Below are 72,089 nucleotides of genomic sequence, written 5' to 3' on the forward strand. Positions count from 1 at the left end.
TATTAAGCAGATATATGAAGTGGGCAAGTACTTAAAAGAAAAAAATGAAGTTTCAGTTGAGAAACAAACTTTTCATGAAGGTGTGTGATGTTTAAGGTGCTGTGCTGGTAGAGATTTGTTGTGGGGTTTGGGTGAGAATATCTGCCTGCATTGATAGCATGAACCTAAACCATTTTTATTCATTAATGAAATTTATTTTAGCATGAACAAACCACCATATTTGGGTAACTATATCTGAATAATATTCTATTTTATTACTAAAGATGTATATCCATTTTTAGTGTTGCATATGTGTCACTATAGATAATAACCGTTTCAAATACAAGGGCCTATATATGACTCATGTGTTGTGATCACAGTCATACTCTTTACTTGTCATCAATCGCTCCTGAACCCCCTTCACCTATCCGACCTTTCAACCAAAAAGATAATAAAACAAAATGAAAAGATTATAAAAAGAGAAACACCTTGACTTGTTCATTTTCTGCAAGAAAATTTATCAAGCACCCCAAAATTATTGCTATCATGGCATACAGCCTCAAGCACAAGGGGGCAAAAAAGATTACAGAGTCTTGGTGGCTAAAAATATGTCAATATACAGATTGAAGATTAAAACCATACAGTTGTCAGTTGTTTAAAGATATGCCAATGAACCATGTTTTTTCCTTTTGGCTATTTGACAATATCAAAGAACACATAACAATCAATTCTCATATTGTAGAAACTGAGGGTGCACGAGACAATTGTAAGTAGGACAGCACACATCAAAGTTCACAGAGGCTCTTTCCATTGATAAAATCAATTACTCGGGTGACTGACTGATCAAGGGCTGCTGTTACTGCGGCCAAATTCTGCAAGAATTCTTCTGCAGTTGGCTTCTCCCCATCCACTATATCAGTCACAGCCTTAACAAATATTGTAGGGACCTTAAAAATATCGGCTACGTATGCAACAGCTGCACCCTGAAACCACAATGCAGAGAATGAGAGGACATGAACAAAAGGCAAGAACCAATGATATGCATAATCTTACAATAATAAAAAAATGGAAATTGCTTGTTCTAAGTGTCTCTTGCAGTTCCAAAACCCCTATTAAGGGGGAAACTAATATGCCAATTGGAAAGGCTGAAAGAAAAACTTACTTCCATATCCTTGATTGTAGCATCATTTGCAGTGATTGATGCTTCATCGTGCGGGCACATGTCTAGGGAGTCACCAGTAGACAACTTTCCAATCTAAGGCATGTGAGCAAGTGTAATAAACATTCTCAAAAGTGTATCAAATGAAATTTACATAAATATCATTACTCAATAAAGGAGGGTTTGAGGTATCAAAGAAAGTAGTTCCAACTTCCAAGCAAAGGGTCTAACAATAATCACCTTTAGATTAAGCTCCTTCAAAAGATTGGGTGTTGAGCAGGCCTGCCGTAAACCAACTCCATAAAGATCAAAAACCTGTAGGATACATAGGAGATAGAAATTCAGCATTGCAAACGTCTAAAGCAACATATAGATACATCAATAAGCATGGTGAAAATTAAATAATTATATATATATATATATCTGTGTGTAGTTATAATATAAGATTCCACTAAATAGAAACCTTGTCGAGATTTGTGGGGTTAACTCTCAAGTCATATGCTCTCATATAATGACTTGAGAAGATTATGCAAATAAGACATGAGGTAATTTTGTTCTCTCACCTACTTTAGGCTTTTGTCCAAGATGTAATACACATAAGGAAGAAAATTGCCCAAAACCTATTCAACATTCTACACACACAGATGCATTGTAGCAGAAGATTTTCATTTTCCTAATACAATTTACTGCAATTTTGGCTTCTTAATTTGTAAATGAAACAGGTATTAGCTTTTAATCTTCTGAATAACTCTCTGCAGCATCATGCCGAAAGATTTTAGGCTAATATATAACTTAAAATCACTCTTCTAAGTCACGCCAGTTAAGTACAAGGTTACACAGACTATCTTTAAAATATAGATAAATCCTCTCTTGCTTAATTCATTTGCAAGTTGCAACTTAATATTAGTATAACAACAATTAAATGTAAGTATGATGCTTTCTCAATAAAGCGATATAAGTAGATGCATGACAGGCTAACAAATACAAATACTCACAGGAATAGGAATCCTTCTGTCATGGAAAGCTACATCAGATGCAAGAAAAACATCACCGATGCCTGCTCCTTTGGCCTGAAACAATCCATATAATAGTCACAATTATTAGTTGGATCCAATAATACACAGTAATAATAACAATAAGATAGTGATTTTTAAGAAACTCCTACTCCCTAGTATATATCCATGCTTATGGTAATGGATACAATGAACACCACTAACTTTGGTCAATAAACGAAAAAAGGACTTTCAATGCATATAAAGACAAACTAAGGAGCAAAAAAAGGAAAGAAATGGAATAAGGCATTGGATCACAATTACTACAATATTGAAACTTGACTGACTATGAAACGCATACTTTAAAGCCACCAGCTGTTCCAGCATTTATGATAAGGTCTGGCTTTAATGCTTGGACAGAAGCATATGTCACAAGAGATGCCGAAATAGTGCCAACACTGTCAACCCCTGGATAGAAATTCAAGGAGTCAGTAACAGGAATTTGGAAATAAAAGTAAAAACTTATTTCAACTGAAAAACAGGTCAGGCACTTTTCTGTAATTGTTGAAAAAAAAAAGAAGCTCTAACAGACAGGGGATGCATCAGATCTAATATTAAATCTTCATCATGCTAGAGTCTAGAAGAGGGCACATTAGTACTACCCACATCCACGACCTTATAAAGTAAGTAGACATGTATATACAGTTAGAACTTAATAAGATAACAAGAAAGAAAATTCTCTAAATTAGCTTGAGTTAGAGGTGCCAAAGCTTATTTTTCGCAGAAGATCAGGCTATATTTGCATGGGATAATCCATAACTCGGTGCTCTATTTTGATTTTTAACATGACTGTTATGTTACAAATGAACCAAAAATAATTACACTTGCCAGTCTATTGGTACCAAGAAGGTCACGCATAATAGCTATCTTGCCATAGGGATTGAATGTATGAACACTATCTTAGCACTAATAGTAATGTCAGAATAAGATGCTTCATATACATGATGCAGTGGCAAGAAGACACAGTTGATAACATGTTATAAGAAGTAATTTTGCCAAACAAAAGCCAAACTCAATTTAGTTGAGAAATTACCCAACGATAAATCTTTTCCTGGCCAAACTACATTAATCTGAAGATCCTTGTAAGTACCATGATATCGGACCCAAGGCACCCCTGGAGGAAACCTGCACCAATTTTAATGTAACATGTCAAACTCAGGACCAAGCAATATCAGTGGAGCTTGTTATAGCAAAATGTATATGCATTCGATATCGATACTTTATCAAAACTAAAATGTATCCCTCTACGCAAGTTATTCAGTACAAACCCAGTCAAGAAAAGAATCAATACTTCAAGAAATGAAAAGAATAGGTCGGTATTCATAAACAGAATTCACTACTATACTACCATGGACAGACATTTCATAGTCAAGATTAGTGACAGAATCAAATTTAAACCAAGTGCGCACAAAACATACTCAATGTTAAACTGGGTGATCCAAGACCCGATCAATGAGAAATTGAATAAACCCAGGAAAAGACTCAAAACGTTGAGAAAGAAAGGAGAAACTCACGCCTGGTGGGGGTGTTCAGTGAGCTGGAACTTGTTCACCACAGGAAGCGCTTCAGTCTGCATAGCTGTTAATTCAATCCCAAATCAATACCAATAAGAACCAAAGAAAATCAGAAAGAACACATACACATATACATATACATATATGTCAATATTGAGTGTAGGAATACCGATGACGATGAGGATGTTGGAAATTGAGCTATTTTCAACCTGGGAAACTGCGGCGTCCTCCGCAGAATCAGATTTGTCGCCAAGAGGAGCCATTAGATTCTCTCTTTACCGTAACTTTCCCTGGAAAATATAAGGCAGCCAAAAGAAAACGAGAGAATAAAGGCGAGACAAAAGTCTCACTTCTCTCCCTCTCTTTTAAATTGTTAATTTTTAATTAATTGTGGAATAACGCTATTTTATTTATTTATTTATTTTGCCCAAAATTAGAAAAAACAATTAATTAATTAAGGTGGGATTTCCATAATTGGAGTGTTACTACAAAGAAAAAAGTTCTGATTTCATTTTAGGCGCATGGGATTTTCCAATTAAGTATGCTAACGTGCAAGAAAAGGTTCCATTGCTAATAATAAAATACATAGAAATTGGAAGATTTTTTTTTTTTTTTTGAAAAAAAGAATTATACCATTATTTGATAAAAAAAAATGCTTTGAATTCGATGTATTCAATCTTCTTAGTGGCACACGCAAACTTCACAAGAGAAAATTAGAACACTTAAGAAGAAGGGCCAACACTCAACACACATCTTTCTTGACATGGTAGATGGCTTTTCAGAAATTTAAATGTTGTAAAACAGGGAAATGGGAAGTATAATACAAGAATATTGCTAAGGGTACTATATGGTGGTGGTGCCCAAAGTTATTTGATGTGGTATATTGTAATTAGGATAATTGAATATTGAGTTTAATATATTTTAATTAAAAATAAAATATCTTGAATTTGATATTTATTATATTAATCATATTATGCAGAGTTATGTACTACATAAGTGTCTGTTTGGTATAGTTTTTAGAAAAGTTAGAAACTACTTTATAGAAAAATTGTGCAATAAAAATGTTTTGTAAACAGTTATAAAACAGCTTATTGAATAATTTTATAGAATTTATGCAAAAACTATAATTGACATAGCCTAATTTTAAGCTTTTTCTAAAAAAAAATGTTTTTTGAAATAACTCTATAACATATGTGTGTTTTTTTATCTAAATATATTTACTTATTTATTATATATTAATCAAAATTCAGATATTTAAAATAAATTAATAAAATAATAACATAAACAATATTTAAATTTTAAATATTTTTATTTTGTTCTTAAAATATTTGAATTAAATATTTTTTATTTTAGTAATTTTATATTAACAAATCACATTAAAATAGAGAATCTTTTTAAATATTTAATATAGATTTTATTATACACTATAATATTGTTTTTGCATTTCACATAATTTTTAATTTACAATTTATCAAATATATAATTAAAAACATAAAAAGGGAGAGTTTTGCATAACTTAAATTTTATATATTTGTAATTATATCATAATGAGATTATTATACAACGATCATTGTAATTAGAATTTTAGCTACACTGACTAGTTATAATATATATACAATTATATATGTATATTATATAATGTAGCATTTTTTTTATAATCACTTTATTAGTGTCTTATCGAAAACATATTGTAATTGTAACATATTAAAATAAATACAATATTTATATTGAAATATATTTAGTATGTGTAAATTTATTTTAATAAAATATAATAAATATGACATCTATTTTGATTTTTTAATATTTAAGAACACTTTAATCATATAATTTACCAAATACTTTTGCTACAATTTTTCTAACTCACATCACTTTAAAATTTATAATTTACCAAGCACTAAACAACTTTTACCCATAACACAATTGCAACTGTTTTTCCTCACTTCACAGTTACAAACTGTTTTTCCCCACAATAGAATTGTACCAAACTGACTGACAAATAAGAATGCTCATAATACAATAGTTTAGTTATGTATAACAAATCTAGTTGAATCACATTAGAATTTAAAATTTAACTTTTGATATCCAATTATTTTATAATAAATATTCAATTTTTTTCAATCAATTTAAATTTATTTAGATATGTCACTTTAAATTAGATTTGATTATTTATTTATTTATTTTTGGTTAAGTAGGCTCTGATTGATTGAATTTAAGGTAAGTTTTATGGATTGTTACATTTTGGTAAAGCTATGTGATTTTTTTTTTTTAAAATGTGTTAATTTTGTTTTTCTCTTAATTAGACTTGTGCATTTGATAATTTTTAAAAAAAAAAATTGTATGCCAATATTATTCCTACTTTTTTAGCTTGCCGCCTTTCTTATTTTATTTCTACCAAAATAAAATAAATAAATAGTACAAGTGCTTGTCTTAAAAAAAAAAAAAATTACAAAACAAAGGTACCAAGGCACAAGGCATGGTATGTACTTTTATATTTTTTTTTGGGGGGGGGGGGGGGGGGGGGGGGTTGAAAAGCAAATTGGTATTTGGCTATTTTGATGGTTCACTTCAGGTTGGGTCCATCAAATAATGGACTTCTTAACAAGTGTTTCCATGATAATGAACTACACAACAAAAGCCAATAATTTGCCAGCCAAGGTGGAGACTGATCACTGGTTTGGTTTGGTTTAGTTGCCATGAAATGAAAACAAAGTATTTTTGGAGAAAAAGTACACTGTTTGAATTATTTGGAAGCTGTTCATAATTGATGTTGACTTCACCATTATTAAAGAAAAAAAAAATAACAATGATTGTATGGTTTCTCATATCATGCTACAGATGTTTAATTTGATTTAATCCTTATCACTAAAATTCCTAGGATAAGATTATACATAGCGTAATTGAGTATTGTTAATTAGAAGAACATCATTATCGAAGTGATCGAATTAGAGTGATCGTTAATTCAGATTTTATAGTTGTTTAACTATTTTATATAATAATTTAAAGAATCAGTAGTGTCTTATACTATTTGATAAACTGTTATGGATGTAATTTTGTTGGAACTTATAATATATTATAGTATGAATTATTAAAAATAGAAAAGGTGCTTTAATGACTTCCTAGAGGAAGAGTCTCACATTGGTTTAGAATACTCTCTTGTAAGGGTATATAGAGTGTGGACTTTAGCCTTGGGGTTGTGCCCCAAGGGGTACCCACTTTTGTGGGAGAGGGAGGAGTCACACAAAGGCTCACCTGACCACCACACACGCGCGCCGTCCGACCGACCTGGGCTGGCTGGTTGGTGTGGTGTGCACCTTAAATATTTTTTATTTAATAAGTGGTAAACTGAACTTAATCACGATATTTCAGGATTCCAACTGCCATGCCTCTCCCACGTTTTTTATTTAAGATCGATTTTTTCTTTAAAAAGGACTCTCTTTACGATTAAAAATCCGAGCAGTAGTATTATTAAGGGTGTAGTATACGACGGGTCTCTACGGTGCAGTGGAGGTCCGATCACAGTTTGGACTGGGCTGTTTTATCCTGGGGACGACGGGGCTGATAGTTTGCTTGCACGAATTCTGGGCAGTGCCGCGAACGTCTTAAAGAGAGCGACCTAGTCCGCGACTCAACCCAGACAATCATTCGGTAATTTCGTTCCTTTTTATTTCTGCAGCAACTTTTAACAACAATTTTAAGACGTTTAGTTTCTGCCATGACTACCGATGATAACTCTGGTGTTGTTGACATAAACAAACCATTTCGTTTTGAGGGTAACCACTTTAAAAGATGGAAACAGAAGATGTTATTTTTCCTCACAATCAAAAAGGTTAACACCGCTCTCACTACTGATAAGCCTACTGTATCTGAAAAGGAAGACAACGATGAAAAAGAGAAACAAACTAAGGCTTTAGATGCTTGGGTCGAAAATGATTTTTTATGCAAAAATTTCATTCTCAATGGTGTATCTGATGACTTGTATGACTATTATAATTCTGACCAAAATGCCAAGGAAATCTAGGACGCACTGCAAAAGAAGTATGACACTGAGGAGGCTGGAACCAAGAAGTACGCTGTCAGTCGCTACCTCAAATTTCAGATGACCGATGACAAGTCAGTGGAAGCCCAATCTCATGAACTTCATAAAATCGCTCATGAAATAATTTCTGAAGGTATGTCTTTAGATGAACAATTTCAAGTTGATGTGATTATTGACAAACTACCCCCTGCGTGGAAAGATTTTAAAAATTTTCTCAGGCACAAAACTAAAGAATTTTCACTAGAAAGTCTGATCACTCGCCTTCGTATTGAGGAGGAAGCTCGTAAACAGGACCATAAAGAAGAAGTGCTTGTTGTATCCAGCAACAACAACACTAACAAAAGGTCCACTGCGGTTCTGAAACCCAATGGGAAAATTTTCAAAAATCAGAATCGCAAGCAGAACTCAAACCGCAACAATCAACCTCGGAACAATACTCAGAATTGGAACCATCAAAGGAACCAAAACAGACAGCAGCAAAACCCCCCTAATAATAAGAATGAACCTGCTCCATTTCTGTGCTTTGTTTGCAACAGACCAGGTCATATTGCACGCAAGTGCAGGAACAGGCCAAGCTCTGCTCCGCAGGCTAACCTGACAACTGAAGAGCCTTTCACGGCTATGATATCTGAGATCAACCTTGTTGGTGGATCAGAAGGGTGGTGGGTAGACACTGGCACTTCTCGCCATGTTTGCTATGATCGGAATATGTTTAAGACATATACTGCTGCTACTGAGGATAAGAAAGTGTTGCTGGGAGATTCACACACTACGATTGTTGCTGGTATTGGTGATGTGGAATTAAAGTTTACCTCTGGAAGAACTGTGATTCTTAAGGAAGTCATGCACACTCCAGAGATGAGAAAGAATCTGGTCTCGGGCTACCTTCTCAACAAGGCGAGGTTTACACAAACTATAGGGGCTGATTTGTTTACTTTAACTAAGAATGGGATATTTGTAGGGAAAGGGTATGCAACTGAGGGAATGTTTAAATTGAATGTTGATGTCAATAAAGTGAATGTTTCTGCTTATATGTTGTGTAGTTTTAATACTTGGCATGCTAGACTCTGCCACGTTAACAAGCGAATAATCAAGAATATGAGTAGTTTAGGCTTAATTCCTAAATTATCTTTAAATGATTTTGAAAAATGTGACTATTGTAGCCAAGCTAAGATCACAAAAACACCCCATAAATCTGTGACTAGAGAAACTGAGTCTCTAGATTTAATTCATTCTGATATATGTGAACTTGATGGGACGTTGACCAGAAATGGAAAACGTTATTTTATCACGTTTATAGATGACTGTTCTGATTTTACATATGTGTACTTGATGAAAAATAAAAGTGATGCTCTTGATATGTTTAAATCTTTTGTGACTGAAATTGAAAATCAATTTAATAAAAAGATAAAGAGATTTCATAGTGATAGAGGCACTGAATATGATTCGAGCATGTTTGTTGATTTTTATAACTCACATGGAATTATACATGAAAGAACTGCACCATACTCACCTGAAATGAATGGCAAAGCCGAAAGGAAGAATAGAACATTTACTGAATCAATTGTTGCTATTTTGCTTAATTCTGGTGCTGCATCTTTTTGGTGGGGAGAAATATTATTGACTGTTTGCTATGTGCTTAATAGAGTTCCAAAATCAAAAAGAAAAATTTCTCCTTATGAGATCTTGAAAAATAAACAACCAAACATCTCTTATTTTAAAACTTGGGGTTGTTTAGCATATGTTAGAATTCCTGATCCTAAGAGGATAAAATTGGCTAGTAGAGCATATGAATGTGTGTTTATTGGTTATGTTGTTAATAGTAAAGCATATCGTTTCTTTGATTTGAAAGACCATGTTATCTTGGAATCAAATGACGCTGATTTTTATGAACATAGATTTCCATTTAAATTGAGAAATAGTGGGGGTGCATCATCTAGTAACATGCCTGTGATTAGGGACATTGAGCATCATGAGGGGAATGAAACTGAACCTAGAAGAAGTAAAAGAGCTAGAGTCTCTAAAGACTTTGGTTCTGATTTTTGTGCATATACTTTAGAGGAGGATCCTTCGAACCTCCAAGAAGCTATGACCTCATTAGATGCTGACCTGTGGCAAGAAGCCATTAATGATGAAATGGACTCTCTTGAGTCTAACAAAACCTGGCATTTAGTTGATTTACCTCCAGGATGTAAGACAATAGGTTGCAAATGGATTCTGAAAAAGAAATTGAAACCTGATGGTACTGTTGATAAGTACAAGGCACGACTTGTTGCCAAAGGTTTTAGACAGAGAGAAAATGTAGATTTCTTTGACACATACTCACCTGTCACAAGGATAACATCTATTCGTGTGCTTATTGCTTTAGCTTCTTTACATGATCTTGTTGTGCACCAAATGGATGTTAAAACTGCTTTTTTAAATGGTGAATTAGAAGAAGAGATTTACATGGACCAACCTGAGGGATTTGTGATCCATGGTCAAGAACATAAAGTATGCAAATTAGATAAATCTTTGTATGGTTTGAAACAGGCACCTAAGCAATGGCATGAAAAGTTTGACAATCTAGTTATCTCACATGGTTTTAAAGTGAATGAAAGTGACAAATGCATTTATTATAAATCTGAGAATGACATTTGCACCATCATATGTTTATATGTAGATGACTTGCTTATTTTTGGTTCGAACTTACATGTCATAAATGATGTAAAATCTGTGCTATGTGAAAACTTCGACATGAAAGATCTAGGAGAAGCGAATGTGATCCTTGGTATAAAGATCACTAGGTCTGAAAAGGGAATTTCTTTGGATCAATCTCATTACATTGAGAAGATTTTAAAGAAATACAATTACTTTAACTGTAAACCTGCGTGTACACCCTATGATCCCAGTGTAAAGCTATTTAAGAACACTGGTGATGGTGTAAGACAAACAGAGTATGCGAGCATCATTGGCAGTCTTAGGTATGCCACTGATTGTACTAGACCCGACATTGCCTATGTTGTGGGACTATTGTGCAGGTTTACTAGTAGACCTAGTGTTGAGCATTGGCATGCTATAGAAAGGGTCATGAGGTACCTTAAGAGAACTATGAACCTTGGATTGCATTATCAAAAGTTTCCCGCTATCCTTGAAGGATATAGCGATGCTGACTGGAACACCTTGTCAGATGACTCCAAGGCAACCAGCGGCTATATTTTTAGCATAGCTGGTGGAGCTGTTTCATGGAAGTCTAAAAAACAGACTATTCTGGCTCAATCTACAATGGAGTCAGAAATGATAGCACTAGCTACTGCTAGTGAAGAAGCAGGATGGTTGAGAGGCCTGCTAGCTGAGATCCCTTTATGGGAAAAACCGATACCAGCAGTGTTGATCCATTGTGATAGTACCGCGGCTATTGCAAAAATTCAGAACCGTTATTACAACGGTAAAAGACGTCAAATTCGACGTAAGCACAGTACTGTTAGAGAGTTCCTCTCTACTGGAGCTGTGAGAGTGGATCATATATGCACTGATGAAAATTTAGCTGATCCTTTGACGAAAGGATTAGCTAGAGAGAAAGTCCTTAAAACATCAAAAGGAATGGGACTATTGCCCTTAGAATGATGAATCACACATGATGGTAACCCGACCTATAGACTGGAGATCCCAAGAAATAGGTTCAATGGGTAATAACAAGTTATGATGTGATATGAGACAGATCATGCTATTACTTAAAGTTAACTTGAAGCATGAATTCCTGAAGCGACATAAGGATGAGTTAATCGAAACTCTTAATGAGATCTATACTCTATGTGGAGTGGAGTACCGAGCTACAGGAGTACTCTTGATAGACTCACCTACGTGAATGTGGAAGTGGGGCCGCTTCCTATGAAATTTAGGGCAAATTTCTAGAGCGTTCACTATACTGGGATAGACGTGCATGGCCATTAAAGCACGGGCTTTTGGACTACACCCTGGAAAGATTGTGCGTGGTGCAATGTTAGAGATAGAGTACTAGACTACGTGTCACTCTAGTATATTCTAAATTGCATTCACTATGCAAAGGTTCAAGTCGAAAGATACCTTTGTTTATGTTCAATCTTATTGTTCTTAGGTTACTGCTCGATGAAAAATATTTTTTAAATAATTCAAGTGGGGGATTGTTGGAACTTATAATATATTATAGTATGAATTATTAAAAATAGAAAAGGTGCTTTAATGACTCCCTAGAGGAAGAGTCCCACATTGGTTTAGAATACTCTCTTGTAAGGGTATATAGAGTGTGGACTTCAGCCTTGGGGTTGTGCCCCAAGGGGTACCCACTTTTGTGGGAGAGGGAGGAGTCACACAAAGGCTCACCTGACCACCACACACGCGCGCGCGCCGCCGCCGCCGTCCGTCCGACCGAGCCGAGCTGAGCTGGCTGGCTGGTTGGTTGGTGTGGTGTGCACCTTATTATTTTTTTCTAAAAAAATTATTTATTAAATATTTTTTATTTAATAAAAACGTGGTTAATAAGTGGTAAACTGAAGACTTAATCTCTTCAGATATTTCAGGATTCCAACTGCCATGCCTCTCCCACGTTTTAATAAAACGTCTTTATTCCCGTTATTAAGATCGATTTTTTCTTTAAAAAGGTGCGATTACTTTTCAGAAAAAATAACTCCTTTCAGAAAAATAACTCTCTTTACGATTAAAAATCCGAGCAGTAGTATTATTAAGGGTGTAGTATACGACGGGTCTCTACGGTGCAGTGGAGGTCCGATCACAGTTTGGACTGGGCTGTTTTATCCTGGGGACGACGGGGCTGATAGTCTGCTTGCACGAATTCTGAGCAGTGCCGCGAACGTCTTAAAGAGAGCGACCTAGTCTGCGACTCAACCCAGACAATCATTCGGTAATTTCGTTCCTTTTTATTTCTGCAGCAACTTTTAACAACAAATTTAGTATCAGATTTAATATATTTTAATTAATATATAATATATGAGATTTGAAATTAAATTGCATTAACGAATGAACACCGTGAGTGTCTTATAACAATGTTGAAGAATTTACCTTCACTGTAGTTGTATTATTTGTCATGTCCTTTTGTGAAAATTATTGTGTACTGTGAACGAATAGAGAACAAGAGATTTTGAAGAAAGCTTTTTCTGTATTGAATATTATGTCCAAGAAAATCATACAGAGCTGACATATATATATATATATATATACAGGTAGAACTAACGTGTAATACTCTTTTTGTTTAGTGCAAAATATTATCTATAATTTTAATAAAAATTTATTTACTTTTTAAAAATATATATATAATAAAATGAATTATTGTTCTATAGTATATATAAAAATATTTATATCAATAATTTCTACATATATTACATGAAAACACAATATTGACATAGCTATATGTATTTATATGGCTGCATGACATATATATAAATTATAAAAAGAAAATTAATAATAGAAATAAAATAAGAATAGAAAAAATTATAGTATAGAGTAGTATGCATCAACTATGTTTAGTTTCTAATACATCTCGTAATGTCCTTTGGTGAATTTGATGAAGAAAAAGAACTCCAATCACTTGATAAAAAATAAACTATCACACAAATTTATAAGATTAAAAAATGATATGTTTGACTTTATTATTTTTAAATAAATATGATTTAATTATTTAAATTATTATAAAATATCTTAAAAATATCCTATTTTAATTAATTAATTTTTGTTTAAGTTAATGTTTGTTCTAATTTTTGAATTTGTCAGTGACAACAATAGATTATTATATGTTTAATATAATATTAATATTATAAGTTGATTTTAAATTTAAGTTTGTTGCTAGTTGATAGTAGATTATATTATATTATTCAAATACGTGAAGTTTAAGTTTAATTTATAAATTTTATTTAATTTATAAAAGTTATTGTTTTATTATTTTTAAATAATTATCATTATAAAATATATCAAAAGTATGATATTTTAATTTGGTTGACGCTCGATTTGGTCAACGATACGGAGTTAAGTAAAACAACAGAAATGAGATGAAATCCAACCAAAAAGATAAATGACACACAAATTTATAGTGGTTTGGCCTCAGAAATGGTAATGACCTACGTCCACTTAATGTTCTTATTAATGTATGGAAACTTGTGATCAGTAAACTAGGGTTTTCTGAGTTTCACAAGCTCAACAAAAGATATAGGGTATTGCGTAACAACAATAATTTTCTCTCTAGATCCCCCCCCCCCCCCCCCCTCTCAAAAGTTCCCTCTCTTGATCCTTTTGAGTCTTATTTATAGGCTCAAGTAGTTCTTTGTGGGCCAATAGGCCTTGATTACATTTAATACAAATGTATCTCAGATAATAATGGAAATTACAATTACCACATAAATGTGAGATTACATATTAATAGGTAATATCTGATATACTGAGACCAGTCTGGTCTCCCATGAAATATGCCTTATTTCGAGTGAATTCTCTTCTAGTCGATGGTCGAACAGAGCGTTCTCACTTGAATAGTCACGTGGACCCCACATGCATATTAATTTTGCCACATCATCAGGTGAATCTTTTTTGGGTAAACATTTACCCCCCAAGTTTATTTTACTGCGACCAACATTTAATAAACTTACTCGACTAGCGTTTCGTCTGACCTGTCACATCTGTTAGCACATTTTCGAAAAAGTAAACAATCATGACCGTTACAGTTTCCCAAAAATATTTCGACGACTAATACGATTTCCCATGCATCGAAAACTTACCCCCATCATTTCCTCTTTAACTGCACCACGATCAGTATAAATACATCACCTCTCCCACTTTTCACTTTTTACCATATCCTTCTCCTTCCTCAAGAACTCAGAAAAACTTCCTAAGAAAAAACCCAGAAAACTTCGGCGATCCGAGACGTGTTCGATCAGATCCGAGCAACACTTCTGTGATTTCTTTGAAAACCGCAATACAAGTAAGTTCCTGAACTCGTCTTCTCTTTTGTACAATCTAGAATAAATTTCGTAAGTTTTTTGGTTTGGGTTCTTAGCGTTTTTTAGAAAAATTTCGGGTGATCGGGTTTGTATGCAGAAACATGATAGAATAGGAGTTTTAGGTAGTAGGAAACATTAGGTGAGGCTTAGAAAGTAATTTGGGAAATAGGAATATTTTTTTAGGGCCCAAAATCAAAGTAAAAATTCGATTTTACTGTTTTTGAAAAAACTGGGTTTTTCCTGCCTTTTTTCGGAGTCAAAAAGTTTTCCTGAAAAAAACTTTTCACTTCCACTTTTTGATATGTTTTTCCAAATTGTTCGCATGTGTTTTAGTGTTTATGCAGGGATGTTGCGGGTCGTATAAAAGCTTAACTTTTATACACGAGCAACATTATCCTTACATTCCTTCTTCTTCTATCTATTGGTCATAGATTCTCATTTCTCCTTTACTCTTCTCAAATATTCATGCACGATCCTTGGGAAGGTGAGAGGCCAATAGACGATGATCTTCTCGTGTTGTTGTTCGAAGATCAAGAACAACTGCCACTTCCTTTTTCTGACCTTCCATCTTCTCAACAAAACCCCCCGAACAACTCCCCAGACCGCCAGCCACACATGGGTCGTGTTAAACATATAACTCGTAGGAAAAAGAAAACCACCAATTCTCCTTCTAACCAACCAGAAATCGACAACGAGGGTCCTTCAAATGATCCTCAGCCTATAGATGTTGCACCACCAAAAATTCAACCCAAAGCTCGGCCTCGCGATGGCCTTCGACCAGAAGTTGACTGGTATGTCGCTCCTCCTAGTATCATATCAGCTAGGACTGTGACAAGATACCTCAAGAAGTACGGTCTTCCTGGGGTTACCTTAGTCAAGCCTACACCCGACCAAATGGCAAACGTCGCCTTCAGCGCCTAGTCGAGGCGCCTTCAGCACGAATTTTTCCAAGGGGTGGCCAATTACTTTGAGGTCGCCCCCTTCCAAATTACACCCAACAGATATAGAGTACTATCAGCAGTCTATATCCTTTACAACCATAAGAAGTGCCTTGTGCCTACATCGCACGAGATCAGCTACCTGTTCGATCTCAAGTCCAACCCCAACCAGAACAACACGAGGTTCTTCCACTTCTGTCATCAAGAATCTGCTCGCATATTCCTGAGTGACGTAACCTACAAATCCAATGTAGGAAAGTACTTCCAGGAGTACTTCCTTACGATAGACCTGGCCGCTGACAACCTGCCCTTCACCCGAGGAGGTAAATTTCTCAATCTCTAGTTGTTTCTTTTTATTGGTTTTTCCGTCACCGTTCTTAGAACATTAATGTTGTGTCTAGGTCTATGGTACTGACCAGACCCCACTCCAGAGATGGAGATGAAGGTCGCTGCTCTGGCCAGCATGACAAATATTGAGAAGAGCGTCAAGGAGCTGGTCACTATGAACAATCTAAGGTTGGTCGGCCTTTTGGCACCTCACCAGGAAGTGAGGGAGTCCACCGCGGGGAGTGCCATTGGAGAGGAAATCCCCAAGCAACAACAAGATGTGTCACAACCCCTTAGACGGCGGGCAACAGGAGTGACCATCCGGGAACCCTCCAGTAACCCTCAGGCTGCGGCTGCCCCTGTCCAACATGGGAGGGGCAAGCAAAAACTTTCGGAGTATACCGGCCCTGTACTTGAGTCTTCGGAAGAGAACGATTTCGATTTCTCACTCTTAGATAGCTTGCCCATCCCCTGTCATTTATTTGATAGGGAAGGCAACTTTAAATTTACAACCAGGTATTTTAATTCAGACTTCTTCGAGGCAGAGAGTGAGTATAGTAGTAGTTCTATAAATAATATATCGACCAGTAATAATAGCTCAGTTATATTACTTAGAATTTCCCCTCTTCATTACTTCCTTGCTTTTTTAAATTATATTCTCTAATCGATTGTTTTTATCTTGCATTCATGCCTTCTGAGGAAGCCTTCGACATATACACCAACGCCGAAGCTCCTACGAGCAAAAAGAAAGTGAGCAAAAAACATCGAGGGGAGAGCAGCAGCGATCCCTCCAAGAAAAAAGCTCGAACAGAGGATCCTTCGGCGCCTCCCCCAACGCCCACTCCTTCCAAAAATATGACACCTCCTCCTCCTCCTCCTCCTCCTCGCAATAGCCTCCCCCCCCCCCCCCCCCCCCCGAGCAAGCGAGTAGACCCTCAGTCAACGACCCGCTGAGTAGCGCCTTCAACACTACTTCTGAGAAGTTGCAAAGGCTTTCAAAGCACCGCCGTAGCCAGGAAGCCTTCTCGCATCTTCCTCCACTACCGAACAACCAGGTCATCAGCCGTGGACTATCTAAAGTCCTTAGCGTAAGTGTGTTTCTTCTTTTTCCTTTAATCGAACAATACTTTCTTTAATAGCTCCTGACTGGTTTACTTTTCTTTTTCTATTCGCAGGGTATCCTCGCCATAGGACACAGGTGGCGCTAAGTCGAGGAGACCGGGGCCAAATTTGTTGAGAAGATCAAGGCGGGCGAGGCCAGATATGCCGAGGAGATGAAGGCGGTCGAGGCCAAACATGCCGAAGAGGTGAAGGTGGTTGAGGTCAAACATGTCTAAGATCTTAAGGCGGCCAAGGCTAGAGTTGCTGACCTGAGCGAGGAGCTGAGGAGAGGCCAAGAGTCGGTGGTCAAAATTATTGTTGTCAAGGAGAAGTTTAAGGAGGCTTCGGAGATTAACTTCAAAGAAGCATCCAAACTTCAAGATGACCTTGTGATCAGCCGGAAGGAAACCGCCGAGCTGGAGGAGCGAACAAAACTGCTCGAGGAAACCAATTCTCGCAATTTGGAGAAGTTTAAAGGAGTGACCTTCAACTACTTCTACTTGTTTTAGAAAAACAATCCAGAAGGGCGAACTTCGACTATCTTCCCGAGCAGGTAAAGAAGGCTGAACTGGCAAAGTGTGCTGCTCGTCTAGCGGAGGAATAGAATGCTCAGAAGTCCCCTGAAATCTCCTTGGCGACTGGCACCGAGGCTGTTGAAGATGATGCGGGGAGCATCGTCGGCCAGCAATCCCAGCCAGATCCTCCTGCTGCTCAGTGAGTAATTTATTTTTGTTTCCATTTTGTAACTGGAACATACGAACTATGGTTCGTAATGTTAACACAATTTTGTTGCTCAAGGCAACTTTTCTTTCAATTTATTAATTTACATCCGAGCAGTAACTGCTCGTGGTGTAAAACATTTCATTTTGATATTATAATATTTTCTATACATTTGATCGTATGACCGAACTTAGCATAACACTTTGTTTTGATTTTACAAAATTTAAACTATTTTTTTTTTAAAAATACTCTAAGTACCATAGTATGCTTTCCCTTATTTTGCTCATGTATTTACATATATATGTTGATATGCTTTGCTTGCTTGGCATCTTATATGCCCCCCAAGTGATCGAAGGCTTAGGGTTCTCGGTCACTTTCCATGACCAAGTCCTGTTCGAACGTTACTGCCCGCGTATTCATAATCAATAACGATAATATAGCAAAACAATACACATAACGAGCAAATACTTGTAATAAATACAATAATTTGGCAAGAATAATTGGCTGCGCACAGTTCCTTTTATTTCTCGTAATAAATAAATAAAAAATCGTGTTTGTACGAGTGATCAAAAATTGATCTTACACTTGTAAGCGGCTAGTCATATAATTGACTAGCCCTTATTCATAAACTTGTAAAAAGTGAAATTAATACAAGTCAATTCTTTCAAAAGAATTGTTTATTGATAATACTTGCGCAGGTGTTCTCCATTCCAATAACGAGGAATGAGATCTCTGTTTAAGCGAGCAAGTTTATATGTGCCTGGTTGAAGAACTTCTTCAATCTGATACGGACCCTCCCAGTTAGGTAAGAGCACTCCGGCAGCCTGATCGCGAGTGTTGAGAAAAACTCTTCTAAGTACCAAATCTCTCACGTTAAACTTTCTTTCGTGTACTTAAGAGTTAAAATATTGAGCGACCTTTTACTGGTAAGCTGCTACTCGAAGCTGAGCTTGCTCGCGCCTTTCATCGATCAAGTCCAAGGATTCCATCAATAGTTGATCATTAGTAGTCTGATCGTATGTCAGCCTTCTATGTGATGGTGGGTTAAGCTCAACAGGCAACATGGCCTCATGCCCATAGGCTAAGGGAAATGGTGTATGGCCTCTTGTTGTTCGATGGGATGTTTTATACGACCAAAGGACTTCTGGCAACTGTTCTGTCCATGCCCCTTTTGCTTCTTCGAGCCTTTTTCTTTAGGGTGTCCTTCAGAGTCTTGTTGACAGCCTCAACTTGTCCATTTGCTTGTGGATGAGCTACCGATGAAAAACTTTTTATAATACCGTGCTTCTCGCAAAAATCAGTGAAAAGATCACTGTCAAATTGTATGCCATTATCCGAGACAATTTTCCTTGGTAACCCATATCGACACACGATATTCTTGACAACAAAATCCAAAACTTTCTTGGTCGTTATTGTTGCTAGTGGCTCAGCTTCGGCTCACTTTGTGAAGTAGTCAACAGCAACTACTGCATATTTGACATTCTCTTTTCCTGTGGGTAAAGGCCTAATCAAATCAATCCCCCATACTGCGAACGGGCACGGGATTTGCATCTGTTTGAGCTCATTAGGGGCTGCTCGTGGTATCTTGGAGAATCTTTGGCACTTGTCACACTTCCGAACGAAATCCATAGAGTCCTCATTCATGGTAGGCTAGAAGTACCCTTGCCTTAAGATCTTTTTCGACAAACTCTGCCCCCCAGCGTGATCTCCACAGAAACCTTCATGGACCTCTTGCATTAGTTCCTTAGATTTCTCCTTAGAAACACACCGTAACAAAGGCATCGAGTACCCTCTTTTATATAAAATTTCGTCGACTAGAATGAATCGAGTCGACTGTCTCAGGAGAGTCCTTGCTTTGTTTCTTTTTGCTGGCAGTAATCCGTGCTCAAGGTATTTAATGATGGGTGTCATCCATGTGTCTATCACTTGAATCACCAGTGAAGAATCTTCTGCTTGAATGCTCGGTGTCAACAAATGTTCAACTGGTACTATGTTCAAGGTGTCAGCATCCTTCGCGCTTGCTAACTTGGCCAAGGCATCAACATTTGAATTTTGATCGCAGGGCACTTGTTGGAGAGTATACCTTTCAAACTGTGCCAATAATTCCTTTGCTTTGTTCAAATAAGCAACCATTTTGAGACTCCTAGCCTGATATTCTCCCATAATCTGATTAACCACTAATTGGGAATCACTATAAATTTCTAGTGATTTTATATCCATGTCTCTGGCTAGCCTTAATCCTGCGAGTAGAGATTCATATTCAGCTTCATTATTGGACGATGTAAAGTCGAATTTGATTGCATAATGGAACTGATGTCCTTCTGGTGTGATTAAGATCAGACCTGCTCCTGTATTGTGCTCGTTGGAAGAACCATCTACGAACAGTTTCCAGGAAGGAGCTTGAATTTGACTTTCAGTCTCTTCTACCGGCTCGCTAATTAGGATCCCCGTGAATTCTGCGACAAAGTCTACTAGAGCCTGTCCTTTCACAGCTGCCCGTGGAGAATAAGAAATGTCAAACTGCCCTAGTTCAACTGCCCATTTTAATAATTGTCCAATGGCTTCTGGTTTCTGCAAGATTTGCCGTAATGGCTGGTCAGTGAGCATCACGATCGGGTGAGCTTGAAAGTAAGGTCGCAGCTTCCTTGAGGCCAAAATCAAGCAATAGGCTAGCTTTTCAATGGGTGGATACCGCAACTCTACTCCCACCAATCTCTTGCTCACATAATATACTGCTTTCTGAACGTTGTCTTCTTCTCTGATTAAAACAGCACTAGCAGCATATTCTGTGACTGCCAAATAGATGAACAGAGTTTCCTTTTCAACCAGCTTAGACAAGATTGGTGGTTGCGACATGTGGAACTTTAGCACTTGAAAAGCATGTTCGCACTCTTCCGTCCATTCAAACTTCTTGTTTCCCCTGAGTGGATTGAAAAATGGGACACACTTGTCCGTTGACTTGGATACGAATCTACTCAGGGCGGCGATCCTCCCAGTTAGGCTTTGAACATCTTTAATCTTGGCAGGCGACCGCATCTCAATCAAGGCCTGAATCTTTTTGGGATTAGCCTCGATCCCTCGCGAGTTTACTATGAATCCCAAAAATTTGCCTGATCCAACACCAAAAGAACACTTGAGGGGGTTTAGCTTCATCTGATATTTGTTCAGGATGTTGAAGCATCTTTGAAGGTCCTCGATGTGTTCTTTAGCTTTCTTTGACTTAACCAGCATGTCATCGACATATACCTCCATGCTAACGCTGATCAGTTCTTTGAACATATGGTTGACCAGTCGCTGGTAAGTCGCACCAGCGTTTTTCAAACTGAAGGGCATTACCTTGTAGCAGTACAGCCCTGTATCTGTTCGAAAGCTAGTGTGATCCTCATCAGGTGGATGCATACTGATTTGATTGTGTTATATTATTTTATAATATAATGTAATATTATATTATATTATAATATAATGTTTTAGATTAAATAAATGTGACAAAGAGTGTCACATATTGTAATATATAATAGAGAGTTGCAATATTTAGATATATGAGATATATCCAAATAATGTAACATATTTGGTGTTACAAATTTGTAACTTCCAAATATTACCATTTATTGTGTAAATTTGGTGTTACACAATATTGAGATGAATTTCATAAAGCCATATGTGAAATGGCTGTTAGAGATATGATTTTAACCCCAATAATGTGTTTTGGGAGTTACAAAATCATTTGGGAGAGTTTGGAATCGTTTGGAAAAACAACACATTTTCAAGTGCTGAAATTGGGCTGTGGCCGCGGCCACTGAATGATGGTGGCCACGGCCTGGGGGACAGAGAACAGTGGGCGCGACAACTGATGTCCCTAGTCGCGGCCACAAGTGCATTTCAAGCCAATTTTTCAGTTTTTTCCAAATATATTGAACGGTTCCAAAAACCCAAATAACTCCCAAATCTCAATTTTAATTCCATATTAATCTAATTAAACATTGGTAACAGTCATGGGGGTTGGTGGAATTTGAAATTCAAATGGTGTCTCTAAACTCTATAAATAGGAGCCTATAGCTCACTTGAAAGAGACAACATTTCTATCCATTAGAGCACTTGGCTAGAAACACCTTGAGGCTTGATTATTCCAGAAAGCATTTCCAAAATCTGTGAGAGATCCCTTAGTGCTTGAGTTAGGGGGAAATAAGCTTTTGGACAAAGGTTTCAAACCTTGTTCAAGTTGGTGATCCCCAACACTCTTCACTTTGGTTGTGTGAGTGAGAGTTTATTGTTTTTGTTCTTGTTCTTATTTTCTTATATTGCCTTTTCTTCTTGTTCTATTTACTTGTACTTTTGTTTAAGAGTTGTAATCCTTTTATTTCCTTTGTTCAAACACTTCTAGTTTACTTGTATCTTTTGTAATAGAGTTGTACTTTCTATTTCTATCATCTTACATCTCTTTCTCCTTTTATTTGTATTTTCAGTTATAGAGTTGTAACACTCTTTTTAATCAATCTATATTTATTTGTAATATTATTGCATAGAGTAGTATTATCTTACCATTTCTATTGAGGCAAATACATATTTTCCTAACAGATTGTACCCAGAGTATGTGTCCATGAACGATAAAATCTCGTGCCCTGATGTAGCATCTACTAACTGGTCGATCCTTGGGAGTGGGAAACAATTCTTCGGGCATGCTTTATTAAGGTCTGTGAAATCCATGCACCTCCTCCACTTTCCTTCAACTTCTCAACTTCCTCTCTTAGGGCCTTCGATCTGTCTTTGTCGATGAGCCTTCTTTTTTGTTGTACTGGCGGAAAGTTTTTGTCTATATTTAAGACATGGATGATCACCGCTGGGTCTATCCCAACCATATTTTTATGCGACCAGGCAAACACCTCTTGGTTCTCCTTCAAAAATTCCACCAATTTGTTTTTTGTTGTTGTCGCTAAGTTTTTACCGACTTTCACAACCCTGGTCGGATTTGCTTCTTCTAGTTGGACCTCCTCGAGGTCCTCCATGGGTCCAACATTTTCTTCAAAATCCCCAAAGCGATGATCTAAGTCTCTATCCTCACTTTGGGCAACACCTTATTTGGTGACCTGTTCACCTGATTAGGCTTGTGTTTCATTTACTAACAGCAACCTTTTCTCGGCTTTTCCCCCCGATCCGCCTCTTTTTGCCTTGGTGATCGAGGAATTATAACATCCATGCGCCTCTCGCTGGTTTCCCAACACACATCCTACCCCTGCGTTGGTTGGAAACTTCATAGCCAAGTGCCAGGCTGAGGTTACGGCTCGTAGGTCGACAAGAATAAGCCTTCCAATCACATCATTATATGCAGAAGGACAATCAACTACTATGAAAGTAGTGAGTAATGTCCTGTTCGAATGTGCAGCTCCTGTTGTGACTGGAAGCCTGATCGACCCAGTTGGGGCAAGCCCTTCGCCAGAAAAACCATAAATGGTTTTGTTGCATGGTTCCAAATCTTACACTAACAATTTCATCCTTTCCAGTGAGGATTTATACAGAATGTTGAATTAGCTTCCTGTATCTACCAACACCCGCTTAACCATCATATTTGCAATTTGGACGTCCATGACCAGAGGATCTGAATGGGGAAACCGAACATGCTGAGCGTTAAGCTTAGAGAAAGTTATCGATTCTTCCTCTGTTCGAGCTTTTTTGGGAGTTCGCTCCTCTACGTTCAACATTTCAATGTCCTGGTCGTGACGTAAGGTTCGGGCATATCTTTCCTTCCCCTTCCCACTATCACCTGCTATGTGTGGTCCTTCACAAATGGTCAGCAATGTACCAGCAACTAGAGCTAGTTGTAAAGGAGGCGAGCGTTGGCGTACTGGTGTCTGCTCGTTGCCTCCTTGAGCCTCTCGCTGAGAACCTCCAGCTGCTCATACACACCTCCTTAGGTGTCCTTGTCTAATAAGGAACTAAATTTCATCCTTAAGTTGGTTGCACTCGTTGGTGTCATGGCCATAGTCGTTATGAAAATGACAAAACTTAGTATTATCTCGTTTAGAGATATCTTTCCTGATTGGGGATGGTCGCCTGAAGGGAACTGTTGTGTGAGTGGCCTGGTACACTTCTGCTCGGCTATCGACTAGGGTCGTATAATTGGTGAACCTCGACTCGCATCTATTAATTTTTGGGCGCTTGTTATCGAATGTTGTCGGCCCTTTTCCCCCCATTCTTCCCATTATTTTTGTAATGACCCAAATTTCCTAATAAGCTTTAGGACCTTGATTAGGAGGTCGGGAGGGCCATAATTGATTTATTATGCCATTAAATGATTATATGCATGATTATGTGAATTATTATATTATATGATGATAAATGCATGCATATGGGTCCACTTTTCATTATAAGGGCATTTTGGTAATTTGGCCCGTTGAGGGCATATTTGTATATTTTCATGCATGTTGGTGGATTATGAATGAGGCCACATTATAATGTGGATTTTTTCGAGCTATTCGGCATGAGATGATCTTTGAATGCAAGTTAGCGGTTTGGTCATAACATGGTTAATTTCGGGGCTCGGGGCAATTTGATGATTAGTACATTATTGGAAATTAAAGGGTAATGGGATATGATGTATTAGCATTTGAGAATATTGGGAGTAGCGGAAATTGGAGGACCTTAATTAAGATTAAAGGGATTAGAGGAGAATGGATGATTTTGCCCTTGGTGGCTTAAAAAGGAAATAAATAGGCTTGTGGGTATTTAGGTCATTTGACCTTAGGATATGTTTAAAAATAGATGGTTGTAGAAACCTTAGAACCAAAAACAGAACATGTTACCTATTCTTCTCCTGATCATTTTTCTTTCTCTTTTCCTTTGGAATTTTTTAGCTTCATTTGAGGATTCAAGCTAGGGAACCAAGCCTTGAGGGTCTAGGGTTGTGTTCCACCATTGAAGAGGGTTCCATCTTGAGTTTGAGGTAAGTTTTTAATCATGGAAAACTCTGGTTTTGCTCTGTTTTTCACTTGATTTTTAGTTGGGATTTTGAAGTTGATAGTTGAGAATTGATGGAAGTTTTTGGCAAAGGTTGATTGGGTTTTGATGCCTAGAACTTGTATGTTGGGTATTTGGGTTCATTTGTGAGTTTGAATGAGGTTTGGAATCAAGTTTTGAAGCTTGGAAGTGGAGAAATCGAAGGAGGAAAAACCAGGGCTGAATCAGCCTGGTTCTAGCGCTATAGCGCCCAAGGGAGGGCGCTACAGCGCTATCCAGGGCAATGCATCCCTGCTTGTAGCGCCTAGGCGCTACCCTATTTTTCCAGGGTCCTATTTTGGGCACTTTTGAGGGTTTTTGGCTCAGGGTTTCAATTCCTAAGGCTTGGGATCAAATCTACTAACCGTTTGAGTACGATTCGAGGTCCCAGGAGTGAGGTCTAGACCATGAACCTCTTATTGTTGATTTCATTAATTGGATTCCATATTTGGTTATGACTAGGTGACTGCTGAGGGATCAAAGGATCGATCATTCTCAAGGGTCATTCATTTATTATTTCTCGCTCGAACCAGAGGTAAGAAAAATGCACCCAGTATGTGACATGCATGGTTATTAATGAGGCATGTTGAGTGTTATATATGTGGACATTGATTGCATATTTAATGCTTAGCAATCTTGCTTATCCGTGAATGGCATTGACTTATTAGTCAGAATCGGCAATGGTGTCAGTATTGACTGTAAAGCTGTGACTCATTAGTCAAGTTAGGCAGTAGTACTGAGCACTAGTCGTATGGTATTGGCTTATGAGTCAAGAACGGTATTAGCGTGTTTAACGCAAGTCGAAAAAGATTAGATCTAATCGACATAAGCATTATCATCAGAATCGTGAAATGCTTGATCGACCTTAAGTTCGATGAAAACTAAAAGCGCTTGTCTAGTCTAAAGGATAGTTATTTAGAGCCAGAGCCAAAAGGCTAAGGTGACCTGTAACGCCCTACTTCTTTAGAGCCGTTACTAAGTGAGTTTAAAACGTGCATTTAACTAGCTAATCGAGGTTTTAGGTCAAAAGTGTAATTAAATCATAAACATAGTTATAAACTTTGAAAGTAATTCCTTTTACTGAAAATCATAAAGTATTTGACATTTGGGATCCCAAAATACCGTTTAAAAATATTTACAACATATAAGTACAACAAAGTCGGCTAGACGACAAAATCTAGGTCTTAATACAATCATCTCTCAAAACCACTGGCTGTGGCAGCCAGGCAGGCCAAACATGTATGCGCCGCTTCACGCTCTCTGTACTCATGGTTGGTCGACTTTCCCCTTGCCCTTACCTGCACCACAGAGCACCCGTGAGCCGAAGCCCAGCAAGAAAACCCTCGCAAGCAGAAAACATATGCATAACAAACACTTAGCATATAAACAGGCCACCAATAGGCTAAACACATACGACCATGCCGTCCCAGGCGCTTTACCAGGCCCTGGGTTCGCGGTTCACACCGTGAGGATATCTCAGGTATATTTTAGGGTCTCGCCCTGGCAACTAACACTCCACGTGCTCAATGCTGCTCCCGGCCCCTTGCCGCACTCGGCCTTGCACTTCACGTGCCTAACGCTATTCCCGGCCCCTGCCGTCCTCGGCCTGCGCCATTCCCGGCTCTTGCCGAACATTAACACATATGCATACAAAGCATAGCAAAGCACATACTAGACATGAATAAACTCAATCAAAGGCTACGCCCTATAGCACAATCGTATAGGGCCCGACCCTGCATACAAGCTCTATGGGAACAGTGGTTTTCTTACCTGAGTCCCGAGCTTTCCAAGCACCAATGTCCCGAGCACAGTCCCCTAACCCGAGCCTCGTGGAAACCCTAGTCACAAAGCATTAACAATATTCACCCATTAAGTTCCAATCTGTTAAATAACTTCGAGCCATAATTCTAATCTCCGGGACCTTGAATTTTATCAAACCGGGTGATAAAATCCATCCCGAGCCTTAACTATTGAATTCTCGAGCCTAAAACCCCTATAGAACCCGAAAATGCTCTAAGCGTTGCGGCCCTAGGGACCCATGCTGCGGCCCCCAGCTCAACCCGAGGCCCTGCCTCAAAATAGCCCACAAGCGTCGCGGCCCTTCATGAAGGGCGTCGCGGCACGCCTCCAATTCCAGACACCCCAAGTTCTAAGGGGTTGCGGCTCAGCAAGAACAGAGCCGCAGCTCAACCCCTCGAACCCAGAAAAGCTCACCATTTTCACCTAAAAAACTAATCCAATTATCCCCAAAATCAAGCCAACAATCCAAACTAATTATCACAAAGGTTCTAACACAATCTCAGCATCAAAACCTAACAGAGACTAGCCCCAAAATTCAGCCAAGCAATCAAGAACAATCTAAACTTAGCTAACATGCAAACCCTGAGAATATACCAGCAGCTAATCAGTGCTAACTACTAAGATTTAAGCTTACCTTTGCTAAACTATGCCTCTGTGCTGATCCTTTAGGTTCCAAACTTTAATTCCTCAAGACTACCAGTCCAATTTCCTTAGCTTCTAATTAGCTTCACCAAAATTCCCTTAATATGCCTTAGAGAAAGATGAAGAGAGTGAAGAGAAGGCAGCTTCAAGAGAGAGAGAAAGAGTCAGTTTCTGAGTTTCTAAAAACTTCCTAGGCTTTGTTTTATTTAACTTACATTTTAAGGTTACCTCAAGGCTTGGGGTGCCAAAAACGTCCCCGAGGGCAAAATGGTAAATTTCCCCAATATTCCCTCCTAGACATTCTAACCTCAAATATATCTCCAAATATTTATTTCCATAACCCGACAACCCCGTAAGACATCTAATACCTGAAATACCCCTCGACTCACCCCGAGTCGGATATTCAACCCCGCTGTGACTTTCCGGCTAACTCCTCCCTAGGACTGTCTTGGATCATGCTACACAGATATATCACATTTATACCCTCAACGAGCTAAAATCACAAACATACCCTTAATAACCAAACGGGGCCCACATACATATTTAATTCAACTAAGCATGCATCTCTATCACATATTCACATATTATATCCATAATTCACCTATTGCCCTCCGGGCACGCTAATCAAGGCCCTAAGCCTTATTAGCAAATTTGGGTCATTACATGACCTACACGTCACATGGCTAGGAGGATATGGGACCTCAGGGATAGACTTATCAGTCATCTAACAGAGACAAACTTATCAGTCATCTACATAAAGATAGACTTATTAGTCATCTATACAGAGAGACTTATTAGTCATCTACATAAGAGATAGACTTATCAGTCATCTAACCGAGATAGACTTATTAGTCATCCATACAGAGATAGACTTATAAGTCATCTATTTAGAGAGTGACTTATTAGTCAACTATTCAAAGAGACTTATTAGTCGTCTACCTCAGAGGGAGACTTATTAGTCATTTACCTCAGAGCGAGAGACTTATTAGTCCTTTACTCAAATCGCAGGATTCCACAAACATGTATTGTACCTGCTTGCATGCATGAGTAGGGTTATTACTGCTAGGCATGCCTATTATGACTTAGTAACATGTTATTACTTGTTTATGAGCATATTGAGTTTTCTTGCTGAGCTTCGGCTCACGAGTGCTATGTGGTGCAAGTAAAGGCAAAAGAAAGCTAGACCATCCTTGAGTTGGAGAGCTTAGGTGATGATGTGTACATATGCGGCTGCTCGACCGCCACGGCCGAGGGTCTAAAGAGGAACTAGGGTTAAACCCTATTTTGCCACTTAGGTTGGCTGGTTGTAAATCTTTTGTTGTAATTAACCTTTAAATTATATTTTTGGGATCCCAATGTATATGGTAAACGTTTTAGTGAAACGTTGTATCTCAACCACAAATTTTAACCCTAAACCGCTAATCATACTTAGTTACACGATTATGGTCAAATGACTCGATTAACGAGTTTAGCACTGTTTAAATGCACACCGTAACAGTCCCCGGGTAGTAGGGCGTTACAATTTTTTTCGTTTCCATTGGTCTTTCCAGACTCATTGGCGGCTTCGGCGGGAGATTCTTTTGGGCCCTGGTCATTTGTGGGAGACTTCCCTTCATTGTCAATGACCTCCTCGAGCTTGATGTACCTTTCTGCTCGATCCAGAAATTCCTAAGTACTCTTGACTCCATTCTTTCGCAAACTGTTCCAAAGAGATGAGTGGCGTCGTACCCCAGCCGTAAGAGCCATCATCTTTCCTTCATCTCCAACCGTCTTGGCCCCAGCAGCTGCCCGCATGAATCGTTGGACATACCCTTTCAAGGTTTCTCCTTCTTTCTGGCGTATCTCAACCAACTGATTGGCCTCGGTCAGATGTACTCGACAAGCATAGAATTGTCCATAAAACTCATTTACGAACATTTCCCAAGAAACTAAAATGGCCGGAGGGAACTTGAAAAACCATTCTTGGGCAGTCTCGGATAAAGTGGCAGGAAAAATTCTGCACCGAGCATCGTCTGACACCTTTTGGATGTCCATCTGTATCTTGAATTTGTTCACGTGAGACACAGGATCTTCTAATCCAGTGAAGTTGGGTAAGACCGACATCTTGAATTTTCTTGGAGTCTCTACCACTGCGATTCTTTGTACAAATGGAGTGTCTTTCCTCCAATCAAATTCAATATGAGATGTCCGGTTCCCAACTAGTTGTTGGACGACCTGATTTAAATCATCAAGCTGGGCCTGTACAACATCTGAAACTATTGGAGCAACCGGCGCCGAGGGGAAATACTCGTCATGTCTTTCCCTTCTATCATTAAGGACGTCTCTCAGGTCTTCCTCCCTACACATTTGCTCGCTCACGCCCAGTCTATCAAAGATGTTTGGCTGTTTAGGTTGCCCCCAGCATTTTGGCTCATTGGCCAGTTCTCCCTTGGTGGAGGGTTCTGTTCTTCACCCCCACTCTTTTTGCCGCCTACCAGCATTCCTCCTGCTAGAATCTGCCTTGTTATAATCATGGCCATCTCTAAATTATGACCGATGACAGTGCGACCTGTTGTTCGTACTATTTCCCTCTCTTCTTGCTAGAATATCCCGATAGGTGGGTGGAGGCCTGTGTTGGTCGGTAGGTCCCCGACATTATTATGTCATGGGGGAGCCCTAACCGCAGAGCCTGATTCCGCTTGCCTTCTACTCACAAAAGGACACTATCCTCTCTCGGAGGGTTTTTCTCCTTAGTCGTTTGGCGTCTAGGGCTTCTAGGACACTACCCGACCCTATTCTGCCTTTGCAGCTGAGGATTATCTTGACCAGCGTGAGAGGGTGGCTACTGCTCAGGACCCTGGAATGGACTCTCCTGTTGAGCAGCAGGAGGTTGTTTTGGCCTCTGAGGGTTTTCCGGTTGTGGCAGATTATGGTGATGTTGGGGATGATCTGATTGTGAATTCTAGTGTGGGTGAGTACAGGGTGGCTGATCCAGTTGGGAGGTAGGCGCAGACTGTCCCCGGGCCAACTGAATGGCTGCCTCCAGGGCGGCGGTGGCATCCCTCTGCCGGCGGTCCATGTCAGCCTGCCGCTCATTCAACTCTTGGTGCTACCTGTCAATCTCCCTCTGCTGCAACATCATTGTTTCAGTCACATTTTCTTGATTAGCCATCAGATTGGCTAATTCTTCTTGTAACACAATCAGAGTCATTCTCAAAGTTTCAGAATCCATCTCCTCCTCTTCCAATTCCACTTCTGGCTCATCCTCAGCCACATTTTGTGGAGGAGGTTGGGTTGGCGCATTCTCAGAGGTTAGCCCAATTTTCCAAGTTGTTTTCGCCATTTGATCCTCTTGGAAGTCTTGAGTTCAGCTCTTAATGAAAGCACCAAAATGTTGACCCTCAATTTGGTCAACGACACGGAGTCAAGTAAAACAACAGAAATGAGATGAAATCCAACCAAAAAGATAAATGACCAAAGATTTATAGTGGTTCGGCCCCAGAAATGGTAATGAACTACGTCCACTTAATGTTCTTCTTAATGTATGGAAACTTGTGATCAGTAAACTAGAATTTTCTGAGTTTCACAAGCTCAACAAAAGATACAGGGTATTGCGTAACAACAATAATTTTCTCTCTAGATTCCCCCCCAAAAGTCCCTTCCCTTGATCCCTTTAAGTCTTATTTATAGGCTCAAGGAGTTCTTTATGGGTCGATGGGCCTTGATTACATTTAATACAAGCGTATCTCAGATAATAATGGAAATGACAATTATCACATAAATGCAAGATTACATATTAATAGGTAATATCTGATATACTGCGACCAATCTGGTCGCCCATGAAATATGCCTTCTTCCGAGTGAATTCTCTTCTGGTCAATGGTCGAACAGAACGTTCCCACTTGAATAGTCACGTGCACCCCACGTGCATATTCATTTTGCCACATCATCAGGTGAATATTTTTTGGGTAAACAAATGTTGACGCCGCTTTTCGTCAACAGATAAAAGAAGAGAGCACGCAAACAATTAAAGACAATGGCTAAAACAAACAAACGAATCAGACACATGGTTTTTACGTGGTTCAGCAGTTAAATCTGCCTAGTCCACGAGTCTCTGTTATTAATCTCAAGATTATCTCTGAACAATCCTTTAGCATGAATTCTCCAGAGTTTTCTCTCAAGAATCAGAAATTCGATCCTTTACAATGGTGCATGCCTTCTCTATTTATAGAGAAGGATGCAGAATACTATCCCACATATCTTGGGTAGTTACTCTTTTGTGAATAAAATAAATGGCTTTAAATGCCTATAATCAGATATAAAAGGAAACGTCCCTGAAGACCAGGAAACGCATAACTGACCAAATAATATCCCACGATTCTTGGGGATTTACATTAACAAATGAGGATCATATCCCATATCTACAACACTTGTAGATATTCAAGGTAGTCATTGCGTATCTCCAAGGCTTCACGTCATTGTGCGAGCCGCTGACACTTCCCAAGCTTACATTTCTTTCGAGATGGCATATCGAGCTCGAGATCCCTGCTCCGAAGTTGCCTCTGAAGATGAGGGGCTCACAGAGCTATCCTTCGAGATCGAGATCATTTCGAGGTCACCATATTCGAGATCTGTACCATACTTTGCAGGCTCCGATTTACAATCGTAGAGCATACCCTTAACCCTCACGAGACCATTTAATGCGAACTCAGCTTTCGAGGTCATATTTGCTACGGCTCGAAATCTGGGTATAACAACAAATTTGTTTATTTATTTATTTATTTAAATTTAAGTCATGTTTACAATCTACTAAGAATATTCTATTAAATATAAGAATATTCAGTTAAAGTTAATGGAAAAAAAATAAAAAACTGTTAAAACCAATAATTTTCGTTATCAACACATTTTTTATATAGAATAGATATGACAAGACAAGCTAAGCTATCCAACCGACTAAAAGAGAGAAAATGAAGAACTGAATAACAAACTGTACAACTAACTGTAACAAAATGTAATAACCATCTAAGAACTAATAACTCACTGAGCCAACTAAGTAACTTCTTTGACATGTATTTATAAGGGTTTAGCACAAATGGTCTCTTAAAATATTTCACTTTTGGAACTATTAGGATTACTCGGTTAACTCTATTAACCTTCTTTTGTACATTATCTCTTTACATTGTTTAGATAGTTAGTTAGCTTTATTTTTGTTATTTAGCTGTAACAGATTCTGTTAAAACTCTTTAGCTTTAGGTTGTTTTTCTTTTATTGTTTTCACGATAGTTTAGAACCTATATATATCATAGGTTCTCTTACCTGTATTCATTCCTTTTTTTAATAATACAATCATATTTTTCATTCTCTAAATTCTTCTGCATTATGGTATAAGAACTGGAAATTTGATTTCCCTGTGATCCTGTCCTGTTCATCGTGCTCACCGTGTTCTTCCATCTCCGGCGAGCAGTGTTTCCCTTCCAACTCCAGCGACTTTCTTCTTTGCACTTCTTCTCACTCTCGACTGAATCATGAGCACCTCACCATCTACCGACGATGTCGACTCTTCGGTTGTCTCCTCTGATTCACAGGATACCAACAACGGTAACCAGTGCACTCAGTCAAATGCACCATCGATTCCTCCATCTATTCCAGCAAGAACAAAAATCGACAATCCCTCGGACCCCTATTACTTGCACCATGCCGAAAATCCTGGTAATGTGCTTGTTTCTCAACTTTTCACTGGCCAAGACAATTACACATCTTGGAGTAGAGCTATGCAGCTCTCAATCTTAGTGATGAACAAATTGGGGTTTCTAGATGGTTTTATCCCTAAACCCTCTATCTCTGATTCATTTTTGTATAATGCCTAGATTCGTAACACCAACATTGTGATTTCTTGGATCTTGAACTCTGTCTCTAAAGATATCTCTGCTAGTATTATCTATGATGAATCTGCAGCAAAGATTTGGAAGGATCTAAAAACAAGATTCTAACGACGCAATGGACCTCATATCTTCAAACTTAGGTGTGAACTGATGTATCTTAAGCAAGACTCCAATCTGTAAGCATCTATTATACCAAACTCAGAACCCTTTGGGAAGAGTTGTCTCACTACATGCCTGCTTGTACGTGTAATGCTTGCACATGTGGAGGGGTAAAGGCATTACAAAACCATTATCAGATGGAGTATACTATGTCCTTTCTGATGGGACTTCAAGATTCATATTCTTAAGCTGGAGGCAATATCTTGCTCATGGATCCCCTACCTCCCTTAAGCAATGTGTTCAATCTCATAACTCAGGATGAAAATCAAAGTAGTACTGTGACTTCGTCTACTTCAAGTGATCCTTGTTAACAATCCCACCATAGATTTTACAATTACTGGAGGAAAATCAACTCAAGCTTCATCTGGTTCTACATCAAACCAGCCTTATCCACCAAGGAAAAATAGACCTTTTTGTACACATTGCAATGCTCATGGTCAGACCATAGAGAAGTGCTACAAGATCCATGGCCATCCCCCTGGTTATAACAAGCCCGAGCCTCCTCCAACAGCTGCTGTAAATCAACTGCAAACCATTCACAACTCAACCTCACACAGTGCTGAACAAACCAGCTTTCTACCTCAACTCAATGTCACTCAGTACCAGCAACTTTTAAATCTTCTTGCTACCCAACAAAATGGTATACCTCCTACTCACCCCCCTTCCACAATGGAAACACAGGTACCATTTTATCAACTTCTCGTGTTATTAATCCTCAAACTAATGAATCTTGGATTATAGATTCGGGTGCCACAAGACACATATGTTCCAATATAAATATTTTTCTATCTTTAGGTTCAATAAGTCCTACTAAACTCTTATTACTAAATAACTCAACTCTTCATGTTTATCACAGTGGTACAGTGATTTTACAAGACAATTTGTTCTAACAGATGTTCTTTATGTACCAACTTTCAAGTTTAATATCATCTCTGTTAGTGCTTTAACCTTTTCAAACTCTATCTCTGTTATCTTTAGTCACACCTTTTTTTGCATACAGGAAACTCTCAGCAAGAAGATGAGTGGCAATGGTAGCTCAAACAATGGCATAACACCTTGGACACATCTTTTTTTTTTTTTTTCACATATCAACACTATTAGTGTTGAAACTTGGCACTCTAGGCTAGGTCATTTGTCTTCTAAATGTCTTGATACTCTTAGTGCCACTTTGAATTGTAATACTACACATTTACATAAAGATTTACCTTGTTTCATTTGTCCTTTGGCAAAACAAAGAAGGCTTTCTTTTGTTAATCCTAACAACTTTGCTGATAATATTTTTTATTTAGTGCATTGTGATATTTGAGGATCACATCACACTCTAATCATTGATTTTTTATCACTCTAGTTGATGATAAATCCTGTTTCACTTGGCTTTATTTACTCAAGCTCAAGTCTGATGCGCTCACTATTATTCCTAATTTTTTGGCCATGGTTGAGACACAATTTAACAAGACTTTAAAATGCCTTCATTCTGACAATGCACCTGAGCTTACATTCACTTCTTTATTTGCTTCCAAAGGAATTTTACACCAATTCACTTGTGTTGAAACTCCTTAACAAAACGTTGTTGTTGAGAGGAAACATCAACATATCATTAATGTTGCTCGTGCATTGCATTTTCAAGCACACACTCCTCTTAATTTTTGGTCTGAATGTGCTCTTATTGCCACTTATATCATCAATCGCACACCAACTCCTAAATTGAAACATCATTCTCCATATGAATTCTTATTTGGAAAATTACCTAATTACACTATTTTTCGTACTTTTGGTTGTTTGGCTTTTGCATCCACACTTACTGCACAAGAACAAAATTTGAACCTCGTGCTTGCACTTGCATATTTGTTGGTTACCCCCTGGTGTGAAAGGCTACAGGTTGTATGATCTAAACACACATCAATTTTTTGTTTCAAGGAATGTGGTCTTCCATGAAACCATATTTCCTTTTACAAAATTACTTTCTTCTAATATTGTTTCTGATCTTTTTCCTTCCATTATTTTACCATCTCAGCATATATCTCACACCCCTATTTCAGACTATTCTCCTCTTATATCTCCTAATACTGATGATGTTTCTAATCCACCTACTGCTGATGTTTTTGACTCTGGTACTTCGTTACAGCAAGATAATGAAGGTATTGTTCCAGAAACTTTACCAGCAGAGAATACTCCTATTGATATTTCTGATATTCCTATTGATACATCTGACTCTTTGCCCCTTCGCAGGTCACATAGGTCTACACGCCCACCGGCTTACCTTAAGGATTTTGAGTGTCATCTTACCACTTTTTTACCTCATTCCACTCCTTGTCCTATTTCTCAATTTATCTCATATTCTAAACTGTCAAATGCTCATAAATAATTTGTCTATGCAATTTCAACTCATATAGAACCTTTTTCTTACAAAGAAGTTGCAAAAGACACCAACTGGGTTAAAGCTATGCAGCAAGAGCTTCTAGCCTTGCAACAAAATAAGACATGGACTATTACTACTTTACCTCCTCACAAAAAGCTATTGGTTGTCGTGGATATATAAAATTATATACCATAGCAATGAGACTATAGAGCATTATAAAGCTTGTCTAGTTGCCAAGGGTTATGTCCAACAAGAAGGGCTTGATTTTTTTGACACTTTTTGTAACGCCCCAACTCCAGGGACCGCTACAATGCACATTGCAAACAATGCTAAACTCGCTAATCGAGTCGTTTGGTCATAAACGTGTAACTAAGCATGATTAGCAATTTAAGGGTTAAAAACTTTGGTTAAGATATAACGTTTCACTAGAACATTTACTGTATACATTGGGATCCCAAAAATATAATTTCAGAGTTTATTACAAGAAAGTGTTTACAACAGGCCGTTCTAAGCGGAAAAACAGGGTTCAGCCCTAGTTCCACTTTCAAACCTCGCCCAAGTATTGGTCGAGCAGCCGCATATGTACACGTCATCACCTAAGCTCTCCAACTCAAGGATGGTCCAGCTTCATTTTTCATTTACCTGCACCACAAAGCACCCGTGAGCTGAAGCCCAGCAAGAAAACTCATATGCTCATAAACAGTCATATCATGATATCAAGTCATATCTGGCATGCCTAGCATTCGTAGCTGTGTTCAGCATGCAAATGAATTCAAACAAATGCTGGGGTATCCAGGATAAGAAATCCTGGCCTTCTGATTGGAGGACTATCAAGTCAGTCCTAATCAGATGAGTGTCGCAACACTTGAAGTTCCGATAAACCATGCTGAGTGACCAACAAGCGAGTCACTAACTCAAATGGAAGGGTGGCTGTTGGGTAAGCCTCTAACCTTCATTAGGTTCTGGTAAACAATACTGAGTGACTGGCAAGCAAGTCACTAATTCAAATGGAAGGGTGGCTGTTGGGTAAGCCTCTAGCCTTCAAGCGCTTATAATGTTCGTCGACCCTTGAGGTCAGTCTGGCATTAATGCTCTTTGAGTCATTCAATGCTGATAGTCGATTAGATCTAATCTTTGATGGCTTGCGTGATACACGCTAAGGCCGTTCTGACTAGTGAGTCAGCTCAATGTGACCAGTGCCCAGTACCACTGCCGAACTTGACTAGTGAGTCATAGCTTCACAGTTGATACTAACACCTTTGCCAAATCTGACTAGTTAGTCAATTCCATGCACAGGTAAGCAATGCTATCAATGTGTATCATATGCCAATTATCCAAGAATAGGGCATTCAGCATGCTTACTAAACAGTTGCTAGCATAATTACGATCATGCACAAACACAAAGACTCAAGCTCTGACCAATCTCATATTCATCGTTCATGGCATGCCCTAATCACATGTTTCTCGTGCATCACATGCATCACACTTATTCATCCAGCATGCCTCAATAATAACCATATGCGAATGGGAAAATTTTCCAAGCATACACTATGCTATCAATGTTCACATTTAACATCCAACATGCATCAATCACAGCCATGCATGCCACTTATGGGGTGCAATTTTCTTACCTTGGGTTCGAGCAAGAGTTAATAAAAGAAACGACCTTTGAGAACGATCAGTCCTTTGGTCCTTTAACGGTCACCTAGTCATAACCAAAAATATAGGATACCATTAATGAAAATGAAAGCAAAGGTTTCCAATCCAATATCTAGCCTCCGGGACATCAATCCCCACTTAACCGAGTACTAGGTTCAACCCCGAAGCCTTAGGCTTGAATCCCCAAGATAAAACACCATTCTGGAAAATAAGTCACTAAGGGCCGCGACCTGCCCTAGCTGCGCCGCGCTGCGCCCCCCAGACAGAGGCAACCCTCTCTGCCAGACGCCATGATTCGCGGCGCACCACAGCCATGCCGCGGCTCATTACCCTGTTCAGCCAAAATCTCAATACGCACCAGCAAACCTCCCCTGCGTTTTCCCTTGGAACCAAGCCTTCAAACCAGCTCCAAACCTCCTCCAAACACTCAATTCAACCTCTAAACATTACCTATAACTCACCCTCATCAAAACCCAAGCTAACCTTCAATCAAAACCTCCATAAATCCAAACTACCATCAAGAGATCATAGGCTGAAAAACTAAAAGAAAAACAGAGTATAAACCAAAAACTTATGGCTGAACTCACCTCAAACACGATTTTGAATCCCCTTTAATGGCTTAAACAAGTTCCCTAGCTCTCACCTTTGATCTCCTAGCTTAACTCCTCAATTTGGGCTCTCAAAATTCAAAGAAAAGAATGAAGGGAAAAGCTTGTACGGAAGAGAAAGGAAGAGATGAGGATGGGGCTCTGTTTTGTTCTGTTTTCCACAGCCTTCTAAAACTCAAAGGCTGATATAAATCCTTAAGGTCAAAAGACCATAATGCCCCTAGGCCAAATAAATCCCTCTAAAGGCTTCCGAGGGTAAAACCGTCCTTTCCCGCCTATCTCGTTAATTATAATTAACGCTCTCCAACTCCTGCTATTCTCAATATTCTCAAACACCAATAAATCATATCCCATTACCCTTTTATTCCCGGTAATGTTCTAGTCATCAAAATGACCCCGAGACTCACCCCGAGCCCCGAACTTAAACCCGTTATGACTAGACCGAACACTTACATCTCATGATTGTCGTCATGCTGAATGGCTCGAACCAATCCACATATAATGTGGTAAAATTATAATTCACCCATATGCATGAAATTACACAATCACGCCCCCCAACGGCCAAATTACCAAAATGCCCTTGCAATTAAAATATGAGCCCATATGCATGCATTCACCATCATATAATAATATAATTCACATAAACATGCATATAATCATAAAATATCATAATAATTCAATTATGGCCCTCCCGGCCTCCTAATCAAGGTCCTAAACCTTATTAGGAAATTTGGGGCATTACACTTTTTCCCCTGTTACAAAAATGGTTACTTTAAAATTTTTATTAGCCATTTTAGCTATTAAGCAGTGGCACACCATTCAACTAGACATTAATAATGCCTTTTTGAATGGTGATCTTCATGAAGAGATCTACATGTCTATTCCACCCGGTTTACTAACTTCTGGTTCTTCTTCTACAAATCCTCCACTTGTTTTTAAACTACACAAATCGCTCTATGGTCTTCGCCAAGCTTCTCGACCATGGTATACAAAGTTGACCGAAACTCTCATCTCTGAAGGTTTTCAATAACTCAGGTTGACTATACCCTCTTTACAAAAGGACATGAGGACACTTTCATTGCTTTACTAGTTTACGTAGACGATATCATCATCACGGGGCCCAACCTCTCCATTTTACACCAGCTGTAACATTCTCTCAGCAGCAAGTTTCAACTCAAAGCCTTGGGGACACTCAAGTATTTTCTTGATTTTGAAATTGCTCGTTCCTCTGCTGGCCTTTTTCTCACTCAATGACAATACACTCTCCAGCTCCTCCATGATACTGGTTATTTAGGGAGCAAACTAGCCGCCACTCCCATGGATCCATGACTCAAATTAAACAATACTGATGGTATTCCTCTGCCTGACCCTTCACAGTACAAGAGACTTATTAGCAGGTTGCTCTACCTCACTTTGTCTCGCCCAGACATAACTTACTCGGTTCACTGTCTTAGTCAGTTCATGGGTTCACCTCGGACATCCCACCTACAAGCAGTACATCACCTTCTTCGTTATCTTAAAGCTAAATCGGGACAAGGGCTACTCTATCCTTCCACTTCTTCTCTATAGTTGCGAGCATTTTCTGATTCGAACTGGGCTTCATGTCCAATGGCTAGGCGGTCCACTACCAGTTTATGTGTATTTTTGGGTGATTTTCTCATCTCTTGGCACTCCAAGAAGTAACCTACCATCTCCAAAAGCTCCGCTGAAGCTGAGTATCGTGCTTTGGCAGCAACTGCAAGTGAGCTTACTTGGCTCCAATATCTGCTCAAAGCTCTCCACATTCCCCAATCTTCTCCAGCGTTCATCTACTGTGATAACAATTCTGCCATGCACATATCTTATAATCCAACCTTTCATGAACGCACTAAGCATATAGAGTTGGTCTATCATTTCATACGAGACAAGATTAAAGCTTCATCCATCTGACTTATCTCAGTGAGCAGCAACATCAACTAGCTGATGCTTTCACTAAAGCTTTACCATCCACCACTCTTCATTCTCATATTTCTAAGATGACTGTGCATGATATCCACAATCCATATTAAGGGAGTTATTAGGATTACTCGGTTAACTCTGTTAATCTTCTTTTGTACATTATCTCTTTACTTTGTTTAGATAGTTAGTTAGCTTTATTTTTGTTATTTAGTTGTAACAGATTCTATTAAAACTCTTTAGTTTTAGGTTGTTTTTCTCTTCTTGTTTTCAAGATAGTTTAGAACCTATATATATCATAGGTTCTCTTACCTGTATTAATTCATTTTTTTAATAATACAATCAGATTTTTCATTCTCTAAATTCTTCCGCATTAGGTAGATATATAATTATGTGGAAAATATTTATAAATATCTTGAATTATTTATTATATTTTAACAAAAATCAAGCTCCATGGTAACTGTTTGATAAAGAAAATAATTTTTTTTCCCTTCTTTTTTTACTTGATAAAGTAAATAGTGACATGAATATGCCAAGAATATATCTTTTGGTATTTGTCTTGTGCAATTTGGTTTTTTGTGACTAGTTTAATTTCTGTGCATAATAAGTACATGTTCACCAGTTCACCTATCAATAAAAAAGATCAGAAGTTGGTCTAATTCAAATGAGTTACAAACTGTACAGGAGGAACCAAGAGATCAAGAATATCCCAAAAACAGAAAGAAAAAAGAAAAAAGAGAGGCTTGTTTATGGTTAGTTATTCATTAAAGAAGTGTCTTGAAAGAAAAAATAATCAAAGCAAGGACCAAAGAGTGAAATGGTTTCTGTTTGGAGCTACCATTTGGTAATATTGGGAAGTCATCTGGTGGAGGCATTTGACAGTCCTCACCATTGAAATATATTCTTCTTGGGAAAGCCCATCCATTTCTTAATGTAAATGATTCAAAGTCTTTTCTCAATAGAATCTCTGTACTCACTGAGCCCACTTTGTCCTCATCAGCATTCAACAACAACTCATTGTAGTACTTTAGTCCCCAAAACAGGCCCACCTCATCTGCAACATCAAAAACCTAATTACAATGCTTGAATTGAAACATGTTATAATTAACAAGAATATTCATTTGAATGAACTAAACTAATATACTTTAATTTCGTTTTGCACAATGATTTTTTATTTTATAATTCTTTGATTTTTTTATTAAAGGAGTGTTATTTTGCAAAGTGGTATTTTCTTCCGGACATACTCGACAACTTAGTCAAAACACACTCGACATCCTGTCACAAATACTACTTTACAAACAAATAATCAAAAGAATGATATTCTACAAAGAAACAATAAAAAAAATGTCTATTTTCATTTTCACAAATTACTAGTTGTTTGACGATTTCAATGCTCGTAAGAACTAAGAAGTACCTCCCAATCCAACTGCTGGAAGCAAAGTACTGTTGAAACTATATGCTTTTTCCAATAGCATGAGATTTGGATGCTGAACTAGTACATTCCAATCTGTGTAGTTTCTTTGATAGTTGTAGTTTGAAACTGTAAGCTTTACCTTCCAATAATTCATGTAATTGTTTTTAACATGCCAATGAACTCTAACAGGGCACATATGATCACTGCATTTTACTATGTCCATGTTATCTGCTGAACTTGAACTTGATAGTTGGGCTCCTTCTCTGTTATCATGACATAAAAGAAATGCTTTATGAGAAGAAAGGAAACTTTTATTAAACTAGAATGAATAAGCTATACATGGAGTTAATATCCATAAAAGTGACCAACCAACCTCATGCTCATGCAAGAATCAGTACTTTTGTCAGCCTCTCTACATCCACAGCTACAAGTAGGGCATGCTGTGATAATGGGATTGTAAAATGTAGAAAGTGAAACACAACACATTGGTGCTTTGTTGGCCAAAAAGCTTGAGTAAGTGCAAGTTGATTCCCATGTTCCTGTGAGCCATAATATAAAAAAGGATTTAGAAATTTTCATATTATAATGAAGCCTTTTGTAACATTCCTTTTTTTTGTCTTAAACTAGGCTAGTTCTACTATATCTCAGGACCAGAACACTAACAATTGCTACGTGGAACTCAAACCACATGCCTGGCTATTTGAACTACCCTTTTTGGATTTTTTGTAACGTTGCATTTGGTATGAAGTACTTACTATAAACTTGGACATGTCTTCTGCCTCCAATATCTGAAGAAACTGTGGGATCAACATCCGAAAGGGGGCCACAAGTGTAGCCAGGACCTGGTGCCAATAAGGTAAGATTCTTAGGTGCATGTGCAGAAGAAGCATGCCCTTCCGGAGTGCCAACTAGAACTTCAAAGGAAGAGAATGAGTTTGAAGGGCTAATGGTTCGAGGGTAGAGAGTGCCGCCTCTACAGCAGCCTGCAGTCATGTTTTCTGGCGAAGCTTGTTCTAGCAAAAGGTCAGCTATGACAGGGTCTTTCTTGCAGGAGTGTGGTGTTTGGGACTTGAAGGAAGAGCAGTTCCCCATATCTGTGGCAAAGGCACCTTTCATTGACCAAATCACTTCATTATTTGCCCATGTCCAGCCTATATTCCAACCAGGCTTGTCCACATGGCGATACTGATAGTAGTTTTGGATAGTCACCCTTGCCTGCAACACAAAATTACCGAGTCTTAAAAAGATTACTTGTTTTGGATAAGGTTTTCACTGTTGTTCTTTGTACTAACCAGATAACCATCTGGATTTGAGGTCCATTGGAGAATGTCAAAAGTGACAGTAATGTTTCCATTAGGATCCATTGGATCATAGCAATCTACAAAGCATAGAAAAAACACATAAACTTAGCTAAGACCAAAAAGCATCATCGATTTTCCAGGGACAATAGAAATGAAAGAAAATATTAGGAAAAGTATGGTGCCTGATAAGCTGCAAATTGCAAGTAACACTACTGACATCAGTTTAAAAGACCACACAAGAGAAAGGGCAGCTGCCATTTTTGTTGGAGATGAGCTGAGTCAAGAAAATTATTACTTATAGTAGGAGGAGGCAAACCTTGTTATTTTTTTTTACTAATGGACTTCATTAACAAGAAATGATAATCTGTATCACTCTAGAGAAACCAAGTTATGCTTATTAAATCATCATTGACATCCTCGAATCAAACAAGAATCATTGGAAATATCAATAGGATAAGAGCAGACCAATCCAAATGACCAGATTCTTTGGTGACTTAGTCTGAATAATCATATGATGCCACACAAAATGGATACATACAGAATATGTTTGAAATCACCCTTTGTCTTATTCAACATCTTTAGTATAACCAAATGGAAGAAAAACTCTCAAATTGATTATTCATATTTAAAAAAGATAACTTAAACAATTGCTTTTATAAGTTATTACTTGAAAATTGATAGCTGGGAACAGTGCATAACAGCCGCGTGCTTAACCTCAAACCAGTCAAATCTTCTTTGGAGAAGACAGTTAATTTTCTTTCCCATGTTTTCTGGGGAAACAAACGGCCAATATATGCTTCACAAGTATATGAGACAAACACAGTAGTGCCAAAATTTTAAGACTTTGGTCTCTTCTCATCGACACATCCTATGATTCAAGAATATGTTGTTTTTCCTAGTCTAATTCATATCAAGTATCTGTTAATAATCTAAGTAACATTACATTTCTCATACTGTGTTGTGTCTGGCACTGTTCTATGTTATCTTAGATGGAATAATTGGGAGGCCAAATAGTTGAAAACCCAAGAAAGAAAAACTGAACTATAATAATTGAAGTGCCCAAATTCTCAACTAATTCAATTCACATTGAAGTTTTGCAGTTGGGAAATTTTAATTTTGGACTGATAGACTAGTTCAGTAGTCCTTTACAACAAAGTGGGAATCCCAGATTGAAGATGCTGACTTTCATTACTACATATCATATTTGAATGGGCCAACTTGTCTTCAATCAACTTGGAGATAGTTTCATGAGTATGATGGATATCATGTTATCCGGTCCATTTAATATTTCTGACTTCCTTGCCATTACTGGAGGGAGATAAGTCTTAATATCTTAGCTCAAACAGTCAACTCACGAAAAAATTTAATAAAAATTATTCATATCATTTGTGTAAATTTTATGTGTTCAGATAATATTGTTTTGATAGAATTGGGACTAGAACCACACACTCACACATTCAACCATTCAATTTGCGATCTATATTTTCTTATATTAATCAATATATATAATAACTGGGCAGATTTATTTTAAATCTCTGCAAATAAATCTTGTGTAGAGATAATTAATGTGAGAGTAACAAATAACAATGTGCTGACGAGAGCTCTTTGTGAATGGATTTTTGAGTTATTAAAAACTAAGTACTTGATTATGGTTTCTTGGGACTAGCTTGGTATCAGTAAACGAAAATAGAAGTCTGATTAGGCAAAATGACATTTTAGATACACTTGATACTTTATCAAAAATATTTATTACTTTGTCGAAAATACTCGATACATTGTCTAAAAAGTCATTTTGCAAAAAAATATAGAAAAAAATATGAAAAAATGTCTACTTTGGTCAATTACCTATAAAATAATCTATCATTTGATCAAACTTGACGGTTGATCAACTTGACAGAAGTATGTTGAATATTAATTTAATAATTGTGTGTAGTATTGATATGTTTATCAAGATCTAAATAGAAATAGCTATATTAAATGTTTCAAAGCTGTATTTTTAAGGCTATATGCTCCTTGCATCATTCGAACGTCACTATAATCAAGAGATGGCTTTATAAACTCAATAATTCTATGAATAAATATATAAATAAAAAAAAGATATGCAACTTTCAACGATGTGATGTTTGGATATTGCATAGCCAAATAATTAAAACAGTGATTGGCCCATATATATATTTATTTTGAATTGAGATGTACAGTTGAAATTAAATTCAGTGACCACTCTCTAGCCACGATCAATTTATATATAAGGACTATATCTATAGACACACATATTCACATAAGCTTTATTACAAGGTATAGAGAAAGCAAAGTGGTAACTTCAATGGCCGGAAATGTGGCAATGGTTATGGATGATGAAGAGAATGTCTACACTGGCTCTGGCAGAAGAGTTCAACCTTTCTCCACACAAAAGTATACCACAAACTTATGTTATACATACTTATTTAATCACACATATATATATTCCATGTACTGATGATTAACACTTTTTATATGATCTTTCTTACAGACCAGAACAGTCATGGAATGTTGATGAGGAAAGTAAGAAGCAGTCCAACCCTACCACCCTTAGTGGTCTATTGGGTTTAAACGAGTTTGTCTCCTTGGAGGTCAGTTCAAGTTTTTTGTTTTTAAACATTAATTTTATGAATTTATGATATGAAATGGTCTATCGAGTCATGTAAAAGTATGATCTTCATCTTCATCTTGCCTCAAGGATCATAATATAAAATATGGACATATATTTTGCTCATAGATGAAATGTTAAGATTGTATTCTTTAGACCCTCGTAGGATTTTTTTTTTCTTAGCCAAGAGGGAACAGGTGGGGATTGTGGTCCTTTTTATCAATATATTTTTTTTACAAATTTATAAATGTACTAAATACAAACAATATTCATTTGTTTAATTTTATTTATAGAATCTATTCATTATATATATTATTGTCATATAAATTTTAAATAAATAAATAATATTATATATAAAAGAAGGGTTTATACATTTTCAGACCTTATATTTTGTCTCATTACCTGTTTGAATCCTGTGTTTTGACAAATTACTTTTTGGACCCTATGTTTTGTAAAATGGTTAAAATAAAACCCTAAACTCAATTTTGATGAAGAAAAAATTGAATATAACAACACAGTTTTTAAGCAAAATGATTTTATTTTTGTTCTGAATTGTTAGTTTGGCAAATTATTTGTGATTTTAGTTGAGAAAACATTACCCAAAATCGGGTTTATGGTTCTATTAACCATGTTACAAAACATAGGGTCCAAAAAGTAATTTATCAAAATACATGATCCAAACAGATAATGAGACAAAACACAGGGTTAAAAAAGGTATAAACTCATAAAAGAATGACATAGACCTATTAAATTAAAAATTAAACCAAAATATAATAAGTGTGTAGATAACGGAAATTCTTGTTTTTAATGGTTTTTTATTTTTTTAATGTTAACTTTAACAGAATATTCTTATATTTAACCGTAGTTTGTAAACATCACTTAAACTTAAATAAAATAAAATAAATTAAATTATCTCAAAAATTACAATATGATATTTTTGAGATATTTTACAATGATAATTATTTAAAAGTAATAAATAAGTAAACATATTAAAATAGAATATTTTTGAGATATTTTACAATGATAATTATTTTAAAATAATAAATAATTAAAAAAATAAAATAGGATATTTTAAAAATATTTTACAATGATAATTATTTAAAAATAATAAAATTATATGTTTTATAACTTAAATAAAATTTAATTAAACTTAAACTCACTTATTATAATAAATCATATTAAACATATAATATAATCTACTATCAATTAGCAACAAATTACTTTTTTTAAAAAACTAGCAAGAAACTTAAATTTAAAATCCACATATAATATTTAATATTACATTAAACATATAATATATAATCTCTTGTTGTTGTCACTCTCAAATTCAAAAACTAGAACAAACATAAACTTAAACAAAAAATAAATAAATTATTTAATTAAAATATAATATTTATTTAAAATATATATGACATTAATATAAATTTAATAAAAATAATTAATAAATTCTATAAATAAAACTAAGAAAATGTGCATTGCACGTTACTTGTATCTAGTATATATATAATATGATAACATTTTTAAACATAAATGATAATTTTTTTAATAAAAAATAAAGATGATCTATTGTATATTATTATAATGATATTTTATAATATTTAAATTTATATTAATACAAGTATTAAATATTTAGTTTTGTATTAAATATTATTATAATAATAATATTTTATAATATTTGAATTCATATTAATATAATTAGTAAAAAAATAGGATTATATATTATTATCATAATAATATTTTATAACATTTAAATTTATATTAATATAATTATTAAATATCTAGTCTTGTATTATATATTATTATAATAATGATATTTTATAACATTTGAATTTATATTAATATAATTATTATATATTTTTTGTCTTATATTAAATATTAATATAATAGTGTTATTTTATAAGATTTGAATTTATATTAATCTTATTAATAAATATATATTTTTAGTTAGTTTTAAAAGTATATTTCGTTAAATATTTAGAATATTTCGTTAAAGTTAACAAAACAAATCGTTAAAACAAAAAAAAAATTGTTATTTACACACTTTTTATATAGAATATATATATATATACTAGGTAAAAGCAACGTACAATGCATGTTTGCTTAATTTTAAAATTGTAAACAAGTGTATTCAAATATGTATTTATTTGTATTATATTTTTTAATTATCATATAAATTTTAAATAAATAAAAAATATCATCGAAATAAATAAAAGATATTTAATATAATGTATGATATAAATGTATTTAAAAAATTAGAGAAAAATATTATCTATAATTTTAATAAAAATTTGTTCACTTTTTTAAATATATATATATATAATAGAATGAATTATAATTCTATAGTATATATAAATATTTATATCAATAATAGAGTAGTATACATGCATCAATTATTTTCATTAATTAATTAATTTTTGTTTAAGTTTATATTTGTTCTAGTTTTTGAATTTAATAGTGACAACAAGAGATTATATATTATATGTTTAATATAATATTAATATTATACGTGGATTTTAAAATTAATTGATATAGTAGATTATATTATATTATATGTTTAATATGATATTATTCTAATAGTGAAGTTTAAATTTAAGTTTAATTAAATTTTATTTAAGTTATAAAACGTATGGTTTTATTATTTTTAAATAATTATCATTATAAAATATCTCAAAAATATCCTATTTGAATTTGTTTAATTATTTATTTATTTAATTTTAAGTTAATATCTCAAAAATATCATATTTTAATTTTTTTAATTATTTATTTATTAAATTTTATTTAAGTTTAAGTCATGTTTACAATCTACCATTAAATATAAGAATATTCCGTTAAAGTTAATGAAAAAAAATATTAAAACAAAAAAAGTTTGTTATCTACACACTTTTTATATAGAAGAGAAATTATTTTTTGGCATTTACTAAAAAATAATATTTTTAATAATATGCTCATCATCACTAAAAAATTCACTCTAATTTTGTTATGTGTGTAATTTTTTTTACTAGTCTTGTTTTACATTAGTCACCGACTCGATCTTGAGTATATGCTGGTTTATGCTAATAACCCCAATAGAAAGCGCCACAAAATTATAAAAAAATATATGTTCTTTATACAAAAAAAACTTACAATTTTGAAATTTTTTATTATATATATAATTAGACAATGTTATATTTTGTATTAGGCTTCAACTATGTTGATTGGTGTGATTTTGATTTGTGTGTGTTGATTTATAATAGGTTTGGAGAGCATCATTGGCTGAGGTTGTAGGCACCGCTTTGCTGGTGTTTGCACTTGACACCATCGTGATATCTTCATTTGAGTCCAAAGCAAGCTCACCAACTCTTGTCATGGCAATCCTAATCGCCGTAATTGTCACAATTCTCCTCCTTGCCACCCACCCTGTCTCCGGCGGCCACATTAACCCCATCATCACATTCTCTGCCGCACTTGTCGGCATTATCTCCTTCTCACGTGCAACCATCTACATTTTAGCTCAGTGTGTTGGAGCCGTGCTAGGTGCACTAGCACTCAAAGCTGTGGTCAATAGCACCATTGAAGAAACGTTCTCTTTAGGTGGTTGCACCCTCACAGTCGTTGCACCAGGGCCCAATGGGCCCATTGTGGTGGGCTTAGGGATGGCCCAAGGTCTATGGCTAGAGATCTTTTGCTCCTTTGTGTTTCTTTGGGCCTCGGTATGGATGGCCTTTGATCATCGTCAAGCCCAAGCCCTTGGAAAAGTAGTAGTCTTTACGATTATTGGGCTGGTGGTGGGTCTGCTTGTTTTTATCTCGACAACAGTGACTGGTGCTAAGGGCTATGCTGGGGCTGGAATGAACCCAGCTAGGTGCTTGGGTGCGGCTGTTGTACGTGGTGGCCACCTCTGGTATGGCCATTGGGTGTTTTGGGCTGGACCCATAATTGCTTGTGTGGCGTTCTACTTGTACACCAAGCTTATTCCACGCCAACATTTTCATCATTCTGAGGGGTTTAAGCACGATTCTTTTAAAATTGTGAAACGTATAATAAGTTAGATAACTTTAGTAAAATGTTTTATATTATGTATTGAAAAATAACAAATAATTATCGTATTTGTTAAGAGGGAAAGACGATTGGAAAAGTAATTTAAAAAATGAAATTATAGAAGGCTAATTGTGTTTGGTATAAGATGAAGGAATGAGAAAATGATAATATTTATTTGAACCTTTTAGAAGAGAAAAAAGAATATTTATTTGAACCATTATTATTCTCATTTTAGTTTATAATTTTTATGATATTTTATTATGTATCATTCCTTTTAAAATAAATTAAATTTTACCTGTCATAATTTATTTTTTCTTCTTAAAAATCTTCCAATTTGGATTGAGTGAGAAATGGTAAGCATTTCCGACCTATCTTCTCTCCTAAAGTAACCCATTTTACACCAAATTTGTTCAGTCATCCCCTACTCTCTTCCAAGTACTATTTAGTTTTCGTTAAATTAGACCATTTTTTAATATTAAAATAAAAATAAAAACTATGATAATTCAATTAGAAAAGAAAGATATCAACAGCTAGTAGGAAAGTTAATCTACCTCTCACACTTCAGACAAAGATATTGCCTTCGCAGTAATTCTTATGAGTCAATATATGCATGATCAGTCAAAACGCCATATATTTACAAATAGATTTAAATTTTCCGAAATATATAGGGAAGTTTTGTGGTAGGGTAGTCTTATTTACCTTATGGGTAAAGCATGCTCTATGAGGATATTAGGGTGTTTTCACCCTAATTTTTTTCATAACAGTGTTCAAATAAATAGATAAACTCTCGGCATGTATACATGATAATTCTACTCATGTGTTAGACTTTAGTCCAAACATTTAAGCATATCTTTTAATTTCTAAATATCATAGATACTTTTATATTTTTACAACTTCATCATAAACTTTTGTGTATGATATGGTAATCCTAATAAATTATATAGTAAAAAAATAATGTAATTATACTAATTAGAAAGAATAATTTGTATTCGAAATTTAGACTTGCTTTGATTTTGATTTTGCTTGTAAATTCATTTATAAAATAGAATCCAAGAAGTTGTGTTAGAATCCTTTGTAAATTTGTGAATTCAAATCTTCTTTTATTTTCTTAATTTTTTTTCAAATATGTCATCGAATGTCAATAAATAATAAATGTATATATACTAGATGCAAGCAATGTTGATGTACGTTTGCTTACTTTTATTTTTTAAAAAAAACTAATAAATAGTGTGGCTTGTTTAGATATATGTATTTTTTTTTTTTTTTAAATACAAGTACCACTTAATTCTCACAACTATATCTTTTTTCGTTGTATTAGTTTTTTATATCAACTCTTTTAACTCATTACTCTAATTTAAAACTAATTTATTTGATTATTTTTTATTCAAATATTGTACACAAAAATTAGTACATTACATGTAAATGTTACATAGTGGGTATCCTATAATTTTTTACATTGTGGACTCCACAATAAAAATAAAATATTTATAATAATACGTGTTATATTGCAAAATCAAGTTGTTACTCTAAATGTTGAAGTTCATTCATATAGATAGGGAGTTTGAATCTTCACCCATGATAAAATGCTTGCAAAAAATTCATTTGATATTTTATGTCACCTGGTTTATAATAATCAATTCATACATGTGCTCAAGTTTATTTTACTTTTAATTGCACGTTTCAGAGTCCAACAAATCTCAAAACAAATATGTCTATGTAGTTAGTTTCTTAGACCATAAAAGATAAATTACCATAAAATATTATTTAATAACCATAAATTACAAAAACTTGAATAAAAATTGAGAAAAAAAAATAGAAAATAGATAGAGTAGTTTGGAGATATTTTAAATTGTCACATCACCTCCTTGTGGCTCTAATTTATATATATATATTATTTAAATAATATTTTTAAATAAATCAAATTAGAATTCAAATTATATATGAAGTTAATATATATTTTTGTAAATCTATTTATGTTTAAATAAAAAAACATAAATAATTTGAATAAACGTTTATTATTATTGTTGTTGTTGTTGTTGTTGTTAACCATAAATTAGAAAAAGTAAAATAAAAAAATGATAAAAAACAAAGATAGAGTAAGATTAAAAAATTAAGATATTACCCGTTTGAAACTTTTATTTTTAAAGATATTAATAATCATATAGAGAGATATTGATATATATTTTTATAGATATTTTTCCCTTAATGAATAATCATAAATTAGAAAAAGTAGAACAAAATTATGAAAAAATAAAAATAGAGTGGATTGGAAAAAATTTAGAGTGGCAAATCACCTATTATTATAATTGTTTTTCATATTGTAAAAAAAACAACAACAATAATAATAATAATAATAATAATAATAATAATAATAATAATAGCAGAAAGAATAATAGTATTTTTTATAAATATTTTATAATACTTTTTTATGGATATTTTATCTTAATTAAATATATTTATATATAGATATAGAAATATAAATAGATAATGTCATTTTTTTAATATATAATATAAAATTTACAAATTTGAATGATATAAAAATATATACTATAAAAATTAAATATGTAAAATATATACAATATATGAAATTTGATAAAATAAAATAATATAACCATTTGGTATGTGGGCAAGATTAAATTAAATAAATTATCCATATAAGAAGAAAAAAAAATACTAATTGTAACGTCTCAAATTTGCCAATAAGACTTAGTGTCTTGATTAGTGTGTTGGGAGGGCATAATTGGATTTATATGTGAAATTAATTGAATATATGTGTGATTGGCATACATGATTTATATGGTGATATGAGTATTTATGCATGTTTATGTGTATTAAATATGCACATGGGTTTGTTTTTGTTAATAATGACATATTTGTAATTTTGACCTATTGAGGGTATAAGTGTAATTATATGTGTTATATGACTGAGATCACATCATTATGTGGATATATCTGCGATATTTGGCTCGAGGCGATCCTAGTGAGCAGATTAGCAAAAAAGTCACAACGGGGTCAAATACCCAGCTTGGGGTGAGCCTAGGGGTATCTTGGGAAACTTAGTGCCTAGTCGGGATTTATCAGGTGATGGGTAGTTAGTTGGTGATTATTTGGGTATGTCAGGATTAATCGAGGATTTATAGTGCAATTTGAGGATTGGCAGGAAATGCGGCTAATGATTGTTTTGCCTTTGAGGGCTTTGAAGGGAAACTCTTGGATGAGGGGCATTATGGTCACTTTCTATCCTTGGCTGGACTTAGTTAGGCTAGAGTACCTTAGAAAGTAAGGGAAACATAACCAAAACAACACATAACTCTCTCTCTCTCTCTCTCGTTCATCTCTCTCTCTCTCATTCATCTCTCTCTCTTGAGCCTTGGAAAGCATTTGAAATTTTGGAGAATTAGCTTGGGAAGCTAAGAGGTTGAAGGCTGGGATTGATTGAGGTTCAATTTAGGGGTCGAAATCACTACTGAGGTAAGCTTTATAACGTGATTCTACTGTGAATTTTCTGATTAGTTTAGGTTTTGACTGAGTTTTTAATGCTAGCTTTGGTTGTTGAGTTGGGGTAAGATTTTGGTTGGTTTCTGGGGTAATTGGGATGCCTATGTTGTGTTATTGAGAGTTCTAGATTCAATTGTGGCTTGGGTTCATGTTTAGGGTGAATTCTGATGAGATTGGCTCGAGGAAAACGCAAGAGAAGTGTTGGGAATTCTGAGTTTGCGAGGTTGCGTCGCGGCATTGTTCTTGGAGTGCAACGGCCCGCATAAACTCAGAGTCCTAGGGGGTTCGCTGAACCACCTTAGCCCCGCGCCGCTGGGTAGGTCGCGACACATGTTCAGGAAATGAGCTTGGGAGGCTTTTTGACTAGTAGAGGTTCGCGACGCCTCTGAGGAGCGTCGCAACTCAAATGGAGAATTTTAGCCAATTAGGGTTTTTAAGCTCGGGAAGGGTTCTACTACCAGGTTTTGTAGAATTCGAGGTCTTGAAGGCTATAAATTTACCTTGAATCTCTTAAATAGTCTAAATAATTGATTGTTATCTATTATTGTGTTGTGACTAGGTTATACTGCTAGGGCTCGGGAATAGGGATCGTGTTCGAGATCACCATACCTTATCCACTCGGGACTCGAGGTAAGAAAACTGCACCCTAGTTGTGGTTGGGGCTCGGACCCCTGTTATTGGATATGACTATGATTATAAATATGATTGATTGTCTGGGCATACTTGTATATGATGCATTCGATTGTGTGTTATGAAATCTATATGTTTAATTATATCTAATCTAAAAGCTCGATCTAAGGGAGCCAAGGCCGACAACAAGCGTGCGGAACGCAGCTCAGCCCAAGAGAATTGGGGTCAAAAATAGACCTGAGAACTCGACCTAAGAGATCCAAACCTAAACGTCACCTAAACACTCAGAAGTATTGATTACACTTGTCTAGCTCATGGATTGTTAAATTGAATTAAGTGTTTGATTGAGCAGAATATTACTGCTAAGCTTATTGTTATTATTCTATTGCTTATCGAATCTGTTGATTTAAGTTTTCTTACTGAGCCTTGGCTCACGAGTGCTATGTGGTGCAAGTAAGGGAAAGGGGAAGTTGAACCAGTGTGAGTTGGAGAGCTTTAGGGGCAGCATGTACATTTGCAGCTGCTCGACCGCCACGGTCGAGGGATCAATAGGGACTAGAGCCAAAACTTTGATTTTGCTACTTAGGCCAGCTTACATTGTAATTATTTTTTAGAGTTGTAAATGCCTTGTAAACACTTATTTTTTTTGGATCCCATGTACAGACTCAAACTTTTTAATGAAAACAACTATTCCTATGATCAAAATCCTTAAACCCTAATCCATTAATTATCCTTAGTAACATGTTTATATCCAAATGACTTGATTAGCAAGTCCAACACTATTTAAAATACACAGTGTAATGGTCTTGGCTATCCAGGGCGTTACACTAATGTTGGGACAAATCAAAGTGATCCAATGATACTTTATTTATAGATGTCGTACCCTAAAAATTAGCATGAATTTAATCACTCAGCTAGGAGTATAGTTGGTAGATGAATTTATGGAAAAAGCAGACGAGTAGAACATCTAGCTAATGATGATGTGAGCAGCTCGAGTTAGGACTTGACAACACGACATTCAAGTAATTGGCAAGTCGCCTCTTACAATGATGATCTAGTTCGAGACATGTAGCCGTCGGATCCCCTTTAGGGCGCTCTGAATATGTTCAGCTCGTGGAAACCTAGTCATGATGCATACTGAAGGATCCCGAGAGACTCGAAGGCACTCTATACACTCATTAATGCCCAGGATGTATTGCACATTTATTATTTATTGTCTGAGACAACAGGAGTATATTCTGTTAGGAAATCATATTCCTACGTAAATGGGAATTATTTGTATTAAATGTATACCATATTTATGCACAGGGTTACCCAAACCTATCCAGGAAATTCCACTATAAATATCAGAGATAATGGACAAGAAAGGGGACTGCCTTTTTTGTATTACTGAAACTCTGCAGAAATTGTGAGAGAAGAGCAATAATACTGTCTCGTGGATTAGGTGAATTTTAACCATTGAACCACGTAAAATTGTGTGTGTTCATATAAGTTCATTACGGTTTGCAAATAAGCACTAATACTCTTATTAGATTTCTAAATCTACCGTTGGCAAAAAACCGCGTCAATAGTTTGGTGCTTTCGTTAAGAGCAAATTAGTGATTAATCCTTTACAAGTTTCATTTGACGTTCATCATGGTGGTTACTCGATCGATGCATGACAACGAAATGGAAAAACCTGGTGGGCAAGAGGCGCATCATCCAGCTGTTCCCACTGGAAAGGGCCCAGATGTTCAGCAACGTCCTGGGAAACAACCGGTGGGCCAAGACGACACCGGAGTTCAGTGTCACGCCCACCAAATCCTAATCCAGGATATTTAACAGTCGTCGAGATGGAGAATGTCCAATTAAGGAGCCATCTCGCTAGGGCAAACAGACAGATCGAGGAGGTCCTGGCTCGGTTACCCCCTCTTGCAACTAACGCTAATGTCAGAAATAGGCAAAGTGGGTCCCATAGGAATAACCAGTCCAAACCTAGTCGTTCTATCAGAACTGCCACTCCAAGCTCTATACCTTCAAAGAGAAATCACCAAAGTGCTCAGCCCACTAATCATCACAGGAACCATCAACCGCATGACAGTTGATCGGTCAGAATTACGACCCCCAGCTCCGTGCCTTCCACACAGATTGCCAGGAATGCCCATAACAACCCACCAAGGCGAGGATGGACAAATTCATAGAGACAAAACACCCCAACGAATCCTCTTGCGCTGCGATCAGAACCCCATGCACAGAGAACTTGGGACATTGTAGTAGAATCGAGGTGGGTTAATTTAGTTCGTCCTAATGGAACGAGGATAGCCTCACCGATAAGACATCCAGCATCGCCGGTTAGACATCCTACCTCACCGTTCCCACAAAGAGACGCTCCAGGTCATGAAAATAGTAGGAGAAATCCTCCCCCGTCAGTAGACACTTACGTCCCACGGGCGCGTGCTGATAATCCAGGTCCTCGATCTTAGTCGCAGGCTGTAAGTTTTACAAATGGAAGTTACTGAACGGGGAGCCAACGTGGAGGCAGGTCTGAGAACGACTTGAGGAATCATCTTAGTTCAACACAAATTCCTTGTTTCGATCCACATCCCGACCTACATGATCATCTGAATTCACAAAGGAGGTATCTAGCTCGCAATGATGATATGAGTTATACTCAACACAAGGGAGGTCCGTCTATCGTACGCGACAATGGGAATGTCCCATCTAACCAAGCTTGAACTTGGAGGGACAAAAACCCATCAAACGCGTACAATAGGATGAGAGTTGGTGAACAACTCCCAGCTAACCTAGAGACCAAAGACCTAACCCTTGAGCGATTGGCCTTGATGAAGGAGCAGATGAAGAAACTCTTATCTGAAAAAGGGATTGATGATTGTGACTCCGATGAGGAGCTCGAACCTTTCGCCCCGAACATTACAGCAGCTGTGTATCCTATTGGCTTCAGGATGCCGAACATGCCAACATTTGATGGAAACACAGATCCATTCGACCACCTCGGGATGTTCAATACGTTGATGTTGGCCCACAATGTCGGGTTTGGCCTAAGGTGTATTCTATTCCCCACTACTCTGATCGGACCTGCCAAAGAGTGGTTCAAGAAGTACAAAAAACATTCGATAAAATCTTGGAAGAAGTTGTCTTCTGAGTTCAAGAAAGCGTTTTGAGCTTCAAAGGAAACTCATGTAGAGGCCGACTCATTGGCCAACATAAAACAACAACCTGGTGAATCCTTGAAAGCATATCTGAGCAGATTCGTCAACATTGCAACACGAGCTAGAGACGTTGATGATAGCTCCAAGAATATGGCGATGAGAACAATAATCCTGGTGGGAGGCGATCTATGGCGGGAGCTCCAGCGAAAAGGGGTTAAAAGTATAGATGAATTCTTGGCCTAAGCTCAAGAGTGGATAAACTTGGAAGAGGCGTGATCTGCTGTCGCAGAAACTAGCTAGGCCCCTATCCAACCTACTGGAGTGGTGACAAGTGTTGTAGCTATGACTCAACCTGTTACCCAGAATAACCAAGCGGGAAACAGTAGGAGGAAAGGGAATGGTAAGGGCGACTAGAACGACACAAAGAAAAACAAGTCTGGGGAAAAATTCAAGCCCATTTATGCCACCAACACTGACCTGACGGATACACAGGAACATATTTTCCTGGCAAACTCTAATCGCCTTCTATAGAAGAAACCAGAGCCATTAAGGCATCAGAGGGCGAAGAGAGATCCCCCAAAGTTTTGTCGATACCACAATGACATCGGTCATAATACTGATGATTGCCAACAACTGAAGGATGAGAATGAAACTCTCATTCATGCTGGACTGTTAGCTCAGTACGCCCAAAACTGAGTGGCTCCCAATTACCCTACCGAGCAGAATTCTCGTCCACCTCTAGAAACTTTGACAGGTCAGCCAAGGATTCAGATGGATCAGATGAATCAAAACTAAGTCGACCCTCCCCCAATAGTAGGAGGAGATATAACTACTATTGCTGGAGGACCTCATTTGGCGGGCACGAGTAATGGAGCCCAAAATAGGTATATACAGGAGCTGTAAAACTCATAACGGTATGGAATTTATCCCGGAGCAACAATTATCAAAACAACAGTAGTTGGATAAACAACCAATCATTTTCAAGGAGGAGGGCGCTAGCCACATTCAATTCCCACATAATGACCTGCTGGTGGTAACCGTGCAGCTCGCTAATTGAAGGGTACGGAGGATATTGGTAGATAATGTAAGATCAGTAAATGTGTTTTTTAGGTCCACCCTAGAAAAGATGGAATTATCCATGACTGATCTAAAGGCAACCTCAATGACGATGTATGGATTTTTAGGTGAAGGGACGACGACCATAGGGATAATTGGACTGGTGGTTACGCTAGGGGATGATGCATGAACTATTACTAAAATGCTTGAGTTCGTGGTAATCGATTGTCCAGTTGCATATAACGTGATTTTGGGACGACCTGCACTGATGGTTTTTGAATCCATCACCTAGATCCGACACCTAGCAATGAAGTTCCCCTCAGCCTCGAGGATATGCACTATACGTGGAAACTAGCTCGCTGGTCGAGAATGCTACAACATATCCATGAAGGGAAAATCACAACTCGGGTAGCAGACGATGGTCATAGACAAAGGAGGTGAGGAGTCCCAGGTAATGGAAGTTACCCATGGGACGGAAGAACCTCAAGAATGAGACAAAGAGGTCGCCCAACAGGATGACATTGACCCGCAAATAGGCGAAGATAGATCTGAGCTCAAATTTGTAGAGGAGCTTGAGGAAATCAGTATCGACTCAGAAACACCTTCAAGAGTTGTAAAGTTGGGGAAAATCTTGGAGCTGAAAGGAAGAATGAGCTTGTCGAATTCTTGAGGAAGAACCTGGGCGTCTTCACCTGGTCGCATAAAGACATGGTGGGAATCAGTCCGAGTATAATAATGCATACTTTGAACTTAGAGAAGAACGTGCCTACAAAGTCCCAAAAACGAAGGCTTTTGGGGAAAGTACGATCGGAAGCATTGGAAGAAGAAGTAGCTCACCTACTTAAATGCGGATTTATCAGGGAAGCAAAATACCTGATCTGGGTTTCTAACCCCATTCTGGTCCCGAAGCCAAATGAGAAGTGGAGAACCTGCATTAAGTTCTCCGATCTCAACAAGTCATGTCCTAAGGACTGTTTCCCATTACCTAGAATTGATCAGTTGGTAGACGCCACAACCGGTCATGAGCTCATGTCTTTCATGGACGCGTATTCTGGATATAACCAGATCATGATGAACCCTGCAGACCAAGAGCATACTATCTTCATGACTGAGCATAACATATACTGCTACAAAGTTATGCCATTCGAGTTGAAGAATGCCGGTGCTATGTACCAATGATTAGTCAACAAAATGTTCGCTAACCAGATCGAGAGAAACATGGAGGTGTATGTCGATGATATGCTCGTTAAATCAAAGACTTCCAATAACCATGTATCCAACCTGGAAGAATGTTTTGGCGTGCTAAGGAGGTATGGAATGAAGTTAAATCCCCTGAAGTGCACTTTCAAAGTTTCGTCGGGAAAGTTTCTGGGGTTTATAGTCAACATAAGGGGGTAGAGGTAAATAAAGAGAAAATCATATCATTTTTGGAAATACCTTCACCTAGGTTGCACAAGGAAGTATAAAGTTTAACTGGAAATATGGCGGCTCTAAACCGCTTCATTTCAAAATCCATTGACAAGTGTCTTCCATTTTACAACTTTCTCAGAGAAAACAAGAAGTTTGACTGGACCAAAGAATGCGAATAGGCATTTCATGACTTGAAAGCTCATCTGGCTGAACCCCCCATACTATCAAAACTGACGTTTGAGGAATGTTTGTTTCTCTATTTGGCCATGATGGAAAATGCTGTCAGTGCTGTGTTAGTTCAAGAGGAAAATAGGGCACAGAAACCAGTGTATTATGTAAGTAAAATACTTATCGGAGCTGAGTCCTGGTATTCGTTAATAGAAAAGCTCGCATTCTCTCTTATTTTGGCTTCAAAGACTCAGACCATATTTTTAGTCCCACACTATCCATGTCTTAATTGACCAACCTTTAAGGCAGGTTTTGCAAAAACCTGAAAGGTCGGGATGTCTACTAAAATGGGTCATCGAACTCAACCAGTTTGAAATATTATATATGCCATGCACAACAATCAAGAGTCAAGTGCTCAGTGACTTTATAGCTGAGTGCACCAGTTTTCAGGATGAGCCGATAAGAGAACCGGTGCAGGAATTGTGGAAAATCTTCATTGATGGATCCTTTAATGAAAATGGATCGGGAGCTGGCATAATTTTAATCTCACATGAAGGGCATTGATTCCACACAGCTCTCAGGTTCAGATTCGAAGCATCCAACAACAAAGCCAAATATGAGGCTTTATTGGCAGGGCTAAGGGTGGTGAAGAGCTAAAAGCAAAGGTGATCCAATGTTTTAGTGATTCCAAGCTCGTATTCAATCAGATATTGGGAGAATACCAAGCTCGTGATATCAAGATGACAGCCTACTTAGCCAAGGTTAAGGGCGAGTTGTCTGAATTCGAGTTTATCTCCATTGAACAAGTACCCGTGAGTAGAATTCTAATGCTGATGCTTTGACTCAACTTGCTACCACCAAAGAGGCGGATACACTCAATGTAGTTCTGGTAGAATTCTTGGAAAGCCTAAGCATAATAGCATAAATGGTTGAGGTTGGAATGATTGACATAAAACCGACCAAGATGACCCCCATAGTGGAGTATCTCACAACTGGAAAGTTACCTGACGATCGAAAGGATGCAAGAAAGTTGTTATATCATGCTCTGCAATATGTTATGGTTGAAGGGATTCTATATCGACGAGGGAATTCGGTACCTCTCCTACAGTGTGTTCTGCCCGAGGAAGCGCAGACTATCTTGCAAGAAATACACAAAGGCTTCTGCGGAGACCATGCTGGGGGGAAAAACTTGGCTTTTAAAGTACTGAGACAGGGCTATTTTTGTCCCATGCTGACAAAGGACTCGATCTCGTATGTGAAAAAATGTGACAAATGCCAACACTTTGCCATAGTTGCTCGAGCAGCTCCCATCAAGCTAACCATGATCTCATCCCCTTGGTTTTTGCAGTATGGTGAATTGACTTGATTGGTTCTTTGCCAACAGGAAAAGGAGGAGTTTGTTATGCTATTGTCGCCATCGACTACTTCACGAAGTGGGTGGAGGCTGAACCTCTGGCAACCATCACCTCGAAAAGAGTCTTGGATTTTGTCATAAAAAATATCATATGTCGATTTGGGCTCCCAAAAAAGATAGTGTCTGACAACGGAACTCAGTTCGATAGTGATCTCTTCACAAACTTTTGTGAAAAATACGGCATAACCAAGAGTTTTTCGTCGGTACCATACTCGTCAGCCAATGGGCAGATCGAGGCTGTAAATAAGACCCTAAAGGCGAGCTTAAAGAAGCAATTAGATGAAGCCAAGGAATTATAGCCCGAGCAGCTCCCGCAAGTACTCTAGGCCTATAAAACCTCACATCGAACCTCCACGGGCCATACCCATTTCTCTCTAACCTTTGGAAATGGAGCTATGCTCCCGATTGAGGCGCTGGTGACAGATAGAAGACCTTTGATCAAGATCAAAACCACGAGCTACTCAGTGCATCCCTTTATCTAGTCGAGGAAAAACGAGCAACATCACAATTACAGCTCACCCATTATCAGTAGAAAATCACTCGTTATTTCAATGCTCCTGATTAAGGCGCTGGTGATGACCCACAAACATAAGACCTTTGATCAATATCATAACCATGAGCTACTCAGTGCATCCTTTGATCTAATCGAGGAAAAACGAGAAACATCACAATTACAGCTTTCCCATTATCAGCATAAAATCACTCGTTATTTCAATTCGAAGGTAAAAGGACGCAGACTCAAATTAGGGGATTTGGTTATCCGAAGGGTGTTTTTGGCAAGTAAAGATCCCAAGGACAATGTGTTAGGACCGAATTGGGAAGGACCATACCAAATCGTGGAGATCTTGCGTGAAGGGACATTTAAGCTAGCCCGGTTAAGTGGAGAAATAGTTCCACGGACCTAGAATGCCCTACATATCAAGAAATACTATCAATAATTTTGTTGTCTTTAATGTTTTTGGAATTATTGTTTATGTAAGGCTTATCTATAAAAGTCATTTCATTTTAATAACAATTGGATTATTACGTAATCAATTTTATCGTTTTATTATCGCAGGCTCACTTTGTAAAAGCAACCTAGAACATTTATAAGTTCCGGTTGCTTGGAGGGCACATAACCGAAGAGAGCTTTTAAAAGAGTTCAGCCTATTTGAATGAAATCTGAAACTTAGAGTTTGGAAAATTTGATTATTCAACGGCTTTTTAAAGCTCGGATTTTCAAAATTTTGAACACGAACTAAGTTTGAGAAATTTCTAAAATAAAACCCCTGGATACGACCAGTTCCAAGCCCTGATTCCTAACAGGTACAATGTTATTAAGTAGACTAAAACCCCTGGCTATAACTAGGTCTGAGGTCTGATTCATAATAGGTACAATGCTATTAAGACTACTAAAACCCCTGGATATGACCAGGTCCAAGGCCTGACTCCTAACAGGTATAACGCAACTAGGCAGGCAAAATCTTGGATACAACTAAGATATCGACTAAAATTAGTTATTCGAGCCATCAAAAATCTATCACAATCTAAAGACAACCCCTAAGATTTCAAGTGTACATGTAATGCCCTGGATAGCCAAGACCGCTACACTGTGTACTTATAAAGGTGCAAGACTTGCTAATCAAGTCATTAGTTTAGAAACGTGTCACTAAACATGTATGAGCTAGGGTTAAAAAGGTTTTGGTCTCAAAAGTTTCATTTCATAAAATTAAACTGTTATATACACGGGATCCCAAAAGAAACATAGTTAAAAGTAGGTTTACAGACTTCCAAAAGTACATAAACAAATATTAGCCATACTAAGGCAAAATAGACAATCTTTGGGTCTCGCGTCCCTGCCTAAACCTCAACCGTGGCGGCTGAGCAGCTGGCCATGTACATTCTGCTCACAGAGCTCTCCAATCAAGGCTGATCAAGCTTGCCCTTGCCTTTACCTGCACCACCTAGCACCCGTGAGCCAAGGCCCAGCAAGAAAACATGTGCAACACAAGCAGTAACAACAAATAGCAAACTCACTAAGCATGAACTCCCACCAAGTAATCCACATTAATCATTTAACATATATATTCAGAATCATGGATGCAATCAAACACTTGTAACATTCATATCATATAACAATCATATCACATAATAATCAGGGCTGGCAACTTAGGCCACACCTCCTGTTTACCCCACTGACTCCGGCCCGCTTAAACCGAGCTCAGTGCATATTAAGTTGTCCTTGGCTACCAGTGGCCAAGCCGCGCCCTGTGCGCTAGTGTAACCCTTGGCACCCTTAGGTCGTTGGTTCACTAATTAGCTTGCATGGCATAATACCATCTATTCAAGCATACACAATAGGGAACCCTTAGTCCCATCACATATATTTAACCAGGTGCAGTTTTCTTACCTTTAATCTTTACGGTTTCAGATTACAAGCGACGCTCCTCAGGCACAATCTGTTCCTGAGCCTAAGCCTTTATTACCTAGTCACAACCAAAGTAAAGGATACCATCAACAAACTCAAATGAGCTTCTAGACAAAGTTTTAATCTCTAGAACATTGAATTTCACCAAACATGGTAAAAGATTCAATCCCGAGCACCCTAGGTTAAATTCCCAAGCCTAAAATCTCAAAATCCCAAAATCCCTTAAGGGCCGCGGCATTAGCCATCCATGCCACGGCATGGCCCCATCAGAGACCGCCCAATGCCCAAAAATAGGTAAGGGCCGCAGTCCTACTTAGACCACGTCGCGGCCCGCCCTCCTTCCTTAGCATCCATCAGCTTCGAAGGGCCGCGGCTCACCAAGAACTATGCCGCGGCCCGACCCCTTTGAACCCATAAAAACCACCATTTTTAACTCCCAAACCTCATGCAAACTCACTCAAAACCACCCCATATCCACAACTCAATTATCCAGAAACTTCCCACAAGATTCCAACAACACAACCCAGCTGAATCCTAGGCTAGAAACCCAACAAATATCCATTTCAATTTCTGAAACTTTCTAACCCAAGAGCTCAAAACCCAGCCATGCCAAACTCGAATTTAAGCCTCTAAGTCATGAATTATAACTTACCTCTTCAGCTGAACTCCTTTTCTAAGCAGAATCCTTGTTAATTCCCAAGCTTTCCAGCTCAAATTCCACCCTAAACATCAATGGTACAAACACCTCAATACCCAGCTGAAAACTCAGAATTTTTAAACCAAAGAGAGAGAAATCCCTGCTTACCTTAGTGATGATTCAATTCCTTGGATGAGTCTTGAACTAAGCCTCAAAATCCAGCAATTCCCAGCTCAAAAGTCCCAGAAATTCCCTGTTTTTCCCTTCCTTGAGCTTTCCTTGAGAGAGAGGAAAGAAAAGCTGAGAAGAGAGTCTAAGTCGGTTTATTTCTTCTGTCTACAACTTTCTATTCTTAGTAAGTTATCCTTATCACTTAGGTCAACCTAAGGCTCGGGGTGCCGAAAACGTCCCCAAGGGCAAAACGGTAAAATTCCCCAATATTTCTGCCTAGACTTCCTAACCTCAAATATATCTCCATATATTTATTTTCATAACCCGATAGTCTGAATAAATACCCGATACCTAAAATACCCCTGACTTATCCAAAGTCAACTATTAAGCCCCGTTGTGACTTTTCCCGCTATCTAGCTCCCTAAGATCGCCTCAGGTCGCACGCTGCAGATTTACCCACATAATAATGTGGTTCTCGCATTTATAACATTTAATCACAATTCAACATTCATATAATCACACAGGCATTCTTAATGGTACAAGAACCCAAGAATTCACAAACATGAGAAACACAACTGTGAGGTTCATGCCCATAGCAGACTCAAGGACATCTTTGGGAGTATGCTCCTCCATGGCCCTCAGATCCTTGACGTTGGCTCTATACGCATGGTCCACCATATAGCTTGCCATATTGTATACAGTCCCCCGAAACGCTTTGGGGATCCTTGCCAACTCGAGTGGTTTTACTAAGATCTGAACAGAGGGAGTTTCGCCTTGGATCACTTGAGGAACCAAAGGAGGTACATGTCGAGGGAAAGGAGGAGGAGCCTCGAGAACTGACTATTGTCACTGAAGCTGGGGGTTGAGTCTGCTGTTGCTGTTCCCGAGTGGAGCTGGCACCTTTGTCTTTGACTGGAGACTCGGTGGAGATTCCAGTCTTGGAGGCATGTTTCTTTGGCATTCTAGGCCTCTTCACCATGGTCCCAGCTTCGGCCCCGCCAGCCTTAAAGGCACCTCTTAAATCCAAGGCGTTTGGCAAGTCCATCTCTTCACCTGAAAAGAAATGAACAGAAGATTTAGATACAAAGGATAGTTAGTCAAAGTAATGCAAAGACAAGAACAAGAACCCTTCCCTTCGAGCTAGGGGATGATTCTACTACGATCAGCTTAGGGTTATGGATTGGACTAGGTATAACCTCTAACTCCTGGACTATCAGAGGTGGGGGAGAATCTAGAATTATTACATCCTGGGTCCTAAAGGGTTCAGGGTCTTCTTTTGAGCTAGACTCATCTACAGACTGCCTAAAGTCGGGGGCGAATACACCCCAGGGTAAGGAAGGCCATGTCCTACGATTTGTCCCATATTCCTCAAAAATGGAGGACCTAAAGTGGAGGGTGTTATCAACCACAATGGTGCATCTGGGGTAGCTATGGTCATAGCATATCACAAGATGATCCACACACTGAAGAAGTGTTGTGTTCAGGTCCGGGTCAGTAGAATGGCGACTAACAAGCTGGTGGGGGTTGAAGCAAATTAGCCTAAAACTGGCAGCAACCCGATCTAGTTCTCTATATGGGTTACCTTGGCCGGAGGGGCCGGCTGTTCCCCAGGATGCAACTCGCTCTGGATCAAGACCCTAATTATCTTCAGGAGCTCTCCTTTTGCGCACCAGCGTTGCCACGTCTTCTTCCTCCGCAGTGTCTTCAATGGCAGGAAAGACTTCTTAAGGAGGGGGAGCTCGAGAAGAACGGGAGGTGGACCTTGGCTCCTAATAGCAAGTGTTTCGCCTTTACTGATCAGGTTGCAGACCACCATGGTAGCATCATTCACTACCTGACGGAAGTCCATCTCCTTCGAAGGAAGATGATAACTCTACAAAATAGAGTTATTTTACCACTTTTTATGTGCTAATTGTTGCTTAATTCTTGAGTTTTTAATTGATTTATTAAGTTTTTAAGTAATTTTGAATTTATTAGTCTTATTTTGATTTTATATATTTTTGTGTGTTTTTATAGTTATTTTGTTGTAATATATTGTAGTTTAATTATTTGAACTATTGTTGTGTTTAGTGGTAAAAAAATGGTGTATTATTGAACTTAAATGTGAAATATAAATTAAGTTATAATTAATATTTTCAAAGAATTAAATTGATTTATTTAATAGTTGAAAATATTATATTATGATTTATTTTGTAGGAAAATTTATGACACTTTTGCTCTTGAAAAGAAAGAAAAATAAAGAAAATGTGGCATTTTTAAAGAAAAGAAAGAAAGAAAATGGCATTTTTAAAAATGCCATGGATCAAGTTGCAAAGGCCCAAACGCAGCAAGCCCACGAACCTTTTCAGCACCCCACGCCAGCTGCACCCAAGTCTTCCTCATCAACTGCCTCTTGATGCCATGAGCCTCCAGCAAAGCACCAAGCTCACCATTCGGCCATCACTTGCCTCTACATCAATGAAGCTCCTTCAGCAAATTACCACACGCGCATCACTTGCTGCCTCAACTCATTTGGGCCCAAGCCCAGCAGCCCCAAGACCACCTCCCAGCCGGCCCACTTCAGCTGCTCAGGCCCAACGCCTCCTGCACTTCTTTCCCGTGCAGCCACCTTGCTTCAGCCATCAATCATCACGCCTGCCTGCTTCAATGCACCAAGAGTCCCACGCCTGCCAGCTATAGGCCCATGAGCCTCCAACACGCCCCAGCTCCCACCTGCCATAAAGCAGCCCCAAACCCACCAAACCCATGCATGCCATTTTTTTCCTTGAGCCCAACAAATGCCTACTTTTGTACCATTGTTCCCTTTGCAAAAAAATATCACATTTTTACCTCACTTTCTACACATTTTTACCCAAACTCATCATCACTCCTAAAAATTTACCCCTATATGTCATATTATTCATCATTTCAAATTTAATTTAATCAATTTAATTAATTTGAATTGATTATTTTAAACACTTTTTTTGGCTATAAATAAAGGGGTAGAATGTCCATTTTGGAGGAGGTTACTATACCAAAAACTCTACACATTTCAAAACTTCTCCATTCTCTTCATCTTCTTCTTCTTTTTTGTTATTTCTCTATGTATTTTTAGAGGAACAATTTGGGGGTTCATCCTCCAAATTTTCCTATTTATGTTTGTAATTTTTATTCTAGTTATGAGTTTCTAATCTTTTTAAGATTATTAAGGTGATGATGAAACAATATGTAACTAGATAGTGTTTATTTTGTATGTTGATTTCCCATTTTGTGCAACAAAGTTTATGGAATTTTCTTCTTCAAATATCTTCTTTCATCTTAAATATCATGTATTTTGGATTGTTAGCACATATTTACACTTTGTTCTTCATTAGTGCTAAAACATAATATTCTTTGTGTAAGATGTGTCATTAAATTGTACATATCCATGCTTAGAACAAAAATATTATGTTTTGCCTTATAAATAATGTTCATTGATTTATTTGTTATTTCATTAGATTGATTTACACTAAATGCTTTGAAATTATAACTTTTTGAAAAGTGAAGAAAAATCCTATCTTTTTAGAAGTAATTTGTGCTTAAAATTATACAATGATAGTTTGATTTATTTTAACTATCACTAAAACTTGGGAATCAATTTACTTATAAATATTATTAAACTTATATTTTGTGGATTCTAATCCTTAATAATCTTATTTTACCATCTTGATTTCTACTTTTAATTTAGTTATATATATATATTGTCTTTAAGTTCTTTATTATTATCTTTTATTTTATTTTTATTATACAAAAATCACATCAATCTTTGGAACTAGGTTAGAATTTATTAATTTTGATTTAAAATAGTTTCCTTTTTCGATTTTAGACAACTCCTTTGGGTTCGACATCCTTGCTTACACGATCACTATTCTTTATGAACGATTCGTGCGCTTGCGAGTTATAAATATTTAAAACATACCCGTTTTGGGTCCATCAGAAGACGAGACAACGTCTCATATTAACCCCCAAGGGTCTCAGACCGCTCTGTCCTCTTGAATATAGCTGAACAAGGAATGAACTCAGTTAGAATGATTAAAGAAAAAAAATGAAAATGATGAAAGAGTTCACGTACAATATTCATAAAGTTGGGAGACTTACGAGGGCGATTGAAGTATCGGTGACCGCAATTCTTGAACCCATTTGACATAAAGAACTGTTATTTATAGTCATTTGGGTGGCTGGGCAGGTCAATGACGGATGCCGAGTTAGGGAAGCGAGTAAGGTAGTAAACGCCATCACCTCGCCCCTTCTGATCAGGACTGGCCTTAAGGTAGAAGTATTGCACAATATCTGTCGGGGTAGGGACCTCCCACTCGTGCCTTAGAAACAAATATTTCAACCCCGCCAAAATTTGATACGAGTTTGGGGGGAGCTGGAACAGAGTCATTTCGACGTAATTCAGAAAATCTACGAAGTACTGATCTAATGGGAGGAAAGCACCTTCCTTCAGGTGCTCATCACTCCAAGCCCCAAAGTCATCTTGAAAGGGGGTGCAGCTCCACTTTCCTTCCAATGGAGGTTGGGTGAGGAGGCCATCAATTCCCATCTCTATCCTATGGCTCAGCAATATCTTGTGTTGAGATTGGTTAAATATAATGGTTTAGTTGTTTACATGTTGAAGTGCAAAACACTTAACGATTTTCACTTAAAGAGAAGTGAAAACATGAGATAGTGTAGAAGGCATCTAAGAGTGACTTTTATGGGTCTAAAGTGATACAATGAGGTATCAAAACATTCCCAAAAATTTTGGTAGCATTTGGAGCAATTTTAGGACCATTGGAGGGATCCAAAGTCAGAGAGGGTGGTGATACGTCTCCCCCTAAGTGGTGTAGCATCGCCTAAATGCAAAGGGCTTCAAAAGCCCTAGCAAGCGATGCATCGCCTGCAAGTAGGTGATGTATCGCCTACGTCGCCTACTTGTAGGCGATGCATCGCTTGGGCGGTCTTTTAAGACCGTACAGTTTACGTAAAATGATCCAAATGATGTGTTTTAAATGCTCTAATCCTATTGATTAGACTAATGATGATGCCTACACTATATATATGGGTTATTAGAGTTGAAAAATCCTTGATCACACTTTCCAACTCTCTCTCTAGATCTCTAAGACCAAAGTTTTCTCCAAGAAACTCATCAAGCTTGCTTGATTTGCATGAGTTTCAAGACTTGTTCAATCTCAAATCTCATTCTACTTAGTTGAAGCTTCAAGCAATTGGGAAGGCTTGGAATAGAGATTTTGGACAACAATATTCATATTGTGTATAAGCCTTAGAAGTTCCCCAAGTTGAAGATTCAAGTTGCTCAATACAAAGGTTGTATATCTCTAACCCTAATCTTGTATTTTGTGATTCTATTATGTTATTCATTGTTAGTATTGATGACTAAATGTATCTAAATTCATCTTATCATCATTTAATCACTTATTTCATTATATTCAAGATTAACATTCAGATCATGAACATGTTTATTTGATTATCAAGAATTGCCTTCATACTTTGAATTTGAATCTTGATCAACATCTAGGGTTTGGAATATTGCATTATTATCATAATTCATTGTTGATTTGCAAAGAGTAAATTCATATATTCCCAACAATCAAAATCTCTACTTCTAATTACTTTCATTTTGTGTTTTGCATAATCAACAATGAGGGAAACTGGTTCATATTCTACAACCTTCAAATCCTTGTTTCAAGATTTGGTTTGTGTTGGACACATAATCATGAAAGATCAAAGAAAGTTCTATTTGGAAATGCTCTACATGAATGTGGATATGGATTCAAAGTCTTCATCAACAAAGGATAAGTTAACTCAATGGGATTACATGCTTAAGGAGATTGGTATCATCAAGTTCCTTATTTCTAAATGTGTAGATTTCAAGAATTTAAATTAAATGTGTTTACTGCCATATTTTTGTGAGTTTGAGATTATTGTTTATATTAATAGTACAATGGTGAATTTTAATAAACAATTCAAGGGTTATTGTTGCACTTGTTTTGTTTGTAAAGTTATTGATCATCATGTGAGATATGAAAATTGTAAAATTAACCATAATGAGATTAGGGTCAATACAATTGATGATGAGATCTTTGTGACCTTAATTGAACTTAATGCATTCAATAAGGAATGTATGATAACCCTAAAGAGAATTGACATGGTTCATGCATGTAGTGATGAGACTAATGCAACCTTAAGAAAAGGTGAACATGTCAATGCAATTGATGATGAGATCATTGAAAAAGAAAGTGAAGATACTAAGGTCAATGCATTTGATATGAGATCATTGCAAACCTAAGTAAAGATACCAAGGCCAAAACATTTGATGTTGAGATCATTGCAACCTTGAGTAAAGTTAATGCAACCCAAGGAAAGGTGCAAGGATGGTGGTATGATACTTGTGCCACCATTCATGCAACCTATTATAAAACTCTTTTCAAAACCTTTGAAAGTACAAAGGTGGAACTTGAAGTCCAAATGAGAAATTAAAAAAGAGCCAAGGTACTTGGAAGGGGCTGCATTGATGTGTTCTTCACAAATGGAAAGAAAGTGCATTATGAGTGGAAGTCTATTGAGTAAATCCAGTATCAAAATGGAGTTTGAATTCGATATACTCACTTTGACTAAGTTGGACACTTTTTTAGGAAAGGGTTATGCATGTTATGGAATGATCAAACTTTGTGCCCTTGATAGTGACAATAATGACATGGCATCTAAATCTTGCAATGTGATTAATTCTAATTCTATTACTTTGTGGCATAATAGACTTGCTCATATAGGTTATAGCACAATTAAAAGAGTTGTTAAATGTGGATTGATTAATTGTGATGTGAATGAGCATGATAAATGTGAATTATGTGTTAAATCTAAAATTGTAAAGAAACATTTTTCAAGTGTTGATAGATGTTCAAACTTGCTAGATTTAATACATAGTGATTTGTGTGAATTTAATGACATGTTGACTAGAGGAGGAAATAAATACTTCATGACTTTTATAGATGATTGCTCTATGTATACTTATGTGTATTTACTTAAGAGTAAGGATGAGGCATTTAATGCATTTAAAATCTATAAAGCTAAAGTAGAAAATCAATTGGAAATGAAAATAAAGACTCTCAGAAGTGATAGAGGTGGTGAATACTTTTCAAATGATTTCAATGTGTTTTGTGAACAACATGGCATTATACATGAATACACTACACCATACACTCCATAACAAAATGGAATAGCTGAAAGAAAGAATAGGACTTATCTTGAGATGATTAACTTTATGCTTTTACATGCTGAATTGTGTTATAATTTGTGGGGTAAAGCCTTGCTTGATGCGTGTCATTTATTGAATCAAATTCCTATGAAAAAGAACAACGTGTCTCCATATGAGATATGGAGAGAAAAGAAGCCTAACCTAGGGTATCTTGAAATGTGGGAGTGCCTTGCTTATTGCAAGAGCATGGAGCCTAAAAGGACCAAGTTGGGTCCAAGGGTCATAAAGTGTGCATTTGTTGGCTATGCCTCAAATAGCAAGGCCTATAGGCTATTAGACATGGAGTCTAATGTGATAACTGAATCAAGAGAAGTGGAGTTCTTTGAGAATATGTTATATTGTGATAGCAGTTCTCAAGGACCCACAAGTGTTGGAGAATCTCTTAAAGAGAAAGATCCAAAGGTTGATGAGCAACCTATATTTCCTTGGAGAAGCCAAAGGTTTAAAGAATTGGGATCAAATGAGACATGTTCTCAAGTGGAGACACTCTACCTAGTAGAGGGAAACCTTGAAGAAGTCACATGGAAATTTCCTATGACTCTTCAAGTTGAGGATGATCCCAAAACATTCCAAGAAGCAATGTCTTCGAGAAACTCCACTCTTTTTGGAAGGAGGCAGTAAATGATGAGATGGATTCAATTATTTCAAACAACACATGGGAATTGGTAGACCTTCCACAAGGTTCAAATCCAATTGGATGCAAAGGGGTATTTCGGAGGAAATATCACACTGATGGCACATTACAAACCTTCATAGCAAGACTAGTAGCCAAAGGGTTTAAACAAAAGGAAAGTGTCGATTATTTTGACACGTATGCATCGATTGCTAGAACAACCACTATAAGAGTACTATTTTCCTTGTCATCAATATATAACCTTCATGTTCATCAAATGGATGTCAAAACGACATTCCTAAATTGAGATCTCGATGAGGAGATTTATATGGAACAACCGGAGGGTTTTGTTCTAAGGGGGAAACGAACATAAAGTGTGTAGGCTTGTTAAATCATTATATGGTTTAAAGCAAGCACCGAAAAAATGGCATGAGAAATTTGATAAAGCCATAATTTCGGATGGGTTTAGACACAATAGTGCGGACAAGTGCTTATACTCTA

General features: G+C 37.1%; 4 protein-coding genes across 4 annotated transcripts in view; 1 reads left to right on the forward strand and 3 right to left on the reverse strand.

The window, feature by feature from the left end:
* Positions 1-316, reverse strand: part of LOC133788775 (type III polyketide synthase B) — a 2,604-nt gene extending 2,288 nt beyond the window's left edge. Inside the window, exon 1 of the mRNA XM_062226374.1 lies at positions 1-316. This exon is cut by the window's left edge and continues 337 nt beyond it. The gene's annotated coding sequence lies outside the window, so the exon portion shown is untranslated.
* Positions 317-449: 133 nt separating this feature from the next.
* On the reverse strand, positions 450-4,059 carry LOC133788784 (5'-methylthioadenosine/S-adenosylhomocysteine nucleosidase-like). The gene is made up of 8 exons (XM_062226384.1): positions 3,874-4,059; positions 3,705-3,768; positions 3,224-3,315; positions 2,492-2,598; positions 2,134-2,208; positions 1,379-1,453; positions 1,142-1,234; positions 450-962 (listed from the first exon to the last, which is right to left on the reverse strand). Exons 1-8 carry the CDS (start codon positions 3,965-3,967, stop codon positions 765-767), a joined length of 798 nt encoding a protein of 265 aa, XP_062082368.1. The 5' UTR covers positions 3,968-4,059; the 3' UTR covers positions 450-764.
* Positions 4,060-40,437: 36,378 nt separating this feature from the next.
* Positions 40,438-42,774, reverse strand: LOC133795165 (COBRA-like protein 1). Its single transcript, XM_062232640.1, has 6 exons — positions 42,699-42,774; positions 42,508-42,593; positions 41,971-42,430; positions 41,589-41,754; positions 41,216-41,478; positions 40,438-40,855 (listed from the first exon to the last, which is right to left on the reverse strand). Exons 1-6 carry the CDS (start codon positions 42,772-42,774, stop codon positions 40,566-40,568), a joined length of 1,341 nt encoding a protein of 446 aa, XP_062088624.1. The 3' UTR covers positions 40,438-40,565.
* Positions 42,775-44,773: 1,999 nt separating this feature from the next.
* LOC133788791 (uncharacterized) lies at positions 44,774-49,373 on the forward strand. The gene is made up of 3 exons (XM_062226395.1): positions 44,774-44,928; positions 45,026-45,125; positions 48,376-49,373. Exons 1-3 carry the CDS (start codon positions 44,840-44,842, stop codon positions 49,168-49,170), a joined length of 984 nt encoding a protein of 327 aa, XP_062082379.1. The 5' UTR covers positions 44,774-44,839; the 3' UTR covers positions 49,171-49,373.
* The last annotated feature ends 22,716 nt before the right edge of the window (positions 49,374-72,089 follow it).

This window comes from Humulus lupulus, chromosome 1, assembly GCF_963169125.1.
Source record: "Humulus lupulus chromosome 1, drHumLupu1.1, whole genome shotgun sequence".
NCBI lineage: Eukaryota > Viridiplantae > Streptophyta > Magnoliopsida > Rosales > Cannabaceae > Humulus > Humulus lupulus.

Bases quoted from the DNA above. Each gene is read 5' to 3' on its own strand.
- LOC133788784 (XM_062226384.1), bottom strand. From the start codon at position 3,967: ATGGCTCCTCTTGGCGACAAATCTGATTCTGCGGAGGACGCCGCAGTT. The intron at 3,316-3,704 runs GTGAGTTTCTCC...AAATTGGTGCAG, and splicing joins ACTGAACACCCCCACCAGGC to GTTTCCTCCAGGGGTGCCTT. The intron at 963-1,141 runs GTAAGTTTTTCT...TTGTGGTTTCAG, and splicing joins CTACAATCAAGGATATGGAA to GGTGCAGCTGTTGCATACGT.
- LOC133795165 (XM_062232640.1), bottom strand. From the start codon at position 42,774: ATGGCAGCTGCCCTTTCTCTTGTGTGGTCTTTTAAACTGATGTCAGTA. The intron at 41,755-41,970 runs GTAAGTACTTCA...TATGGCTCACAG, and splicing joins AAGACATGTCCAAGTTTATA to GAACATGGGAATCAACTTGC. The intron at 40,856-41,215 runs GTACTTCTTAGT...TTGATGTTGCAG, and splicing joins TCCAGCAGTTGGATTGGGAG to ATGAGGTGGGCCTGTTTTGG.
- LOC133788791 (XM_062226395.1), top strand. From the start codon at position 44,840: ATGGCCGGAAATGTGGCAATGGTTATGGATGATGAAGAGAATGTCTAC. The intron at 44,929-45,025 runs GTATACCACAAA...TCTTTCTTACAG, and splicing joins CAACCTTTCTCCACACAAAA to ACCAGAACAGTCATGGAATG. The intron at 45,126-48,375 runs GTCAGTTCAAGT...GATTTATAATAG, and splicing joins ACGAGTTTGTCTCCTTGGAG to GTTTGGAGAGCATCATTGGC.